Consider the following 72,089-nt stretch of genomic DNA (forward strand, 5'->3'; position numbering starts at 1 on the left):
GAGAGAGAAAGGTAATGAATAACACAATGAAATCTTAGTGCATTTCACCTCTTGTTGTGCAATTCACTTTTCATTCTGGAGGTATCAGTGTTGGTATGTAAAATAACCCAGAGAGAAAGTACCAAAAGTGCCATCCTACCTCTGTGTTCACCAAACTTTGTTCACTCAGGAAACCTTGGACTCTCCAGACATCTGCATAATGGCTTTCAGTTTGGTTCCATTATTTACCCTTATACAACATCTGCAAAACCTTAGTCTATGTAAAGTCCACTTGTATGTAGAAGTGACAGTGGATTTGGTATATAATTTAAGATGTTTCAGAAATCTGCCTGGGGTATCAGGATTTGGGGGAGATATTTGGCATCCTGATTTGTTGATGGGTGAAGAGGGTGGCAAAAGCCATATTCCCAAGCAGAAACCTCTGTGTCCCGAGGCAAAGGTGGGAGCCACAGAAGGTGTGTCTGGACAGAGATCCTCTCTTGTTTCCCCATTCCCTCTGTCACTTGAATCTCATTACAGTTGGAAGGTTGGAGTTGTTTGGAAAATGAAGGGAGAATCCTCATGAGAACCTCCTTCTCTGAGTTAGACTCTGTTTGGGACATGGTCTGACTTCCTTTGTGAGAGAGGAAAAACAAAGCCAATCAAATCACCTGATTCATTTGCCAGAAGTTTCATCTGAATAGTTGATTGATTTTCAGTATGATTACCATTAATGAAGGACAGTCATCTTTTGGTCCTAAATGCCAAAGTGAAAATGATAGAGTGATGTTTATTCAGGTAAATGTAGGTTCAGAATACAGCCCCAGACACTATAGAAATTTATAGTTAATAGTATTCAGTAATGTGTTAGTTACAAAATGTACTACTTTCCAGATTGCATCAGGTTCTACTTTTGAAGGATAAGTTTGGTTATCACATAGGATGGAAGGGATTCTGAATTTGTCACAACATACCTCAATTGAAGACTTTTTTTTAAAGCCTGTGAATACAGCCTCCTAGGTCTAGAGTGGCTGTGGGTATTTCCTCTAGAGCAGGAATTCTGACCTCAGAAACTACAAGGACAGAGTAAAACAGTACGAAATATTTGGTGAGGAATATCAAGTGGGAGTGGACTCACCAATCTGGTGTGCTCCATTATCTTGTTGCTCTCCCTTCCTAGAGGCTGATCATGTGCACTTTGGAAAAAGAAAACATTGCTAAAATAAGCATTATAGAAATAAGGGAGGGTTTTCAGTCCTGCTCCTGATAACCTTTTTTGTCAGTCCTCTCCAGATGTTACCTTACTAAAATTTCTGTTCCTCTAAAGAGCTGGTTCTCACTGAGTCCAATTTGTGGTTAATAAAGACTGAAGTTACATACTTCTGAGGGTCTTTCCTCATCTTCCTGTCCCTCACTTCCCTAAGTTTCTCAACCCTCTGACCTGTAAAGATAAACCTCTTTCCATCAATTTACTTGATTTTAGGGGCTGTTCTTCTAGTCACACAAAAGGAGGCAGAGCTAAAGGGCACATGTAAGAGTTGTTTTACACTTGTACCTCTCCCTAACCCATCTTCTCCTAGAATTGGTGATACTGTCTCATGATCTTCTGTTTTCACTGCAGCAAAAGGCAGACAGGGCAGAGGGCATGGCCTCCTTGGAAGCCAGAGACCATAGCAGGGGTGGGGGTGATCAAAACACTTGGAAAGGGACTGGCATATTTACTATGAATCAAAGATTTATCTCTGATAGGTCTCCCATACCTGCTCATCCTGAGGGATATATTCTGTTATGGATTGCACACAAGGGCTTTCTGTGGGAAGACTGTCAATCCCCAGTGTTCCCTTCCCCCTGGAGCCCATGAGTGTCTCCAGTGGTGATCACATCATCCCATGAGATTCTGAGTGTGCACATTTAATTTCTTCTATTAACAGCTAAGTGTTAAGATGGAGCAAACACTAAAACAACTATTCCTGTTCTTTCACATTTCATTTTGTTCATCTTTTGAATCTGTCTGCATGTTTTGCAATCCTTTATTGGTCAATGTCAGAGTTATTGTATTATATTTCTCATTCACTTTCTTACGACTCAATCAATGATTTGAGAGGGTGTATGCCATTTAAATTCTTTTTTTGTAATTTTCTTTTATTTAAAAACTTTTAAAGCAAATGGTTATATTTTCCTGGCCATCTCTGCACTTCTAGTATGATACCCATAAATATGTACTGTTTCACTGTGAGCAGAACCCAGGAGCACAGACATGGAGGTATGTAGGGAAATGCTGAAATTGTAGAGTACATCCCCTCATTTTGCCTTTAGGTTGTTTCAGTGTTTTTAGCAGTTTCCCTAATATTTGACACAATTGTTGAAATTTGCTTCCTTTGGTTAAGTGAGGCATTACTTAAAAGATGACACAAACTTTTGGACCTCTTGTTTTCATTATTTTTAAGTGTGTGCATGTGTAAGCAGGGCTTGCACATCCTGTCTCAGGCATGGAACAGGACTGTTTTCCATTATTGGTTTGGAGCCGTCTCTACTACTGAGACCAAGCAGTTAATAATCTGATTACAAGGTATTCAAAAAGCAAAGGGAGGCTTTTCAACTGACTCATTTTCTCAATGTTATTCCTATGTGGTAGAAATATTTTTGTCTTTTAAATGGTAGCAACACTTTTAGAAATGATGAGCATTTATATCCTAGGATGCTCAATTATTTTGCTTTATAGAGTGTTTATTCCTTAAAGCCTTTTGCTTTAAAGTCACAATGGCCAATTTTCTTGACACTAAGTCTCTGTCAAAATTATTTTTATGAAGCAAGAATTTCGGTATTCCTCAGTGGGTGATAGGGCCATGTTGACTTTGGAACTGAAGAATTAACCTTCAGGAATTAACAGAAAGGAAATGAGAAATCAGTTTTCATCTTTAAAAATATGTATTCTAATACATAACAAAGTCATACCTCCTAAAGAGGAAAGCAACTTGTAAAATATTTCCTCCTTATATTTTAACATAAAAGATGATGACATAGTACTGATATTAAGGAGGATGAGAAGCATCAAGCCTGATCTATGTCATATGGAGGAGTTGATGGTCTTAATGAATACCAAAGAAAAATCTCAAGTTCATTAATATATGATGTGTTGTATGAAATAAGCATTGTTTCAGCATTCAGATTCATGTTTATTTGTATTTTTGGTCTGTCATAAACCACCTCTGTCCTATTAGGCACAGTTGCACAGACTAAATATTTTATCTGTTAAGTACCTCAAATAAAATATATACTCAATAAATGCTATTCTTCTCTTTCACCCTTCTTTGGTTATTAAATCAAATTTGGTTTTAATTAATTATTAAATTTAGTGTTTTCTCTGGAGATTTTTTATTTTAATTTCATATTTGTTAATAAAATAATTCAGATTATACATGTGCATTTATATTCTACCATTTTATTAAACAATGAAAAATATATAAATAAAATTTTAAATTTAAATGAATCAGTAATAAGCAGAGGAAAAAGAGATCTAGATACATCAGAAAACATAAGCTAGAGAAAGATACCAGATTTCTGTCACAAAATATAGTAGATCTAAACAGGGTGTGGTGGTACACGCCTGTAATCCCAGTGGCTCTGGAGGTTGAGGCAGGAGGATTGTGAGTTCAAAGCCAGCCTCAGCAAAAGCAAGGCACTAGGCAACTCAGTGAGACCCTGTCTCTAAATAAAGTATAAAATAGGGCTGTGGAAATGGCTCAGTGGTTGAGTGCCCCTGAGTTCAATCCCTGTAACCAAATTAAAAAAAAAAAAAAAGAAAGAAAGAAAGAAAAGAAAATATAGGAGATCTAAATCAACTCTTTAATAAAGAACTAAAATGATGATTAAAATACACCATGTGACAACACAGTTATAATACATTAAAAACAAAGGACAGAGGAAGCGGGTACAAAGGACAAACAAGCCAGACTAATAAATAAAACTCTCAATTTGAAGATCAAATATCTTTGAGTATCTCTGAACCTATGACAAAAGGAGCTCAAAACATTTTTCTAATTATGTAATGAGACAATATAAGTCAGAGAAATAAGCTTTTTAATAGCATGATACTTCAAAAATTTATTTGATTAGGTTCCCCCATGGTTTATTCAAAAAATTTTAAAATTAATTCTGTTCAATTTTATTATACAATACACAAAATGCATAAAACATTTATATTAAAGCTTAATGACCCCCACACCAAGGTCTGATGTCGCAGAACATGCCCCCCCAAACTGAGGTCGGTCTGGCACTGAGTCTGCCTGCCTGCATGCCCTCCTACTGCTGAGGGACACTGCACCTGCCTTCGTGCTGACTCAGCACACCCTTGCTGGGCTCCCCAGCTCCTTTGGAGGCTGGTGCAGGCACTGTGAATTATTCCTGAGGGTGTGGCCATCATCATTGGAAGGGCAGCTCCCATCCTGAGACACCAACAGGAGACTGGAAGCCCTTTGACAGGTACCCCTATTTACTCACTTATATCCTACACCCTTTCCCTATCCTCTTGTTCACAACTAGAAATATTGTAAATAGTAATTGAACTGATCCTGTTGTAAAAATGTTAAAGTCTTTATAGGGGCTATCTGGTTCACGGCTGCATTTTCTCTGTATTAGGTGCTACTGGTATTGAGCTCCCCTTCAAAGGAGAGGTAGTGGAAAACTGCAGGGTCTTAATAAGCCTGCAGGGGGCAAACTTCAGTATCTCTGATCTTCACTGCTAGAGGGGAATATACAGAAGCAATATTAAAAAACAGGGGAAGAAAGCATCCCTAACAAAATAAGATGCTATTGTGATAGACTCCAATGACAGTATGGCAGTAGAAATGACAGAAAAAGACTTTAGAATATGCATGATTAAAATGATCCTGAAGCAGAAGACGAGATAAGACAGCAAATGCAGGCAATGCAAGACCATTCCAGTAGACATTTAAAAGAGAAAATGCAAGAAGCAAAAGAACACTTCAATAAAGAGATTGAGATTCTGAAAAAAAAAAAAAAAACCAACAGAAATACATGAAATGAAAGAAACGATAAACCAAATTAAAAACTCAATAGAAAGCATCACCAACAGAATAGACCTTGTGGAAGACAGAATCTCAGACAATGAAGACAAAATATTCAATCTTGAAAATAAAGTTGAACAAACTAAGAAGATGTTAAGAAGTCATGAACAGAACCTCCAAGAATTATGGGATATCATGAGAAGATTGAATTTAAGTATTATTTGGATTGAGGAAGGCACAGAGATACAAACCAAAGGCACAAAAAACCTGTTCAATGAAATAATATCAGAAAATTTCCCAAACCTGAAAAATGAAATGGAAAGTCAAGTACAAGAGTCTTACAGAATGCCAGGTGCAAAAAACTATAACAGATCCAAACCAAGGCACATTATAATGAAAATACCTCACATTTGAAATAACGATAGGATTTTAAAGGCTGCTAGAGAAAATCATCAGATTACATACAAGGGGAAACCAATAAGGATATCAGCAGATTTCTCAGCCCAGACTCTAAAAGCAAGAAGGGCCTGGAACAATATATTTCAAGCTCTGAAAGAACACAGATGCCAACCAAAAATACTATACCCAGCAAAACTAGCCTTCAGTTTTGACAATGAAATAAAATCTTTCCATGATAAACAAAAGTTAAAAGAATTTAGAAATAGAAAGCCTGCCCTACAAAACATTCTCAGTAAAATATTTTGGGAGGAGGAAGTGAAAAACAACAATACAAATCAGCACAGGGAGGAACTACCCTAAAGGAAAAGCCAATCAAAGGACAAGTAAAAAACCAAAAATAAGCCAAAATGATCAGGAATAGAAATCATATCTCAATAATAACCTTGAATGTCAATGGCCTAAATTCAATAATCAAAAGACATAGACTAGCAGATTGGATTAAAAAGAAAGACCCAACAATATGCTGCCTTCAAGAGACCCATCTCATAGAAAAAGACATCCACTGACTAAAGGTGAAAGGATGGGGAAAAACATACCATGCACATGGACCCAGTAAAAAAGCAGGGGTCTCTGTCCTCATATCAGATAAAGTGGACTTCAAACCTAAGTTAGTCAGAAGGGATAAAGAAAGACATTTCATACTGCTTAAGGGAAGCATAAAACAGCAAGATATAACACTTTTAAATATTTATGCCCCAAACAATGGAGCATCTACGTATATCAAACAAACCCTTCTCAATTTTAAGAATCAAATAGACCAAAACACATTAATAGTGGGGGACTTTAACATACCACTCTCACCACTGGATAGATCCTCCAAACAAAAACTGAACAAAGAAACTATAGAACTCAATAATACAATCAATGATATAGACCTAATGGATATTTACAGAGTATTTCATTCATCATCGAGCGAATATACTTTCTTCTCAGCAGCTCATGGATCCTTCTCCAAAATAGACCATATGCTATGCCACAAAAAAGTCATTAGTAAATACAAAAAAAAACAGAGATCCTACCCTGTATCCTATCAGACCATAATGGAATGCAATTAGAAATGAATGATAAAATAACAAACAAAAACTACTCAAATACCTAGAGACTAAATAATATGATACTGAATGATGCAATGATAACAGAAGACATCAGGGAAGACATAAAAAAAATCTTAGAAGTAAATGAGAACAATGACACAACATATCAAAACCTCTGGGACACTATGAAAGCTGTATTAAGAGGAAAGTTCATTGCATTGAATTCATACATTAAAAAGATAAAAGTCAACAACTAAATGACCTAACATTACACCTCAAAGCGCTAGAAAAAGAACAGAGCAACACCAAAAATAGTAGAAGACAGGAAATAATTAAAATCAGAGCTGAAATCAATGAAATTGAAACAAGAGAAACAATTTAAAAAATTGACAAAACAAAAAGTTGATTCTTTGAAAAAGTAAACAAAATTGATAAACCCCTAGCCACACTAACGAAGAGGAGAAAAAACTCAATTACTAGAATTTGTGATGAAAATGGAAAGATCACGACAGACACCATTGAAATATATAACATAATTAGAAGTTACTTTGAAAATCTATACTCCAACAAAGTAGAAAATATTGAAGACATCGACAAATTTTTAGAGACATATGATCCTCCCAAACTGAATCAGGAAGACATACACAATCTAAACAGATCAATTTCAAGCACTGAAATAGAAGAAGCCATCAAAACCCTAGCAACCAAGAAAAGCCCAGGACCAAATGAATTCTCAGCAGAATTCTACAAGACCTTTAAAGAAGTACTGATACCAGTACTTCTCAAAGTATTTCAGGAAATAGGAAAGTAGGAACCCTTCCAAATTCATTCTATGAGGCTAGCATCACTCTTCTACTAAAACCAGACAAAGACACATCAAAGAAAGAAAACTTTAGACCAATATCCCTGATGAACATAGATGCAAAAATCCTTAACAAAATACTGGCAAATCACATACAAAAATATATTAAAAAGATAGTGCACCATGATCAAGTGAGTTTATCTGAGGGATGCAAGGTTGGTTCAACATCCAGAAATCAGTAAATGTAATTCACCACATCAATAGACTTAAAGTTAAGGATCACATGATTATTTCAATTGATGCTGAGAAAGCATTTGATAAAATACAGCACCCCTTCATGCTTAAAACACTAGAAAAAATAGGAATAGTAGGAACATACCTCAACATTGTAAAGGCTATCTATGCTAAGCCCACAGTTCAACATCATTCTTAATGGAGAAAAACTGAAAGCATTTCCTCTAAAAACTGGAACAAGACAGGGATGCCCTCTTTCACCACTTCTATTCAACATCATCCTTGAAACACTTGTCAAAGCAATTAGACAGACCAAAGAAATTAAAGGGATACAAATAGGAAAAGAAGAACTAAAGCTGTCACTATTTGCTGATGACATGATCCTATATTTAGAAGATCCAAAAAACTCAACTAGAAAACTTCTAGAACTAATAAATGAATTCAGCAAAGTAGCAGGATATAAAATCAATACACGTAAGTCTAATGCATTTCTATTCATGAGTGATGAATCCTCTGAAAAAGAGAAATTAGGAAAACCACTACATTCACAGTAGCGTCAAAAAAAAAATAAATAAAATACTTGGGAATTAATCTAACGAAAGAGGTGAAAGACCTGTACAATTAAAAACTACAGAACATTAAAGAAAGAAATTGAAGAAAATCTTAGAAGATGGAAAGACCTCCCATGTTCTTGGATAGGCAGAATGAACATTGTCAAAATGGCCATTCTACCAAAGGCATTATACAGATTCAATTAAAATCCAATTAAAATCCCATGTTGGCATGGATGTGGGGAAAAAGGCACACTTGTACATTGCTGGTGGAGTTGCAAATTGGTGCAGTCACTCTGGAAAGCAGTATGGAGAATCCTAAGAAAACTTGGAATGGACCCACCTTTTGACCCAGTTATCCCACTCCTCAGTTTATACCCAAAGGACCTAAAATCAGCAAACTACAGTAACACAGCCACATCAATATTTATAGCAGCTCAGTTCACAATAGCTAGATTGTGGAACCAACCTAGATGCCTTTCAGCAGATGAATGGATAAAGAAACTCTGGTAAATATACACTATGGAATACTATTCAGCCATAAAGAAGAATAATATTATGGCATTTGCAATAAGTGGATGGAATTGGATATCATGCTAAGTGAAATAAGCCAAGCCCAAAAAACCAAAGGCTGAATGTTTTCCCTGATAAGTGGAGGATGATATATAATAGGGGTGGGAGTGGGGAATGAGAGAATAATGAGGGAACTTTAGAATATGTAGAAGAAAATGAGAGGGAGGCAGGGTATGAAAAATGGTGGAATGAGACAGACATCATTGCCCTATGTATGTGTATGATTACACATTTGGTATTAATTTACATTGTGTACAACCATAGAAATGAAATTATGTACCCCATTTGTGTACAATGAATCAGAATGCAGTCTGTAAAAAATTAAAAGCTAAATAAAAATAATTAAAAAATTTAATAAAAGTTTAATGAATAATTATAAGACAAATATCTAATAGTCACTAACAAGACAAGAAATATACAAGTAATAATAAATATTGGCAAGGATGTGGGGGAAAAATACACTCATACATTGCTGGTGTGACTGTGAATTGGTGCAAGCACTCTGGAAAGCAGTATGGAGATTCCTCAGAAAATTTGGAATGGAACCACCATTTGACCCAGTTATTTCACCCTTTGGTATATATCCAAAAGACTTAAAATCAGTATACCATAGTAACATAGCCACATTCATGTTTATAGAAGCTCAATTCACAATAGCTAAGCTATGGAACCAGCCTAGGTGCCCTTCAACAGATGAATGGATAAAGAAAATGTGGTGTATATATACACAATGGAATTTTACTCAGTCATATAAAGAATGACCTTATGACTTTTCCTGGTAAATAAATGGATCTGGTGACTATCATCCTAAGTGAAATAAGCTAAACCCAAAAAACCGAAAGTCAAATGTTCTCTCTGATATCTGAATGCTAATACACAATAGGGGAAAAGGAAGAATAGAAGTTTATTGGATTAGACAAAGGGGAATGAAGGGAAGGGAGGGAGAATGGGAATGGGAAAGACAGTAGGATGAATCAGACATAACTTTCCTATGATCATATATGAAACTCCATATCATGTACAACCACAAGAATAGGATCCTAGTTAGAATAAGTAATCATGTATGTATGATATGTTCAAATACACTCTACTGTCATGTATATTTAAAAAGAAAAAATTTAAAAAGACAAGAAATAGAGCATTTCAGGAGCACTGAAGGTGCCTTTGATTCCTTTTTCGGTCATACCTTTCTGGTCCTAACTTCAATTGTAATGGTTTGTTTTATCTCTTGAACTTTGTCTTGGTTTGTTTTATTATGCTATGATAGAACATCAGAGAGTAGGCAATTTATAATGAACAGATACTTATTTTCTCACAGTTCTGGAAGTTGGAAAGTCCAAGATTAAGGTTCTGGCATCTGGTGGGAGCCTTCTTGCTGCATCATCACATGGTAGAAGGCAGAAAGGTAAAAGAAAGAGCCTGTTTCTGAAAGCCCTTTCATTAGGGCAGTTCAATCAATAAGGGTAACACCCTTATAGCCTAATCACCTCTTAAATCCTCAGCCCTCAACCATCCAATACCATTATGGGGGCAATTAAATTTCAACGAGTTTTTCTTGGATTGGGGTATGTATCTAAACTATTGCTGGTTGTTTTAATATAATATCACAGGTTGTGTGGCTTAAAGAACAGAATTTATTTCCTATGGTTCTGGATGCTAGGAAGTCTAGGATCAAGGTGTCAGCTGATTCTGTTTCCTAGTTTACAAATGTCCACCTTCTCAGTGTGTCCTCAAAACATAGAGAGACTGAATACTGGTCTCTTTTCATCTTTTAAAAAGAGCACTTATTACAGGAACCTCACCCTCCCAAAGGACCCATCTCCAAACATCCTTGCATTAGGAGTTTGATTTATAGATTTTACTGTGACACATTGAGTGTACAGCATACTTATTTGCTTTATAATACTGATCTACCAAAAATGATTTGTTTGCTTATTTAAAAAATTCACATAAACAGAATGATATTTATTCTTCTAAAAATCTTATTTTTACTTTACATAAAGTAATATTAACTCATTGAATTCACTTCAGTTTGATTAGCTTTTGCTTCAAGTATTTTGAAGCTTTGTTGTTAGGCATATACTAAATTTGTAATTCTTATGACATCCCAGAGAATCAATCCCTTTTGAATCATGCTGTATCCTTCTGTATTCCCAGTAACATTACTCATTCTGAAGTTTACTTTGTCTGATATTATTTAGAGTAACTCCAAATTCTCCTGATTAATGTTTGCATGTTATATGTGTTTCTACTATTTTACTTTTAGCTTTTCTATCATTTTATTTAAATTATATATATAGACAATAAATACATATCCAGGTTCTGCTTTTCTCTCCAATATTAAAATCTCAGTCTTATACTCATTTGTTTAAATAATTTACATTTAATGTCATTTCTGATATAGTTTTTGGATTAAAATTTACCATTTTTGTAAGTACAATCTTGCTTATTTTATTTGTTCATTTGTTTTCTTCAATCCTTTTTTCTGCCTTCTTTTAGCCTAACTATTTTTGTGAGTCCATCTTAACACCATAATTGATTTATAATTTCTATTTTCTTAAAAAATTTTAATAAATGTTTTGGCTAAAATTATAAGTTCTTATTTAGTAAGATTCTAACTTTAAGTAATATTATACTATTTTATGTGTAGTGGAAAGACTTTATTTTTTTTCATTATAATGATTGTTCTTATGTATGTTATAAACTCACAAAATATTGCCTCTGTACATATTTTATTCCATTTCTAGTTCTTTTCATTTCCGGGTGGATTCATGTTTCAGTCAATTCCTTCTACTTAAAAAATTAAACATTTCTTGTAGTACAGGTTGGTATCAATTAATTCTGTTTTGTTTGTATAAGAACATATGTTTTTACTGGTTCATGGTATTTTATTTTCAGTACTTTAAAAACATTACTCTATTTTATTCTGACTTTCAGTTTCTATTTAGCTGTCTTTGTCATCTTTGTTCCTTGATATGTAGTATGACTATTTTTTCTGACTGCCCTTAAGATTTTTTTGTCTCTAGTTTGCAGCATATCTAAATATACATGTATTTTTTATGCTAATGGTGGTGGTGGTGGTGGTGGTGGTGGTGTGTGTGTGTGTGTGTGTGTGTATCATGTTTTTCTTTGATCTTCTTTCCTGATTCAGGAAAGTGTGGTCTTTGTTCTTAATTTTGGAAAATTTCTTGAAATACTTCTTTTTTGTGCCAATAGAGTGACACGTAATACCTGGACCTATAATAGACTCAGCAAAACTTAATGGTGGGTAGGAGGTGATGTCTCGGCTCATGTTCCTTTTCAGATTTGAATACCAATTGCACCACTTACCTGGGAGGAACAAAAGAGTGTTGAGTCCATGTGTGCTCTCACTATTTGCTGTTATCATTTTGTTAGAAAAATGTTATTCAGGTAGAAAGAGAGGCATGGCAATAAGTGAACAGGATGAAGATGAAGTGAAGCTCATTCCATATTTGCTCATTGAAAGAGGAATTATAATGAACAGAGTGAACCCTGCCTTTTGTTCCCTTGAGGAATCTATTTGTGACAGTGTTAGTGCAGTTGCTCCTTCCTCTTGATACTGGCCCCTTCAGGAAGCTTGATCCAGAGAATAAGTATTGTGATGTGTTTGTAGGATGACTGTGATTTTGGATAACTAACTTTTACCCTCAGTGTCTCAGTTTCCTTATCTTTAGAGTGACAATACTAACCCTATTTATTTCATATGTTGTGAAGATTAAATGAACTTATACATAAAATGTTACATTTAAATGTAATGTCTGGCACATTTTTAATGCACACTAAACATTTCCCATTATTATTGAGAAAGAGAAAAATGTAATCCAGAGCGCCAACCACTAACAATTATACCACAGTGTTTTTGGCTTAGCCTAAATAATTTCTACAGACTATCAGACAAGGTTACCATATGACTGTGGTGGATCAAGACAAAAGCAAGAACACTTCTGTAATCTACTATGAAGTTAGACAAAGACAAGGACATGTGCAACCACTAAGTTAACAAAATATCACCTTCTCCTAGCTAATATGTGTGATAGTTTTCTTCTTTTTTAAAAGTGAATAACAACTCTAGTGTTGTTACATTCCTCTCAACTTCTAGGTAAAAATGGTTAGGATGGCCATTATGGAATTTTCTGTTTCTTGATAGCACACAATTTAGAACCCTGTTTCCTAGAACTATCCTCTAAACTACACAGCACAAGTTCTGATCTACAATAAACTTGTCTTGGTTCTCATTGAGATGTGCCATTGTTTAGTTGGGATGTCCTTTCTAGTTTGCAGAAAATTACCAAAACTGATTGCTATTACTTCCATTACTGTCATTGATATCTTAAGAAAAACCCATTCATTCTACTGTACATGCAAGACTTACATATCCCTGGCTCTGACTATTTTAATGATCTGATTTTCACTCACTCCAAGTCAGGCATACAGATATATCATGCTCTTTATATTCCAATTGAAGAGTCTTCTTACTAGTAATTCTATGTGCCTGGAATAGTTTTCTCCCAGCTACTATTGATCTCACTTCCTTGCTTCATTCAGTTCTAATCTCTATCACGTTCTCAGAGAATACTTCCTTCAGCTCTGTTTGAAATATATATCCTCTCTTCTCCCTGGATCTTTATTCCTTTACTCTATTTTTATATCATATAACAAAGTATCAAATGATATGTCTGTTCATTGTCATTCTTTTGCACTCCCTAAAGGGTAAGCTTTATGAGAACATAGACTTTATATTGTGTCTAATTCACTTTTGTATTACCAGTATCTAGAAAAATTTCTGGCAAAAGGGAAGAATGCAGTTGAAAATTGTTAAAATGATGAAAGAACTCACTGCATCATGTCTTTTGAGTCAAGAATAAAATCAAATGTCCTCAGTGCATATGGTTCCTGATTTATAAGTGCTGGTTTGACTTAATATTTTTTGACTTTTTGATGGTGCAGTTAAATCTTTACTTTGAATTTCAGTCTTTTTCTGAGCTAGTGACACGTGGTACCATCCTCTTAGTGACAGTGAACTGTGATTCCCAGTCAGCTCTGAGATCTTGAGTGTAAACAACCCCAAACTTAGTGTGCTGCTTTGCTAAACTATAATATTCTTCAGTTTAGGCAAGTAAAAGGTCAAAAAATTTTTTTATAGGACAGTTTGTTTTACTTATTTTGTTAGTATTATTCTTTGTGATGAGACCGTGCTAAGTGACTCAGGCTGACCTTGAACTTGCAATCCTCTCACCGCAGCTTCCTGAGTAGCTGAGATTACAGGTGTGCACACAGGATTCCCGAGAACCCAGCTGTGGGAAGCCATCCATGTTTAGCAGAATCAGGCCTGGCTGAGCCCTGGGATACAGAGGTCTGACTCCCAGGAACTGGCAGTCCTGACAGACTGTTTCAGATAGCCTGGGGTAGGTGACTCTGTGCAGGTGGCTCACTGCCTGAAATGCTAATTCTCTAAGCAAATGGCTTCCCTAACTCCACCCCATCCTGTTCCTTACAGAAGAAGCCCCTCCTTGTCTTGGTCCTTTACCTGTGTGACACTAAATAAAGGTTAAGGTGGACTCCTCCTTCTTGTTGGAGGCCAGATCTGGTATGGTCCCATCTGTCATGCCCGCTTCCATATGAAAAGATTATTGGCTCTTATATTAATTATATAAGTTTATTAGTAATTAATTTATAGCCAGCTCTGTCCTCCGAGAGAAATCCCTTCCTTCATCCACACTGGGCGTAACTTAAACCCCCACAATTTACATTCCTAACAACAGTGTATGAGAGTTCCTTTTTCCACATCTTTGCCAGCATTTGCTATTATTCTTTTTCCAATAACAATCATTTAAACTAGAATGAGATGATATCTCACTATAGTTTTACTTTGCATTTTCCTGATGACTAATGATATTGAGTATTGTCTTCATATTTTTTTTGTCATTTGTATTTCTTTTTTTTTGTGAAGTGTCTATTCAGATCATTTGCCCATTTTTTATTTGGATTATATTTTTGTTGTTTTTGGCTTTTTTGAGTTTCTTATATATTCTGGATATCAATCCTTTGTCAGATTAATAGTTGGAAAATACTGTCCCCCAATCTTTAGGTTATCTCTCTGCTCTGTTGATTGCTTCCTTTGCTGTGTAGAACTTTTTAGTTTGATATATTCCATTGTTCATTTTTGATTTTATTTCCTATGCTTTTGGGGTCCTATCCCAAAAAATAATTGCCTACACTGGTGTTTTGAAGCATTTCCCCTATTGTATTGTCTAGTAACTTCACAGTTTTAGGTCTTGCATTTAAGTCATTGATTCACTTAGACTTGATTTTTGTATAGAGTGAGAGATGGGATCCAATTTCAGTCTTCTGCATTTGGGTATCTAGTTTTCCCACCACCATTTATTGAAGAGGCTATCCTTTTCAAATATACATTTTTGGCAACTTTATTGAGATGTAGTTGGTTATATGTTTATGATATTTCTATTCTGTTCCATTGATCTATGTGTCTGTTTTTGTGCTCCTATAGAACTATGGCTCTGTAGTATGTCTTGAAATCAGGTCTTGTGATGCTCCCAACTTTGTTCTTTTTCATTATATGTTTACTTCTCTTAACCATTTATAGTATCTTAAATACGAGCATGTTAAAAAACATTAAAAAAAAGAGACATCTATTTTGGGGGGGGCAAATCAATGACTACTATAGTTGGATTATAATATGTCTTATTACAATTTAACATTTATTAAATTTGGTTGATTTGCACCAGGGCAGCTTTTGGGGGTGGGGGGAGGTAAGGGAAGAATGGAAGAAGGACGTTGTGTAGACGGAAATAAGGGGTGGGGAGTGGGCGGGAGAAGGAAAGATAATAGAATGAGACAGACATCTCATGTACATGTATGAAGACACAAATGGTATGACTCTACTTTGTGTACAAACAGAGAAATGATAGTTATACTCTATTTGTGTACAATGAATACAAATTTTAAAAAAATAAGAAAAGGAATGTTAGTATGATTTTGTTGTATTTTATAGTACCATTTAGAATCTCCTAAATTCTAATGCAATAATTCCTAGCCCTCTTTTTGTATTTCTAACTTCTGGGGGAACTTTTCAAAATACCTATTTCTAGGCCCCACCCACAATTTTGAGTAAGTTGGTTGAAAAATCCCTGTTCAGATAAGGATGGGCATCAATAGAAAGCCCTAAATGTGGTGGTGATCACTACAACCCTTTCAGCATCTCTGGGGCAGATCAGTGCTTTTCCAACTTTAATGTGCATGTGAATCTACTGAGGATTTATATAACAATGAAGATTCTGATTCAATAGACCTGGATAGTTTCTGAGATCTCATCTTCTCACAAGTTCCCTAGTGATGACTGCCTGATAATCCAAAGACCACACTTTCAGTAGTAAGGTTGTATAATGTATTTTAAAATGTGCTGGGGTGGAAGAATATTTAGTAAAAAGAAAATGAAATAAAGCAACTTATATTATTAGGCAAAAGGAGGGAAGGAAGTAATTTCCTAGATATTAACTTTCATCTTATTAAACTTTTCCACTAATTTGATTATCATTTTATGGTTTGTTCACTTTAAGTTGACCTCACATTTTTTTCAAGGAAAGTTTTTCTTTTCATTTCACCTGCAGGGCATATAAAAAACAAATGGTTATTTGTATAGCTTCTATAGCTATAAGATAGAATGATAGAATATAGTGAGGAAATATGAACACATTTATTTGTTTTGTTTAGGTTGACATTATTGACATCTAGGTACTATGTTGGGCTTCTGAAATTACAGAAATTAATAAAGGGTGTTCCTGCTCGCAAGGAATTTCAATCTAATAAGGATAGGGAGGCATGTGGAAACAGATTTGTGAACAACTGATTATAACAAAAGGAAGAACGAAGGACATGTTGAGTAGAGGCATAGGAGCATGCCATGGAAGAGGCTGAGAACTCCACCTGGGGAGGCATCACTGAGGATGTGGTCCTTCACAGTCACGTTCACATCTACCTGCCAGCTTCTCAGTTTCTCACTCACAGTGGGCTCCCAGTCTGAATTCATGTGAGAATAACTCACTAACATAACATCATAGATCAATTTTAGGAACCTCCTAGAACTTTCTTCAAGGCATCCTTCATTTCTTTATTCCGTAGGCTGTAGATCATGGGGTTGAAAAAAGGGGTCAAAACTGAGTAGAACAACGTTGTGAACTTCTGCATGCCTTCTGCTTGTCCTGACCCGGGACTCACATATGTTATCATGACTGAACCATAGAACAGAAACACGACAGCCAGGTGTGAGGAGCAGGTGGAGAAGGCCTTCTTGTGGCCAGCAGCAGAGGGTACCTGTATCACAGCTCTCAACACCAGTGTGTAGGAGCCAATGATATAGAAAAAGGTAGCAAAGATGAGGAGGGAGCTCATGGTGCCGCATAAGAGAACTGTGCCTGGGATTGGGACACAGGCTGAAGCCAGGGCCAGAAGGGGACCCAGGTCACACAGAAAGTCATCAATCACATTTGGGCCACAAAATGGCAGCTGGGTGATGAATATCACTGGAATCAGAAACCAGAGGAAACCATAGACCCAGCAAAAAATGACCAGGCTGCTACAGAACTTAGTAGTCATGATGGTGGGGTAGTACAGGGGGCAGCAGATGGCCAGGAACCAGTCATAGGCCATGATGGAGAGAAATAAACATTCAGTTGTGCCCAGGGAGAAGAAGAAGTACAACTGGAGGAGACACCGAGTGAAGGAGATGGATTTGGTCCTGGAGAGGAAGTTGACCAGCATGTTGGGCACATCAGAGTTGACATAGCATATCTCTAGGAAGGAGAAGTTGGCCAGAAGAATGTACATGGGGGTGTGGAGACGGTGGTCCCAGCGCACTGCACACACGATGGCCATGTTTCCAAGCAGAGTCAGGATGTAAGTCGTAAAGAATATGGAGAAAAGGAAGATCTGTATTTCCCAGCGGCAAGGGAAACCCAAGAGAATGAAGTCACTCACCATAAAGGAGAAATTTCTGGCCTCTGAGCTCAATATCTTTCTATCCTGTGAGGATTATAGCACAAATTACACATCCAGAGGGAGTTACATTTTCTGATTCCTCCCCCCAGGGAGAGTAAGCACACTTTCCTGGTCATAGGGCAGGGGGTCTAGACCAGTGGGTTCTCTTTATTTTTTGATTGTATACCTCAACAATATAGTTATTGAGTGTCCTCTTCTAAATGTTTATATTCACTTACAAACTATATATAAACAACTGTCCATCAACAAAGTGAATCTTGGTAAAACTTTTTGGAAAAAGTTTTCTTGGAATTCAAATAAAAGTAGAAATCCAAATCTTTTCTTTCTGTATTCCTCTGTGAGTTGCTTGGCATAACAAACTCTGGAGAACACTGGTCTAAACAATACAGATCAGTGTCTGGCTAAAACTAAACTGAGATGTCAACTCTGACATAAATAATTCATTTTTAAAATTTTAGAATTGAACTAGACTTGGTGGCACACACCTGTAATCCCAGAGGCTTAGGAGGCTGAGGCAGGAGACTGGAGAGTTCAAAGTTAGCATCAGCAAAAGTGAGGCACTAAGCAACTCAGTGAGACTCTGTCTCTAAATAAAATACAAAATAGGACTGGGGATGTGGCTTAGTGGCTGGGTGCCCCTGAGTTCAATCTCTGGTACCCTCCCCCTCAAAAAAAAATAAAATAAAATTGGCAGATGCATGAAACAAAACAGTTGTATAGTCTAAGCAACATGCAGAAGAGGACATGAGGCTTAAGAAACCAGATATGAAAATAACCATATAGGGACAGAATGACTTTAAGCAAGTTATACCTGGGCTACAATAAATGACCATTCTGGGCCCTGATTAGTATCTATTCTCTATTTGTAGGTTGTTGTAGTGCATGGTCTACTGACTTTAGTGTGATCAGAATCCTTGGGGATGCCTTTCAAAGGTACAGCTCCACCCTGGTTTGAGATCTACCAGTGTGCCAGAACATGAACTTTGGAGATGCAGCAGGTCTTGGCTGGAATTCTGGCTCTGATGCTTTGTAAGCGGTACTTCCTGGTGAAAGTATTTACTCTCTGAAACTACATTACTGGCTCTGTAAAATGTGAATGATTATACATACATACATAGCAAGGCTGACATGAGACTTGTATAAAGTAATATATACAAAAGTAGTTTACAGATTATAAAGTGCATAAATTATTATAAACTGTTTAGAAATTATTGTGCTGGATATTATTCTCCCTTGTTAGAATTCTACTGGCTACAGAAATCTAGGATGTAATATTTCAAGAGAGACATCATAATATTTAGGCTTTGGGTTTTCCAGCAGCATGACTCAGCAATATTGTAAATTAAGCTGATTTTAAAATGCAGAAGAATTTTTTTTTTTTTTTTTTTTTTTGGCCTGGGGAATTTTGGTCATGGGACAGGTTAAATATGTGTGTGTTTTCATATATGTGGGAATAGGAGATAATCCCCTGGATCCTGAGACCACACCAAAGATTCAGCTTGCTAACAATCTTTCTTAAGATTGTTTTTTCCCCTCAAAATACACCATAACTCCCATTTTCGTCCTGCAGGCTATCTTTCCTGGCAGGGCTACCATTGCAGTCTTAAATGACAGGATTATTTCCTGATGACTACAATTGTGTTTTGTATTGAGGCCACCTAGATTCTAATCTGCACAATTTCTCAGGTGATCCCTTTCCAGGCTGACCCTTCTCACTTGCTCCCTCGTGGGCCTTCCTGTGAAAGTGAGGATCAGATTGTCCTCAAGTGACTACAATAGATCAGCATCAAAAAAAAAAAAAAAATTTCAGAACAGGCAGGCTTGTGGAAGCTGTTTTGATTCAACCTTTTCTTTTCTCTCTCTTTTAATTTAGTGCTTTATTCAGCTTTAAGGAAACCTGAAAATCAATTGATCCACAGATAGATTCACACATACTCTCCATTCATTTTTTTTTTTTTTAAATTCAGGGGAAGAGAGGACAGTTTATCTGAATTTTGCCTTGATGTAAATCGAAGTTTCACTCAGAAGAAATATGGATTTATCACCCTGATTTTACTTTTTCTTTCTTCCCCATCTAATAAGCTTAAATGCACTATACCTTTTCATCTCCCCTCCTAACTGTGCTCAGTATCTTTATTTTTAGTTGAAAAATATGTAGTATGATTTTGGAAGTGGTTTTTTTTTTGTATATGGTACAAAATATTAGCAGAAATCAAGATTTATGGGTATAAGAGAAAAATAAAAATATAAAATCAAGGAAGAAAAAACTTGATAACATTAAATATCACTGAAAATATCAATCTGCACCCATTATTTCTAGCACTGAATATTGAAGGAAATTAGAAGTAATACTATTCCAAATTTTGAATACTTGAAAAAAATACTCAGTCACATTTGTATTAAGAAAATAGTAGATTCTCACTAAGAGGAGGCAGGGCTCCTGTTGAAGAAAGGATTGATTTCAGGTCTGGGTTCATTCTTGTCTTTTCCTGCTTCTCAGAAAGCAAGGAGATGCTTGAGAGTGAGTGTGTTAAAAGGACCTAGGCAGATCCCTTGAAGGGGCTTCAGTAGATAATTTTGGGAAAATTTCAGTATCAAAGAGGATAATGGCTGTAATTTATGTTAAAACATCAAATGAATAAGAACACACTAGTGCCCATAATAATGAAACAAACAAAAAAGATTTGTTCTACCTTTTCTTAATAACATCAGTTATGTAGGACAAAATAACTCAATAAGCAAAAAATCCAATAAACTCTTATGGAAATTCAATCCTCAACATCTGTGATTTGTGCAGTATTCATTTTCTGTGTTATAATGTACACAAAGGTGTGTGACCAGATGGCACACATACCAGGTGTGCTGGAGCCGCATTTTCTGGGGGCAACTTGTTGACCCAGAATGAATCATAGGCATGTGGGTTCCTTTTACTCATTATAATCCTAATGGCACACAGAAATCTGGGCTGTGACACTTCAAGGGGGATATCCTAGTATTTAGGCTTTGGGTTTTCCAGCAGCATGACTGAACGAGCACTATCTCCTCTCCTAATGCGATGAAAGCCTCACATAATATCAAGATGAAGAAAGCTTGACTCTAGTCCTATTTCCAGGCTCAGCATTTGTGCTGGGGGGTGGGAATATCACTGCTTATCCTGCTGTGACTGGAGGCTGTGGTTAGAGCTTTGCAGGTACAATTATAGAAGTGACAGACCAGCGCTGGGAATCTTGACATCAGCCTGGTGGCAAAGACAGTGATTGCCCACACTGCTCTCATTTCCATGGGACTTCGCAGAGGGCAACTCCCTCTTTGGAGGGGCAACTTGAAGGAAATCAACTTTGGACTGGTTAACCCTTATGTCCAATGTGTATTAGGCGCTTTGGTTTTCTTAATTACACTAGAGGGGAGTCATAGCAAGGATTACTACTTCCTTTCATATATGAAGAGATAAAGGCTCAAAGAGGTTAAATGCCTGAAGTCTTAAACCAGCGAATGGTAGGATAAATTCTATGCCTTTTCTCCTATTCTGCCACTTTCTCCCAATTTGAAAGAACTTCCTATACATATGTGTCTAAAATGTCACCATCCTAGAGAAAAGATCCAGGGAAGTAATAAAATGTTGCTTTTATTGGTGCTGTTCATGTTATCATATCATCTGAAGGGAGGCAGGTGGGATCTTCCTCATATCCTACCACTTAGGTGAAATTACAGTTTTTCCCCTTTATTTTTCATGACTTTCTTATTTTTGTAATAATATTTTAAAAAAACACAAATACTACATAAAATATTTGATTGCAAAAATTCAGCTTAATTCATTGTCAATTGTGGTTATAAAATGGCATCAACAGGTCATCCGAAAGGACATCTGCTGTAATTGTTATTTCATGGCATTCATTCTATAAGAGGTGATCCCTCTTAAATGAACTGGATTAAAAGGAGCAGAGTAGACAGTTTTTGGAAGGGTCATTTTACTCTTTTCTGACTTTTCTGATACACATAGCTTCTCTAAACTTATCCATAGCCTAAGGCAGATCACCCCTCATGTATTTATGCAAAATCTTGAAAATTTAAAAAGAAATATAATTGTTTATTTGCATTTTTAGTGTTGCAATTCTATTTGTTGGAGCCTTTGATTTATTATTATTTTTTCTTCTCAATTAGATATTATCCTCTTTTCTCTTATTGCCTCCACGAATCCCTATTTTCTACTTATTTTTTTTTCTAGCAAAAAGGGCAATTTGATCAATATGCTATGTCCTCGGGACCTACTTAAAGAGATGGGACCACATCCACCACACTATCCACCTGTTTCCTCCTACATTCTGGAGGAAATAAACTGTCAAGTCTGGCTTTTCATTTCTTGGAATTATGTGTTGCTTATATTTACTGACCTCAGAGAAATCATGGATTAGAATAGAACCTTAAGAATCGTGTTTTCTTCTTGTTCTGAACTCACTGAATCTTGAAGCTAGTGGTTTTCCAGCTTCCCTTCCACCAGCAGTGAGTCTGTCTCTTCTACCTTCTTGCTGGTGGTTTTCTAGCTTCTGCTGGAATAGCAGTGCCGAAGAGCTCGTTACAAAGGAAGGCAGGGCTTCACCTTCAGAGCAGACTTCATTTTTGGGAGTTGCAGTGATCTTCTTGCTCTCTCTCGAGTCACTCTCCCCTTTTGATTTACTGCTTTGGTCTTCCACTTCAGGGAAGGGAAGTTAGCATTTATTATGCGCCCATCCTATGTGCACCCTCTGTAGGCCTTTGAATACCAATTATCCTTTTTACCCTCCAACAATTGCAGAAGTAATAATAGAGTCACAGGAAGACTGAGTACCCAGTCCATAAACAGTAAGGCCAGTGCTGGGCAAGATTTGTTTCTTTCTCCTACATTGTACAGATGTTCATTGTCAGTCTACACAGGCAGCACTAAAAGACATTTGAGGACGGCGTCCACGTCCTCTTTGAATCTTCTGTATTTAGATTAACACTCTTGGTTTCTTCAACTGAATATGATGTAATCTCCAGGCCTTCTTCATCCTGGTTACCTTCTTTTTATTGATCATGTTCTTTTTGCAAATATTACACAGAACTCTTCATGCTGTGTGATTGACACAGAGCACAGAGGAATTATAACCTCTTCTGCTTCTGAAAATTCAGGTAGACTTCAACTGTCACTTTCCACTTGATTTTTTACTGAGTTTGCATTCTACCAAAGGCCTGATGGCTTGTTCACAAGAAATACTAAAAACCAGACTGGCCCCATCTGATGCATGTGTTGCTGAGTTTTTGAAGTGAAAGTGGTTTTATTATTCAATTTTACTGTTTTCAATCTATTAAGACCTTTTAGACTTTCAAAATATTAGCATTTTAAATTTTTATTGTCTATAAATTGGATTAAAATTTTTGTGAATTTCATCTGTTTGATTAAAATATTAAGAAGAACATAAGAAAATGGTATTTCAATTCACTTAAAATTTCTTCTGTGTTAGCATCGATATTATCAGTGATCGTATATAGATGACTAAGCCAAAAATACACGGCAAAAAGGTGGTGAAAATCATGTTTTATCTCTGAAAAACACTCTGGTATATATTATTAAACAGTTTATTTAAAAATTTGTAGAGACAACTTTTAGACTTCACCTTTATGGTATTAAACAACTGCTGCTTTTGCTCAACTTTAGTTTTTTAAAACTTTCATTATTCAGGATTTTAAAAAGAAATTTGTAATAATCTTAAACTACTTCTGTAAATTCAGCACCCTGGAGAATAATTTATGTAGGTCTGAATACTTAAGGTACTCAAAACAATTGAGATTTACTTCATTTTCATGTCAATTCTCTTTTGCATGTTTCTTATTTCTTCTCTGGAATGGAAATTATCCTTCAGAGATGTGCACATTCTAACATTGAAAGACCTTTCCATTGAATCTTAGTCCAGTGAAAAACTCCTTATATTTTGTAGAGAATCTCGTTCTTTTTTATTTCACTGTCTTCACTGTCTCTGTATGTACTGTTTGTCTTTCTATTTTTTCCTTGGAGTTACTTCTAAGATGAGAAGATCACTTGAGATTTGTTCTTGGAAATTTAAAAAACTCTATAATACTACCTATTATATATAGTTTCAGTGCTTAAACTATTAAAGGGCAATGTTTCATAATATATTTTCAGTAAAATGCCTTTAAAAAAAGCATTAATTTTTTGATTACTGCTTATCATGAATTTTTTTATTACTGCCTCTTTGCTACCATTTATTGAATAATTATGTGATAGAAACAATCTTTTCAGACTAATCTTTTAAACCTCATTCTGCTTTATAGCTGTTTATTGATCTAAACTATTTCAAAAATTCAATAAAAGTAGTGCCTTTGATATTCTTGTATGCATTTGTATGGTTTTCAAGACAAGGGTGTTTTGGAACATATATTTATATGCCTGTCTAGTGAAATTTCTTTAAAATCAGAAATATTATTCTTTTCCTATAAAATTAAGGAGCATTATAAGAAGTGAAATTTAAATGTACACGTGGTTAAATAATTAACCTCAATATTTCTAGTGAAGATTGTTAATTTAAATATGAAAAATAAAATTTTTCTTTTGCCTTTTAAATCAGCGAAGATGAACAAATATGATACATAGTGAATCATCAGTGTTGGTAATGGTGCAGTGAAATAACACTCAAAAAATTGTTGGAGGGAATATAAACATCAAAAAGGGTTTTCTGGCAGGCAATTTGGAAACAACCAGAGCTTTAAAAAAATTTATGCCCATTAAATAAAAATTAAAGTGAATTAAAATGAATAATAAATTCATCATAAAAGTACAGAAGAATTTCCTGGGGAGAATGTTAACATGCAGATTCTGATTCAAAAGGGATGGTTGGGGCCTGGGATTCTAAATTTCTAATGAATAATGAAATGGTGATGTTGATTCTTTGGCAAAGGTTTATACAGTTATAGAGTTCTGGGCATAGCAAGAGTTTGTATATAGTTCCTTTATATACATTTTTGTAGAGAAATTAAATGATTACAAAAGCATAAAAAACTCCTAGAAAGGTATAAAACTTTAATAATGTCACAACTCAGGTTCTAATTTTCTTAGTTATGTGTCTACATTTCTCAAATTTTCTGTGAGCAACATATATTATTTTTATAATCTGAAAAAATAATTATGAAATATCATTTTGAAGGTACTTACTCTTCTGGATCTTCCACCTTCCCCAAGCACCTTTGGTGACTTTTGTTATTTCTGTAACATTCCAGAGTACTAAGAAGTCCCCTATTTGTACCATATTTGACTTACCGTGTGGGTTATCATCTTCCCTTCATTTGATACTGAATTTAAAGCTAATGAATCCAGCTTCTGTGCCAGCAGGGTTGAGGAGAGAGGGGATCTTTAAGGCTGCATTTTATATTTGGGTGACAAATACCCATCTTAGGAGCAGGGATTATAGGTTCAGTTCAGAAAATGGAATGCAACATTCTGAGAACTGATAACCATCCTCTTCTGGAAAAGATTTGTACAGTTTCTCTCCTCTCCTTGGAAGGAATCATATCTTAACCTCAGTCTAGTTTTCTTCCTTAAAATAAACAAAAAGGAAAATGGCATTAGTTGCACCTTGGGTTTTATTTTAATTTGGTAAACTTTATTTTAAGAAGAATGCTTAAGTTTAGAAAAAAGCTCACAAAACTGTGGGAATAGTAGAAAGGATTAAACAAAGGCAATATAATTATTTATTATTTAATTTTTCTTTCCTTTCTAATTGAGGGAAATCTTGAAATAACAGTTTCTTTTAAAGCTAGAACTGAAAGGTAGAAAGGTAGTTTATTAAACTTATATTTATTTCCATAAATATATGTTATATTTTCTGGGTTCCACACTCATGAAATATGAACAATCTGCCCTTTGTTGAAGGAGTTGGTTCAGGGACTGACAGGGAATGGAGAACAATGTCTGCAGATAAGCCTTCCCTTTCTCTTCATTTCCCCTGGATCTCAGAGTTCTGTCCCCTGTGCTTGCACTTTGAATATATTTGGGAAAATACTTTTTCCAGTTGGAGAAGACATAGCCCCCTCATACTCCAGCAGTGATAACAATAAAAGTCTGGATTCTCTCCTTGTCCCTGATGAAAATATTGCTGGGTTAAAGCCAACTCTCCTGTAGGGAGGAATCTCTTTGCTGAGATTCCCTCTGCTGGATGGACATTACTCCAAGGATCCACTCTTGGATTAATTTATTTCAAACACCTGATACACCTTTTCTCACATCGGACCAGAGATTTTGCTCCATCTGTTGACACCCTGCCTATCTGGCATGCAATTCTGAGTTACTTTGTCTAAGTAAACCTACTCCTGTTTACTTGTTTTTGAATTCATTACATGGATCAAAAATTATATCTATGTCATACTTGACCTACTACTTTGCCACACAAATATTAACAGTTAATATTTGTTGAAAGCTTGTTATGTGCCAGGCACAGAGATGAGTAATTATGAATAAGCACATTAATTTCCACAACAGTCCAATGAGTTAGTTTTTAATTACCATTTTAAATTTATATGTGAGGCCATTGAAGCTTACATAAATTAACTTGCTCAAGGACTCACATCTAAATAAAGTCAAGTTCAATATCTGAATTCTGTACAATCTGAGAGAAGAACTTGAGTTTTTAAACATTAAACTGAATAGTTTAATCATGATTTGGAAGGGAAGGAAAGCAATACTTATCAACAATTCATCTCATACCAGGCACTGTGAGAAATTCTTACATATGTCATTTTATTTAATTATTGCCAGGTACCACTATTGCAATTTTTACAAATATTTTTGGTTTTAAATGGACATAATAACTTTATTTTATTTATTTATTTTATGTAGTGCTTGGGATCAAACCCAGTGCCTCACAAGTGCTAGGCAAGCACTCTACCACTGAGCTACAGCCCCTCCCATGTTGCAATTTTTTAAAGTGAGACTGTTTGTTCTGACTAACTGTATCTATCTCTCTCTATATACATACATACATATATATACATATATACTATATATACATATATATATATATATGTTGATTATCATTGAGGATGAGATAAGTATCTAGCCTCATTCTTCTACCTATGGATAACCAGTTTTCCCAGCATCATTTGTTAAAAAACCTGTCTCTTCTCAGTGTATGTTTTTGGCACCCTTGCCGAGGGTCAGATGACTAGATGTGTGGGTTTGTCTCTCTGTCTTCTAGTCTGTTCCATTGGTCTATGCTTCTGTTCTTATGCCAGTACCATGAAGTTTTGTTATTATAGCTCTGTAGTTTAATTTGAAGTCAGACATTATGATGCCTTCAACATTGTTTTTTGGGGGTTAGGAATTGCTTTGGCTATTTTGGGTCTGTTATTCTTCCAAATGACTTTTAGGACTGTTTTTTCTAGTTCCATGAAGAATGTTATTGGTATTTTGACGGTGATTGTGTTGAATCTGCATATTGCTTTTGGTAGTATGGCCACTTTTTTTTTTTAAATGTTCTATTTGCTCTTTTAAGTTATCATGACAGTAGAATATATTTTGACATGTCATACATACATGGAGTATGGCCATTTTTACAATATTTATTCTGTATATCCATGAACATGGAAGGGCTTTCCATTTTTTGGTGTCTTCTCCAATCTTCAATGTTCTATAGTTTACATTGTAGAGGTCTTTCAACTGCTTGGTTAGATCTACTTCTAGTTATTTTATTTTTTTGAGGTTGTTGAGAATGAAAGAATTTTCTTGATTTCTTTCTGAGCAGATTCATTACTGTCATATAGGAAAACTATTGACTTTTGTATGTTCATTTTGTAACCGGCTACTTGGCTAGTTTGTTGATTAGTAATTTTCTGATGGAATTTTTTTATCTAAATGTAGGATCATATCATCTGCAGATTGTGATAATTTGACTTCTACTTTTATCCATTTTATTTTCTTGTTTTGCTTAATTGCTTTTTGTTTATTCTTTCAGAATTTTTCTACATAAACATGTAATCTATTTAAAAACATTATTTTATTTTTTCTTTTAGTTCACTGAGCACTTTATGAATTTTCTAAATTCTTTCTCCAACATTTTCTCCACTGTGGTGTCAATTGGGTCAGTTATTGACGTGTGGTGGGCTATTTCGGTGGTTCTTTCTCTTGCCTTTTTATTCTGTTTGTATATCTGCGTACTAGAGGTGGTCACATACCCACTATCCTCCAGAGGGTCTGCTTCAAAGTGGCATAGAGCCTGGTGAATGTCCGAAAGCATGGGATGATTATTGCATTTTTTAAAAAAATTCAAGGTACTATTTAGTGAACTTCTTTCTCTTGAGAGTCTAGGCTGGGTGGATATTCACATTTTGATTCTTTCACTCTCTGTGTGTCCTATGCTGTATCCAGTATCAGCACCACTTAGAACTCACTGAACCTTGTTTACTACAATCACTTCAGAGCAAAGTCACATTATTATTCAACCTTATGAAAATCTAAAAACTTGTTGATACTGTTCTTCATTGTTCTAATCCAGGAATAAACTTGTAGCAAAGTTCTGGAATGGTTAAAAATTTAGTTATTAAATATAATAAAATTGCTATAATGCAATATAGGGACTGAAAAGGGGAGGAGAGAAAAAATGAGCAAAAGAAGAGAGAAAGAAAGAAAAAAGATAGAAAACAATAATGACAAACAAGGTAAAAAGAAGAAAAAGATGGGTGGGAGAGGATTTGAAGCAGTAGCAGGTAATGTAAGAGAGAAAAGTGGGGGTAGGAGGAACAAGTGTAAACCTGAGCTAGGAAATAGTAAACCATGCCAAGGTGAAGAAAATTCTTATTGAATCTGGGTTTGAATTTCATCAAGATTTGGAACTTTCAGAAGATGTCTGTCTCTCTTTGACTTTGAATTCCCCTAGAGTTGCTGGGACTCAGCAGCCACTCCATAGTTGCTATGGACTTCACACCGGCTGGTTCTCATTTGTCAGCCCAGGTGCCTGAGGCTGGATTCTCAGAGGGCTGTGTCTGTTGGCTGTTTCTACTGTGTGCGGGATCTCAGCATGTAGGGCTCTGGGCTCTTGCTCTGTCTACTACAGGTCACCCCTCACCCACTCCCCTCCACAGGGTCCTCTTCAAAGTGGCATAGAGCCTTGGCTAGCGGAAAACATGGACCTTGGTTGTGGGTTCTCTGTGTGTGGTCTGTGGTGCAGAAATGTCCTCCCTGACAGGCACTCCTCTGGTTCACCTGGGTTCTAGCTTTCACTGTCCAAGATTGTGAACTGCAGGCATTGCTCACCTCTACTCACTGGGACAGTGATAGAATTCTGCCTGAGTTTGAGCTCCTGTCAGTTTCTGCTCCAAATTTCATGCACCTCTCACCCCCTGCCTGGGATGGAAACTGCCTTCCTGTCTGGTTTTGAGCTGTTACTTCCCACCACTGGCCACTGCAAATCATGCTTATCTGCATCTTCTCAGTGTAGGCTCCTGTTAAGGCTGTTTGGAGCACTTGGTGAGGCGAACTCTTCCTGGAATGGGCCTGCTCCACCCCACTCCCCTCATTCCCTATGGGGGAGAGGGGATTTTACCAACTTTTGACTAGTAGCGATCCCTCTACAAGTTCAGTCTAGACAGATTATTGAGGCATCCCACTGTAGTGTACTTCCTCTGGTTTTAAATGTTGCTATCCAAAGGTGACAAGATGCCATGTTAATTTATTTCTTCTAGGGCACCGTCAAGTTATGGGCTCCACAAAATGACTGCGTTGCCAGCATGACTTTCTGTCCAACATCTGGGTTAAGCTGCTTGATTTCCTTCAACCATCCTGTTGCTCCTGTTCCATTTCCATTTAGTTGCTTTTCTTTCCAGTTGTTAATGGAGTGAGCTTACATGCTTTCCCTCTCCCTCTGTCTCTGTTGCCCCTCTTCCCTTCTCCCACCCTGGTCTGGATTCAGGGTTAAGGAACTCTGTCCTTATTTTCTACTCTAGTAACCAAACTTCAAGTCTCTCCAGGTCTCATACTGTCTCAAATTTGGTCCTTGAACCTTTAGTTTGACACCCATCTCTCTGGTCAGCTGTTCCTTTATTGTCTCTTTCTGTGTGGAGAGGTCAAGGGTTGATGCCCAGCTCTGCTCCATCATCTTCAGTCTTCAGAATATTTTTAAAATGTCTAGATTTTCTGGTTTTACATCATTACTTAATTTTAACAACAAGTAAAAAGTTGAATAATCTAAAAAATAACTCTTCTTAGATGTATCAGGGAAGTGAGGTCACAGAATCATATAATAAACCACATGATCAAGTCATTCACTGCATAAGAGTCATGTGACAAAATCTAACACCCATTCATGATAAAACACTCAGCAAACTAGGAATCGGGTGGAAGTACTACAAATTGATTTAAAAAATCTATGGAAAACCTATAGCTAACATTGTACTTAATATTGAGAGACCTGAAGCTTTCTTGCTAAGGTCAGAAACAAGGCAAGGATACCCCCTCCTACCACTACTTTTCAACATCATACCATAAGTCCTAGCTAAAAATATGGATAAAGGAAATAAAATTATACAGATTGAGGAGAAATAAGATAATGTTTTTAAATGGACTACATGAGTATTTATATAGAAATATCTGAAAGAATAAACAAAGACATTCTTGGAACCCATAAATGATTATAGCAAAGTTATAGGATGAAATGTTAATATGAAAAAGCCCATTTCATTTTTTTTATACTGGCAATCAACAGTGGAATTTGAAATTAAAATATCATTTATGTTAGGAACTCCTAACCCAAATGAAATACTTAGGTATAAAGATCTAATTAAATAAACATGAGTTCTATGAGAAAATTGAATAACTCTGAAAAAATTATTAAAAAAGTAAATAAATGGAGTAATATTCCGTGTTCATGAATAGGAAGTCTAAATATTGTCAAGACATTGGTTCTTCCCAATTTGATGTATAGATTTGACACAATACCTATCCAAATCCCAGTAAATTATTTTGTGGGTATCAAGAAAATAATTCTAGCATTTTATGGAGAGGCAATAGATTCAGAATAGCCAAAATAATATTGAAGGAGAACAAAGTTGAAGGACTGACACTACCTGTGGGAAGCCACCCATGGCCTGTATGAGAACCAAGTGGAGCTGGGTCATTAACCAGGAAAATCTGGTCTTAGAAACTCTCAGTTATTAATAACTGATGGAGATTGCCTGAGTCAAATGGTCACCCTGCATCAGCTCAGCGCTGAAGTTCAGATGCAGGCCCTGGATGTGGGAATGATCTGCTCAAGCCAAATGCCTTGCTTAACTCTACCCCTTATCCTGTTTTTCCTGAAGAAGCTCCTATGGGTCCCTTTTGAGCTGTACCTATATAAATAAACCAAGCACAGTCTCCTTCCTTTGTTAGAGCCAGACCCTATGGACAGCTCAATTGGTCATGCCCCTATTCTAAAGATAATTCTGTCTTCTGTTGTTATTTCTGATAAAGAAATTTCTTAGCTATTATTTTGCACCCAGCCCATCCCTCTGATAGGAACCCTTTTCCTAGCCCATGCGGGATGTGAGCTAGAACTATCCAACTTCAAGACTTACCATAAAGCTGAAGTAATTAAGACAGTGTGGTATTGGGGAAAGAGAAGACATATAAATTAATGAACTCAGACATAGACTGCCAAAATATAGTCAACTATCTGTCAAAAAAGCAAAGACATCACAATAAAAAACTTTTGAATAAATGTTATTAGAACAATTTGACACTGACACGCCAAAAAAAAAAAAAAATGAATCTAGGCACAGATCCTATACCCTTCACAAAATTTAAATTGGATCATAAATCTACATTTAAGACACAAAACAACAAAACTTGTAGATAATAATTTTTTTTCTTTCTTTTTTTTTTTTTTTTTTTGCAGTGCTGGGGATTGAACCCAGGGCCTTGTGCTTGCAAGGCAAGCACTCTACTAACTGGACTATCACCCAGCCTGAAACTTGTAGATAATAATATAGGAGAAAACTTTGAAGACCTTGAATACAGTCATAAAATTTTCAGATATAATTCCAAAAGCATGAGCCTTGAAAGAAACAATTGACAATCAGGACCTCATTATAATTAAAAATTTTTATTCTGTGAAATGAAATGTCAAGACAATGAGAAGACAAGCCACAGAATGAGATAAAATATTTGCAAAAGACACATGTAATAAAAGACTGTTTACCAAAATGTACAAAACTTTTAAAATTTTTAAGAGAAAGAAAAACTTGATTTTAAAAATGGGCAAAAGACCCCAATGTACATCACTGAAAAAAATATACAGACGGCAAATAAACAAATGAAAAGATCTGCCTTTTAGGTTATCAGGGGATTTCAAATTAAAAGAACAATTAGATATCCTTACACACCTAGTAGAATGGCCAAAATCTAAAACACCAAATTCTGGTGAGATTATAGAGTAACAGCAACTCTCATTCATTGCTGATGGAAGTATAAAGTGAAATGACCATTTTGGAAGATGGTTGGACAGTTTCTTCTAAAGCTAAACAAACTATAATTAGTTGTGCTTATTGGTATTTACCCAAATAAATTGAAAACTTTGTCCTCACAAAAAACTGAATATGGACATTTACAACATCTGTATTTATAATTGCCAATAAAGACCTAACCAAGGTGCCATCTGTAGATGAATGGATATAAATTGTGGTACATCCAGATAAATGGATTATTATTCAGCACTAAAAAGAAATGAAGTATTAAGCCATGAAAAGACATGGAGGAAATTTAAATACATATTATTAAGTGCAAGAAGCTAAACCAAAAGGCAACCTATTATATGGTTCCACCTATATAACATTTGAAAAAGGTAAAGCTATGTAGACAACTAAAGATCTTTGGTTGTCAGTGGTTAGTTTAATAGGCAGAGAACAGAGGATGTTTAGGGATATTAGTACTATTTGCATTTCAGAATATAAAACTATTCTGTATGATACTACAATGGTATTATTGAAACTATTTTGTATGGCAATACTTATTATATCAGGTTCATTAATACCCCATGAAAATAATGATTTGAGAATCATATTTTGATATGTGCTGTATTTTCCAACTCTGATCAACATGCCTAGTGGAATGTGTTTCCTAATTCAGCTTTATCCTCTAGTTATTCTCTTCATGAAAGCGACACTAAGAGAAAACTGAAGTGAGTGGAGTAACTTCTACCATAGTGGTTGGTAGAAGCCATTTTGGGATGGTCAAGGACCTGTTCTAAAAACCCCAGGCAAAAATAGGTCAGATAGCGATTGCTGCTTTTCATCAATATTGAGGGATATTTTTGCCTCTCTTTCAGTTGCTATTGCACTGCAGTGTGTAGGATGGGCAGGTTGTGCGCTCAGTCACTCTGGGAAATGACCTTCCTATTGCAGTCTAGGTGAGTGGTGCTTCCCAGAGTTGTACAGTTCATTACCTTTGTGGCTTTTTGTACAGGCTCTGTTATGCCTCAAATAGCAATATCCCACTTGAAGGAGAAAAAAGAGGGAGAGCTATAGAAAAGGTCTTTAAATTGATTCGCATTCTTTTGCATTTTTTCAAATGTCCATTTCTAGGTTTAGCCACAACCATCCATCCTTATCCTATAGACTGAAATTGTGGAAATAGTCACAGTTGCCATTTGCTTATTTCACCCTAAAAGTCAACAACCAGATGGCAGCTCCTCAAAGATCAGAAAAAGGAAGAGAGGAGGAAGGGCAGCAGGTACAGAATATGTGAGTCTCTTTCCATTGTCTGACTTTATAACTTATCTTTTGAAATTTATTATTCTAAGAAGAAAACTGATCATGCCAAATTGCAGCTGTTCTCATTGAGAACAGTAGTTCTCAATAAAGCTTCCACAAGGAAAGTAAAGCTTGTTAGGCTCAGAATATTCCTCAAGAACTCTGAGGGTGACAGATTCACACTTCCAGGCAGCCAGAGATTGCACCACGTTGCTGCCGCCTCAGGACTTACTAAAAAATTTCTATACCCTAGAGGGCAGTTAGGAGGTCTCCCAGTGCTCCTCTTGTGCAGGTCCTCGGGAGAAATCAAACACATAGAGGGGTAAGTAAGCCAAAGGAGACGTGATTTCCTTTAACAATAAACCTGCCAGAGCCAGCAGTGGGGCAGCATTAGAGATTTATGCTTTCTTCTGCAGACTTGACACTTAGATTCAACTGGAGGTTGGACTTATTCCACCAAGGTAAGTGGGAATGAATTCCCCTTTCATACAGTGGATTGCTAATGCATGTGTGCCAAATGAATGACCTGATGTGTTTTTTTTGTTTTTAAAGAAGTGAAAGTTATTATAATTTCAATTTCTTATTAATATCAGCTAAAAGTCATTTGTTAAAATTAGATAAATCAAGGATTTTAAATAACAATAATAAATTTGAAATTTCAATTGTGATAATTAACCTTAATAACAATTTTTGACAGATCAGTAGGATATAATAAGTCATTATAAAACACACACCGTATTTTCAGAAAAATAAAACGTGTCTTTTACAATTTCCATGTATACTTTCTCAATGTGTGGTTCCTATTTTAAAAATGATGGTTGAAGTCCTGTGACATGGTGGACCTAAAGTGATTTTTAATATATTTATGAATAACTAATTTATTCATGGGCAAAATTCATATAATTAGAGAGCTATAAAAGTATTTTAAAAAGTGTTTATAAAATTTATGTATATATACATTGCAAAACTGTAATGGAAGCTGTACTAAATTTTATAATACTTAGACATTTTAGTTCTTTATAGAAAGTGCATTTCCACCATGTACGTCAGTCAATTTCATTGGTAAGTTAATATACTACTTGAAACACAGAATCTCATTTTTTTAAAAAAACATAGTAAATTCTTTTAGGAAGAGATTGCAGCTGATATGAAAAAATATTTTTGAAATTATATTTGAATGATAGATGTGCTAAGTGTGAAGTTCCCAGTCAAAATAAGTTTTCTTATTTTTCTAGTGTGTTTTTTTGGAGAAATTGATATTAATAACAATAATCTGTAATTTGTTTAGTAGTCATAATATCTTCATAAAAATCAACAAATTGCTTCTTCAAGTAATTTCATAACATCTTCATTGATTTCAGGGTCTTTTATACATTGACTTTTGTTCATTTACTAATTTTGCTTAAATGATTAACACAGAATAAGTAAATGTTGAAAGTATATATTTAAAAAGTGTTATTTTTTTTTACTACAGAATCTGTTTAAACATCAACTTTCTTGTTTTCTTTTCTTTTTGCGGTACTGAGGACTGAACCCAGGGGCACTTTACCACTGAGCTACTGATCCCTAGGGGGATCGGTTTGTTGTCAACTTTGCTTAAAAATTCATTCTGGTAGATGCTGAAAAATATGTTAAGGTGGGTGGGAGGTTCTGTGTTCCAGGTTGTATCTGTCTTAGGTTGCAAAGGGAGGGAAGATAGGAGGGAATGTGGATAGTATTCTATAGTGGGCAAAGGAGGGGACAGGCCTCCTGAAAATTATTACTAGTTTTTAAAGTATATTTTAGTCATAGATGGACACAATACCTTTATTTCTTTATTTTTATTTGGTGCTGAGGATCGAATCCAGTGCCTCACACATGCTAGGTGAGCTTCTCTGCTGAGCCACCACCCCAGCCCTGAGAATTATTTTTTGATCACACTTTCTCCAGTTTTCTCCAGCTGGTAGAAAACTAGCTGGATTACATTGATTATGGATTCTCATATCATGCAGATAGGGGATCAAATCCTGGCTCTTTCATTTAGTATTCTGTGATGTGGAAAACTATAAAGCATTACTAAAATCTGGAATTTCAGAAGTTCTTCCCTGAATAGAAAGCATTTTATTAGCTCGGACCGACAGGACACAACCTCATCTCCAGCCTACCAGATCTAGCATAGGTAAGGCAGTCGAGAGACAGCTGTGCCTGGAGTCCTAAGTTTTAACTAGAATGAATGTTTTTCAGAGTTTTTCTAGTTGTGGTTAAATTCAAAGTGCCTACAAAAGTCCATTTAACAAAATCTGTGTAGAAACACTTAGTGAAAGACTAGAGGAAGCCAACAGGTTGAGAATCAGATGGGAAGACTATACAGTGTAATACCAAAAAGGGCTCAATTCAAACATTAAAGGAAAGGCAATTTCAGCTCTCTGGGTAGGCCCTGGTGGGCTATTTGAGAATTCAAATGTAATATTTTTATTGAAAGATTAACTCAATTCTCTACCATGCTATTTTAAAATATTTTTCAATTGTAAGTTAGTATTTTTAATATTAAAAACCCGTAAAACTATCATTAAGCTTCCATTATTAATCAGATTGAATACCCAGATCGAAGAATACGTCTGCAAACTGAAGATGCTCTCTTTAAATACAAACAAGTAATTTTTAGGAACAATCAGATCTATTTTGCTTTTACTAAATATGGTTATAAAATTTATCTACACACACTAAACATTTACTTTATGATAGCTATTGTACTAGGTACTTTGAAAATATGATCATTTTTAATGCTTGAGGTTTTAATTTTCATTTCCTCAAGGGTTAGAGATGCTGAGCATCTGTTAATATATGATTGCCATTTATATATTTTATATTTATGTATTTTAACTACATTGTTTTTTTGATTATGTAGGTAAAGAAATTGAAATTCAGAGATATAAAGTCATTTGTTTGTCTCAGGTTACAAAGTTCATATTTAATGGAATTAGTATTTCATTTTAGCGTTTACTAAATTTTTACTCTTCAATCTAAAATAATCTAAAATAATTTAATTGCAGTAAAACTGACCTTCCACTCTTTATTTCTTGGTAGTTTTATTTATTTTTTTCTTGATAAGAAACTACTTTCAATATTTACTTCCATTAGCTCAAATGAATTCCATGATCAATTTTCTATAGAGAATGACTAAAATATTTGCAATTTTGTCATGTGATTAAAAATACTGATATTATTTTGATCTGGACTAATTTATTTCTATGTAATTTATCAACACAGTTTTTTCAGTCATTTATCCAAATCAAATTTTATTTTAATAGTTTCTTCTGGTATGAATGTGCTTTTGTGGACATTAATTTTTTTTTGTGGCAAGAGTACTTAACAAAATCTATTCTCTTAAGTTTTAAGGGTAAAACACAGTATTGTTAATTATAGGTCACATGGCAGATCTCTAGAACTTATTCATACTGTGTAATTGAAACTTTATGGTCACTAAACACCAACTCCATAATTCCCCTTTTCTTCCCCGCTGGCAACCACTATCCACTCTTATGTCCATTCTATTTTCATAGATTTGACTACGTTATGTACCTCATGGTGCAATCATGTTGTATTTGCCCTTCTGTGACTGGCTAATTTCACCTAACAATATTTTCTAGTTTTATTCATGTTGTCACAAGTGACAGGATTTCCTTCTTTTTAATGACCAAGTAATATTCCATGATAGTTTATACCACATTTTCTTTATCTTCCCATCTGTTGATGAACATTTACTTTTTTCATACACTGAGTATTGTTAATAGTGCTGCAATAAACATAGGAGTGTAGATACCTCTTTGAGATCCTGATTTGAATTCCTTTGGATAAATAATCATAAATATGATTGCTAGATCTTATGGTAGTTTATCTTTAATTATTTGAGAAACCTCCATATTGTTTTCCATAGTGGCTCCATTATTTTGTATTCCTACTAATAGTGTTCAAGTTTTCCAACTTTCATATCCTCCTCCAGCAGTTGCTGTTTATTTTTAAAATAGCAGTTATCCTGACAGGTAGAAGGTAATATCTCATTAAGGTTTTAATTTGAATTTCCCTGTTGTTTAGAGATTCTGAGCATCTTTTCATGTACCTGTTGGCCATTTATATATTTTATTTGGGGAAATGTCGATTGAAGTTTTTTGCCAATTTAAAAAATTGGGTTATTTGGGCTTTTTTTTGTAATAAACATCTTTATTTTGGAAATCACTGTTATTTGGCCTGTGTTACATGATGTGGTAACCACATTTTTCTTTCTATTTTTTAAAGACTTCATTTTATTCATTGTACACAAATGGGGTACATCATTTCATTTCTATGGTTGTGCACGATGTAGATTCATACCATTCATGTAGTCATACATGCACATAGGGTAATGATGCCTGTCTTAGTCCATCATTTTTCATATCCTCTTCCCTCTCATTTCCCTCCACATAATCTACAATTCCTCCATTCTTCTCTCACCCCCCCACCCTCCCACCCCTATTATGTATCATCATTCACTTATTAGGGAAAACATTCGGCCTTTGGTTTTTGGGGATTGTCTTATTTCACTTGGCATGATATTCTCCAATTCCATCCATTTATATGCAAAAGCCATGATATTATTCTTCTTTATGGCTGAATAATATTCATTGTGTATATATACCACAGTTTCTTTATTCATTCATCTGTTGAAGGGCATCTAGGTTGGTTTCACAATCAGCTATTGTGAATTGAGCTGCTATAAACATTGATATGGCTGTGTTACTGTAGTATGCTGATTTTAATTCCTTTGGGTATAAACTGAGGAGTGGGATAACTGGGTCAAAAGGTGGGTCCATTCTAAGTTTTCTGAGGAATCTCCACAGTGTTTTCCAGAGTGGCTGAACCAATTTGCAACTCTACAAGCAATGTACAAGTGTGCCTTTTCCTCCAAATCCACACCAACATCTATTATTGTTTGTGTTCTTGATAATAACCATTCTAATTGGAGTAATATGAAATCTTAGAGTTTTAATTTGCATTTCTCTAATTACTAGAGATGTTGAACCCTTTTTCATATATTTATTAATCACCTGTATATCTTCTTCTGTGAAGTGTCTGCCCAGTTCCTTAGCCCACTTATTGAATGGTTTCTTTGTATTTTTGGTGTAAAGTTTTGTAAGTTCTTTATAAATTTTGGAGATTAGTGCTCTATCTGATGTGCGTTTGGAAAAGCTTTTCTCCCACTCTGTAGGCTCTCTTTTCACATTATTGATTGTATCCTTTGCTGAGAAAAAGCGTTTTAGTTTGAGTCCATCCCATTTAATGATTCTTGCTTTAACTTCTTGTGCTTTGGGAGTCATATTAAGGAGTCTGGTCTTAAGCCAACATGATGAAGATTCAGGTCTACTTTGTCTTCTATTAGGTGCAGGGTGTCTGTTCTAATTCCTAAGTCCTTGATCCATTTTGAGTTGAGTTCTGTGCAGGGTGAGAGATAGGTGTTTAATTTCATTTTACTGCATATGGATTTCCATTTTTCCCAGCACCATTTGTTTGTTTGTTTGTTTGTTTTTAAATGCTATTGAGTTGTAATGATTCTTCATTCTTTTTTTTCCCCCCCTTATGGGGGATCGAACTCAGAGACTCTTAACCAATGAGCCACATCCTCAGTCCTTTCTGTATTTTTTAAAATTTTGAGACAGGGTCTCACAGAGTTGCTTAGGGCCTCACTAAGTTGCTGAGGCTGACTTTGAACTTGCAACCCTCTTGCCTCAGTCTCCTGAGCCCTGGCATAACAGATGTGTGCCACCAGACCTGGCAACTCTTCATTCTTAAAAAGTCACTGTGACTTTCCACAGATAATATGAAGATGGCAAGCATCCTGCCCCCCTACCCCAACTAAACTCTATATGTTTAAAATGATAAATGAGGGGGAAAATGTAAAATACATAGGGAAAAAGTGTGCATGGGTGACAAACCTATTCAAACAAAAAGTAAAGCAAGCAATACTCTAAAAAACAGTAAACTGGCAAATTTTGCAAATGGGGCTGAAAGGTTGTAGCAAATGTGAACGAGAGGCCAAGAGCCCGGTCGGCTGGGCAGGTGGCTCACCCCATTCCCACGTCCTGACTTGCTCCTTGAGCAGCAGATGGCAAGGAGACGGGAAGGGAGTGAGTCGCCCAGCGCCCCGCCGTGCGGTCCCGCCCACAGATTTCTTCAACATGCTGAGGAAGAATGATTTCCCATTATGTAAAGCTGATGGTACTATGCAAAAACCAGATCCTTGAAAAGTTGGAGAAAATAACATACGGAGAAACTGGCTTATGAGAAGTGAGCAAGATACATCCCAAACCTCCTAACTCCTTAAGCGGTTGTTGGTTCACTGACTGTGCAGCCTAGTGTAATAAACTGGAATGAGGTTAGAAAATACAAATACGGTCACCATCAGAGTCTGCATCTCAATATCAAGAAACTGGTGACATCCTGGAGTTAAATATGCCACAATTTGTAAATCATCTGAAAAGTGCCAAGAAGAAAAAGCATTGAAGTTTTTTTGCTTCCGTGACCAAAAGACCTAACAAGAACAATGGAGGGAGGAAAGGTTTATTTGGGGACCCTCCGTTTCAGAGCTCCCATTCTTAGCTGGCCAACTCCACTGTTCTGGGCACAGCATCTAGTGCTTTTTGCATGGCCCAGAGGGGCACTGGCTGCCCCACTACAGAGGAAACTTCAAGAAATGCTGGTCTGCTACAGTGTTTTCACTTGTGAGAGTCTTTGGGACTTTCCCTGCTCCATCACGGAGTCTCCTCTAGGTCGTTTTACCTAGGACAAATACCAAGAGAAACATGCTCAGTCGCAGTGCCTGTCCATTGCTTCTAGCCGTCCTACACACCTCCAAGCAACGGGTTCAAGATCAGCCTGAAATTGGAAACACGGGATCCCAGGAACACCACAGCCACCTGTATCACCGCAATAGCTGGACTGATAGGTTCCTGCCTCCACCTGTGCCTTGATGGCAGTGACAGCAAGAATGACTTCTGGTGGCTGCTCGACTCAGCTGAAATTCTGCCTGCTGGGAACTGTGAGAAGAATGGGGTATGCTGCAGCCTCCTCTGGATTGTGGCCGAATGCCTCCTCTTGCCATCCCCTTCCCACAAGCTCTTCAAAATGGGAATGAAGCCAGCAGTTGTGACAGGAAATACTCTAATTTCATTTGCCTGGTCATGATAGGGGAGGTTCTGGGCTCAGAGGTGCTTGTCACTTTTGGTGGGTGGCAAAGAACCTGATCCCTGGTGCTGCTTTGACTCCAGGGTCATCTTTCCTGTGGACTGGTGATCTTTGGAGACAACCTGCAGCCACCTGGCACTAAAGGTAAGGGTCCTCGAAACCAGGACGCAGATGATGAGGGAGATCACCTAGCTCTGTCACAGTCAGCCTGTCCTTGTCAGAACACTTCACTAGTACGCAGGGGAGGAATCAGGACCAGCAACTTAGGTACATACCAAGGCCTTGAGAGAATAGTCATTAACAGAAAAGTATTAAGTGTCAAATGAAGCCATACATGAAATTTGGGATAAAGCACAAATTCCTTGCTTTAAATATCCTGATTTATTCTCAGGCAACTAAATTCTTGTCTATCTTACTTTCGCCTCCAAACCATTTCAAAATGTGGGTAGTAAGAGTCTCAAGGCAAATGTCTTTCTCAGGCCTTAAGGGGTTTGAAATGAGCTGGGGTAACACTGTGTTGTACAAATATTCCAGAAGCACTATAGCAAGATGGGAAAGTTATAAGCTTTAAAGTAACATAGTCATGGGTTTGGATCCATCTCTGCCTTACCAGCTATGTGGGTTTGAGCAGTTAATTCACCTCTCTAAACCTCCGATTCCACATCTTTAAAAGAATACCTACTTCATAAAGTTATTGTGAAGAATAAATGAGATTATATCTGGCAAATAGAAGGGGCTAAAATATTTTTTATTGTATTACTGATGCTATTTTTATAGTTACGCTATATTTGTTGTAATTACTAAGTAACATTATACTATATTATTATTATTATACTGTTACAAAATCAACCACTAACAATGGGAGACTATATATATATAAAATGTTATAATAATGCCACAGACTAAATGAACCATAAATGATACTTTTGTTGATGATGATGATGATGATAATGATAGAGATCATCCAGGATAGATTTTGAGATGACTGCTCTTAATAAGGAAAACAATAATAATCCCATCCTCTGAAATCTAAAATGTACTGGTAAACCTGAGGGAAGAGAAAGTCACCTTCCTATTGTCTCAGAGTCTCTTTTCTAAACTTCTATTTGTTAATTCAATTAGCTAAATACTTACTGAGCACATCATTGTAAGCTGAGCTGAGGATACTTCAGTGACAGTGATGGACAATAATCCTGCCCTCATAACACTTTTGTTCTAGTGGGGTAAGAGAGACAGTATATGTTTAAATCAAGAAATAAGACCATTTCAAGTGCCGGGGATAGAGCTCAGTGGTAGAGTGCTTGCTTAGCCTAAGCAAAGGCCTGGGTTCAATCTCCAGCACCAAAAGAGAAAAACAAAAAAGAAGAAGAAAGTCATTTCAGGTAGATTATTCCTATAGAGGGAAATGAGATACTTTCTCCTTAGGAAACAAAGTCTGATAAGATAGTGACAGTGAAGGTATAGTTATAATGGAAGCTGTAAGTTTAATGGCTTTCTTGAAGTATAGTTGATATAAAATAAATGACATATATTTAAAGTGTACAATTTAAAAGTTTTGAATAAATGTACACCCATGAAATCATTACCCCAATCAAAATAATGAATGCATATATCTACTGTCCCCAAGGGGAACTTCTTTAGATAGAATTTCCTTTCAGGAAAATTTACCTGAAAAGTCAACATTTGAATTAAGACCTGAATGACAAGAAGGAACCATCAAGGAAAGTGTGCTAACCATACAGGTGGGAAGCTGATGCTGTGGTCCTGAGATATGAATGAGCTCACTTTATTTCCAGGGCAGAAGCAGATTGCTCTTACTAGAATGCACAACCTGAGTGAGAAGTTAGTATGAGTTGATGCTGGGGAGGCAAACTGGTGTCAGAAGATGCAGGACTTTGTAACCAGAGTGAGGATTTTGAACTTTTCTATACTTATTCAGAAATCATTGGAGGGTACTAAGCAAGAGAGTAACAAGTGACAAGATCTGATATACTTTTTGAAAATCACTTGAGCTCATATCCAGAATATAAAAGAATGCTTGTGGCTGAGCAGTAAGTAAAGATAAATAAACCAAATAGGCAAAGGATTTAGACAGACATTTCTCTAAAGAATATATATGACTAACACGCACTTGAAAAACTGCTTGGTATCATTGATCATTAGGGAAATGAAAACCAAAATCACGGTGAGTTCGCTTTACACCTATGAGCATTGCTGCAATCAAAAGATGAACAATTGTAATACTGTGGAAGATATGGAGAAGTTAGAACCCTTGTAAACTGTGGTGAGATTGGAAAATACTGCAGCAACATTTGAAAACTGTTTTGAAGTTACTCAAAATGTTATTATATGACCCAGAAGTTCCACTCATATACTCGAGAAAATAGGAAACACATGTCCACACAAAACACATTATGAGTGTTCTTGGCAGCATTATTCATAATAGCCCCAAAGTTGAAACAATGCAAATGTTCATCAACTGATGAATGGATAAACAAAATGTGGTATGTCCATATAATAAGATACTATTGGCAATAAAAAAGAGAAGATTTACTGATAGTGTTACAGAATAGCTATATCATAAAGACATTATATGTGGAAAAAAAACCCATGCATTGTGTGATTATATTTATATGGAAGGTTCAGAACATGCGGATACATCAAAGCAGATGGATTTGTGGTTGCCATGGGCCAGGGGAGAAATGGAAGCGACTACTCATGAGTGGGGTTTTATTCTGGGATGATGAAAATGTTCTAAAATCAGATTGGGGTAATGTCTGTGGAATATACAAACATCATATTGTATATTATACTTAATGTATATATACATAAACAATGAATTTATGAATTTTATGTCTTATAAATTAATGTCAATAAAACTGTTATCTAAAAAAAAGTGAGAAAGACTTCACTGATATTAGTTCTAAAGCACATGCTGCTTTCCTTAATTAAGACTAGGAATTAGTGAATTAAAGATCAATTATTTATTAACTCTCTCATTTGATAGGCTTCTAATTCAATATCATAGCCTGCGTGAATCAGTAATGAATTGGTGATATCAATCCAAAGCTTTTGCAACAATCTTCTTTGAAAAATTTCTCAGGCACCCACACAATATCATAGCAATTCTTAAAAGTCAACTATTGATGACTAAAATCATCTGAGGATATGGGTTTTAACTAAGTAGGTAATAAGCATATGTTGTGACCTACAAATTATATATAATATTGTAGTTCAATAGGGATAACCTATGAATCTTGTAATTCTGAAAATAAATGATAGTGTAGGCAATGAAATAATTCAAATCTAGCTCAAGGGCAACATTCCTTCCTTAGCTTATTAGGTGAACTCAGGTTAAATAAAGCTGAATAAAGAGCAATAAAGATTTATCCCTCCCCCCTGCTCTTTTGTACAGGTTAAAATTTGAAAAGGAAAAGTTCTGGAGGAAATATTTAAAGTAAAATATCAAATAGGGTTTTCCTATGTCTTACAACTGTACTATTTCGATAAAATTCCCTCACACTGAATAAAGTTAATATTGTTTTATTTTTGACTTATAATGCTGCCTATTTCCAATAATAAATTGAGGATTTTTTTACGGAGACCTCAGTAAAATATAAGATATTTTTAAAAAAGTTCTGGTTGTGTCTGTGCATGTCATCAGTGAGAAGGAAATGCACATTCCACGTAATAGTATCATCACTGCTAACGTTCATGCATTCATTCTCCTGGGTTTCCTGTGCAGCCCAGAAGTAGAGATTCTCCTTTTTGTTTTGTTCTCCATCATCTATGTCTTCACTCTGCTGGGCAACAGTGCTATTATCTGTGCTGTGTGGTGGAACCAGCAACTATATACCCCCATGTATACTTTATTGGCCATCTTCACTTTCCTGGAGATCTGCTACATCAATTCCAATGTGCCCAACATGTTATTCAACTTCCTCTCCAAGACCAAGACAATCTCTTATAAAGGCTGCATCCTACAGTTTTACATCTTCCTCTCGCTTTGTGCCACAGAACTTTTCTTCCTGACCCTCATGGCATTTGATAGGTATGTCGCCATCTGCTGCCCACTACACTATCCAGTCATAATGACCAGGAAAGTCTGTGGAACCCTTGTGTCTGCCTGCTGGGTGGGTGGCTTCCTCTGGTTGGTGACACCTGCTACCCTCATATCCCAAGTTCCATTTTGTGGTTCAAATGTCATTGATCATTACCTGTGTGACCTGGGGGCATTACTGGCCATATCATGTGTCCCTGTTCCCAAGACAACTCTGACTTGTAGCACTTTCAGTGCTGTGATATTGCTCATCACTTTGTTCTACATCCTTGTGTCCTATATTATGGTCCTTCGAGCTGTACTTCAGGTTCCCAGAGGTTCAAGCAGGAGAAAAGTCTTCTCCACCTGTGCCTCCCACCTGGTAGTGGTATCCTTATTTTATGGCTCAATCATGGTGATGTATGTAAGCCTAGGGGCAGCCAATCAGCCTGGCCTGCAGAAATTCATGACCATGTTCTACTCAATTGCAACTCCACTTTTAAACCCTTTGATCTACAGTCTTAGGAATAAGAAGATGAAGGCTGCTCTGAGAAAAGTCATGTGCAAAGTATAAAACTTGTTCCCAAATGGGAGACATCTTGGTGAGATAAAATCTTTTTTGAGGCCTGTTGTAAAGAATAAAGAAAAATTATGCTTAAAAGTAAAAAAAAAAAAAAAAGTGTATAGGATGTAGAATGACCTGCCCCTTGCGGATCTCCAGTGCTGGCCCACCCCACATAGATCCAGTGCTGTACCCTGTACAGGAGCGTCTCTGCTCCCCATATACCAATGTTTTAGGATACCTCTGCTGCCATCTTGGATTATCCCTGCTGCCACAACCACCATCTTTTATTGGGGCAGCTTCCATCTTGGGTCACCTGCTGGAGACTTGGGGCTCATTATCAACATACCTATAGGTTAGCGTCTGCTATTGCCACTAACTCAGGATGTGGATAATTAAATCCAGGGATAACAACCAGGTTGTGAGAGATCATAACCAAGGGCCCCGAAGGCTTGGTTGCACCTGAGGTATCCCTGCTAGGTGTGCTAATAGCCACCATCTTGCTGCAGAGGCATGAAAGAGCCTTGCAAAGGGTCAGTAGGTGGGAAAAGGATGTGGGTCTCTTGATCCTGGCACATCCAGCCAACCAGCCTGGCACCTACTGGGATCTCAGAGACAACTTGGGAGCACTTGTTGGGACCCAACATCAGCCTGGTCCACAACTCCACTGAGCACCTGATTCCACCAGTTTGGCAACCAAAGGACCCTCTGGCTTCTCAATCCCAGTCTCCCAACCATCCCCTAACCACCAACCAGCCCAGTTCCTGCAACTATGTAGCTGGCACACCGCTTTCAATGTGTGTCCTGCTTTGCCCAATATGGAACAACTTTCCAAGATAGGCACCCGGGTCCCAGAGATCAGCCCTCAGGACCTCCAGGGAGAGGGGTTCCTGATTGGGAAGTCAAAAGGGTAGGAGAGATACAGTTATAGACTAGGAGTTGTGGAGTCCACAAGTGAGAGAAGGGACTAAGACCAGGCCCCTGTGTCACAAGATTGGACCCCAAAGGACAGTCCTGGGGTGCAGTCTTCCCGAGGGACTGGTAATTGCTATACCCTGCCTCCAAGAGTCCTGCCTCCTACCTTAGTAACTGTCATCATCCTGATGGTGGAGTTATCAATAAACTCAAGACAACCCCACCTATCAGAAGAGAAGGGAAGCAGAGACAATATTGAGCTCCAACAGAAACACTTGTTTAATTTTCCTTCAAGACTCTTTTTTTCTTTTCCCCATTTTTTTCTTTTCTTTTTTTTTTTTTTTTCATTTCCCACTCTCACATCCCATCATCTTTGAAATCAAGTACCTTTCATGCTTCAGGCTACTGAAGACTGGGAGGTTTGAATAGTATATTACATTTTTGTTGTACATTCTTTTTTATTTTATTTTTATTGTATTTATTTTTTAATTTTTTATTATTTTTATTTATTGTTTTATTAATTCTATTTTCCTCTTATTTATCTGTTTCTTTGGAGTCTCTTTCTCTCTTTTCTCCTGCTAACAATCAAAATCTTTTGATTCTGCTTTCACTCTTCCTATGATCTAGTACTTCTATATATTCTTTTCTTATCCCATTAATAGTTACATCCTACACCACTCTCCATCCTCTTTGTCCACCATTAGAAATTGTAGACCTTATTGCAAACCTATTGTTTATGCTGAAGACAATAATTGAATATATCATCTCTTCTTATACAATACCATTAACATCTTAATAGGGTTAACATCTTAATATTTGGTTTAAGACTGCATATTGTTTTCACTGGGTGCTGTTAATGTTAATCTCCCCCTTAAAGGTGAGGTATTGGAAATCAGCAGGGACACTATAAACCTATAGAGGGAAACTGCAATGCCTCAAATCTGCTTAGGTAGGGGGAAAGACACATGAACAACATGAAAAATCAAGGGAAGAAAGTGGCCCAAACAAACCAAGATGCTATATTAATAGAATCCATTGACAGCACAGTAGAAGAAATGTCAGACAAGGAGTTCAGAATGTACATAATTAAAATAATCCATGAAGGAAAGGATGATATAATAGAGCAAATGCAGGCAACAAAAGATCACTTCAATAAAGAGTTAAAAGAGCAAATGCAGGAAGTGAAAGATTATTTCAATAAAGAGAGATTCTGAAATAAACAACAAATCCTTGAAATGAAGGAAACAATAAACCAAATCAAAAGCTCAATAGAAAGCATCAATAATAGACTAGATCACTTGGAAGACAGAACCTTAGACAATGAAGACAAAATATTTAATCTTGAAAATAAAGTTGACACACAGAGAAGATGGTGAGAAGTCATGAACAGAACCTCCAGGAATTATGGGATAACATGAAAAGACCAAATTTAAGAATTATTGGGATTGAGGAAGGCACAGAGATACAAACCAAAGGAATGATCAATCTATTCACTGAAATATTATCAGAAAACTTCCCAAACTTGAAGAATGAAGTGGAAAATCAAATACGAGAGACTTATAGGAACCTGAAAGTACAAAAATACAGTAGATCCACACTAAGGCACATCATAATGATAATGCCCAACATACAAAATAAAGATAGAATTTTAAAGGCTGTGAGAGAAAAGCATCAGATTACATATAGGGGGAGACCTTATAAGTAGGTTTCTCAGCCCAGATCCTAAAAGTTAGGAGGGTCTGGAACAACATATTTCAAGCTCTGAAACAACATGGATTCCAATCAAGAATCTTACACCCAGCAAAAGTAACCTTCAGATTTGATGATGAAATAAAAACCTTCCATGATAAACAAAAGTTAAAAGAATTTACAAATAGGAAGTTTGTGCTACAAAACATTCTCAGCAAAATATTCCATAGGAGGAAATGAAAAACAACAATGAAAGTCAGTAAAGGGAGGAACTACACTAAAGGAAAAGCTAATCAAAGGAGAAACCAAGTCAAATTAAAAACCAAAAATAAGCCAAAATGACTGGGAATGCAAAACGTATCTCAATAATAACCCTGAATGTTAGTGTCCTAACCTCATTAATTGAAAGACATAGACTGACAGATTGGGTTAATAAAAAGAGACCCCAAAATATGCTGCCTTCAAAAGATTCATCTCCTAGGAAAAGACATCCACAGACAGAAGATGAATGGATGGGAAAAAACATATCACACACACAGACTCAGTAAAAAAGCATGGGTTTCCATCCTCATATTAGATAAAATGGACTTCAAACCAAAGGTAGTCAGAAGGGATAAGGAAGGATATTTCATACTGCTTAAAGGAACCATAAATCAACAAGACATAACAATCATAAATATTTGTGCCCCAAACAATGGAACATCTATGTGTGCCAAACAAACTCTTCTCAATTTCAGGAACCAAATAGACCACAACACAATAATACTTGGTGACTTTAACACACTGCTCTCACCACTGGATAGATCTTCCAAACAAAAAGTGAACAAAGAAACCATAGAACTCAATAACACAATCAATAATTTAGACTTAACCAACGTATATAGAATATTCTATGCATCAATGAGCTAATACACTTTCTTCTCAGCAGCATATGGATTGTTCTCTAAAATAGACCATATGTTATGTCACAAAGCAACTCTTAGCAAATAGAAAGAAAATAGATACTACCTTGTAATCTATCAGATCATAATGTAATGAAATTAGAAACCAATGATAAAATAAGAAATAGAAACTACTCCAACACCTGGAGACTAAATAATTTGCTACTGAATGATGCATGGATAGCAGAAGACATCAGGGAGGAGATAAAAAAATTGTTAGAGGTAAATGAGAACAACGATACAACACATCAAAATATCTGGGACACTCTGAAAGCAGTACTAAGAGGAAAGTTCATTGCATGGAGACTATTCAAGAAAAGAATAAAAAGTCAACAAATAAATGACCTAACATTACACCTCCACTTTTGAGAATGAAATAGAAGAGTCATTAAAAGTCTACCAAACAAGAAAAGCCCAGGACCAGATGGAATCTCAACTGAGTGCTATAAGACCTTCAAAGAAGAACTAATGCCAATACTCCTCAAAGTTTTCCATGAAATAGAAAAGGTGGGAACCCATCCAAACTCAAACTATGAAACTGATATTACCCTGATACCAAAAGCAGACAAAGACACCTCAAGGAAAGAAAAGTTCAGACCAATATCCCTGATGAACATAGATGCAAAAATTCTTAACAAAATTCTGGCAAATTGCATACAATACATATTAAAAAGATAGTGTACCTTGATCAGGTGGGGTTCATCCCAGGATTGCAAGGTTGGTTCAACATCTGGAAATCAATACATGTAATTCATCACATCAATAGACTTAAAGTTAAGAATCTTATGATCATTTCAATAGATGCAGAAAAAGCATTTGAAAAAATACATTACCCCTTCATGCTCAAAGGGAAGAATGAAGGAACTTTGGATTGTGTAGAGGGAAATGTGGGGAGGGGAGGAGATGGGGGTAGGAAAGATGATGGAATGAGACATTATCCTATGTACATGTATGATTACATGAATGGTGTGACTCTACTTAGTGTAGAACCAGAGACATGAAAATTTGTACTCCATCTGTATACAAAGAATCAAAATGCATTCTGCTGTCATATGTAACTAAATAGAACAAACAATAAAAATAAAATAAAATTATATTTAAAAAGATGTAGAATAAATGATTTCATAGAATTCCTTAGAATGGAATTAGCATAGAATTGATTAGAATTGATCAGAATATTACCTGCTGAGAATTATTTGAAGTCCACAATTGTGCATTTTGTTTTGCTTTTTTTTTTTTTTTTTGTTTTTGTGTATGGTAATATTTTTAATTTAAAAATCATAATTTCTTCTTTTATGAAGTGTCTGTTCAGTTCACTTGCCATTTATTGATTGGATTACTTGTGTTTATGGTGTTTGTATATTCTGGAGATTAATGCTCTATCTGAGGTGCAGGTGGTTAAGATTATTTCCCATTCTGTAAGCTCTCTGTTCACATTCTTTTTCCTTTGCTGTGAAGAAGCTTTTACCTAACTATTTATTGATTCTTGATTTTACTTCTTGTGCTTTAGGAATCTTATTGAGGATGTTGGTTCCTAAGCTGACATGATGGAGAGTTGGGCCTAACTTTTCTTCTAGTAGGCTCAGTGTCTCTAGTCTAATGCCTAGGTCCTTGATCCACTTTTAGTTGAGTTTTGGGCAGGGTGAGAGATAGGGTTTTGATTTCATTGTGCTACATATGGATTTCCAGTTTTCCCAGTACCACTGGTTGCAAAGGCTATCTTTTCTCCAATGTAGTTCATGGCACCTTTGTCTAGTATGAGATAACTGTATAATTTCAAAGAGATAATATCCTTAAGACATCTTGACAACAGGTTCTGTTGCAAATTGATGATAACCATACCATCTTCCAAAATAATACACCTGATAATTTTTATCTAATATTTAAATTCCATTTAATGGTGTCTACAGACTCCCTTGAGGCATAGACTCCTAGGGAGTTACAAAGTACTTATCAAAAATTTCTAGGTATACCTACAAATTGCATGTGTATAACACAAAGTAGAACCTTGAAGGGGAGAAATTTCTTCCCTTGAAAGTGATGTGAGGACCACAAAGAAAAATATCAATAGGTACATTAACTTCAGAATGGAAAAATGTTCTTCTGAGATTAAATAAGGTAGGTTATTTTATGAATTGTGAGACCATGTGCTGTCAGTGTAACTCAGAAAGCACTTACATCTATTCTATCAGATATAATTTTCATCTGGAATAAAGGAAATCCTAGTAAACAAGCAGGGCTGGCTTCATGCAACGAGATGTCTGGAGGTGCATTTCTGATAGTGTGACTCAGTTATGTCACCAAGAGACTGACTGTTTTGCTCTTCTTTTCCACTTTTCTGTTCAGCAGTCTTTATTAATAACTATTGCAACTCCAAGCATCACACAGGTAGGAAGAAAACAGTAGGAAAACAGCACAGGAGGGTCTGCTTACATCTCATGGGCTTCAACTGCATGGTATGGCTGTGTCTAACTGCAGGCCTTCGGAAGGTGAATTGTGTCCAACTTCTGTTAGGGGGAAATGAGAAGGGAATTACAACAGGTATTGACTGAATCTACTTACCTATTTTTCACACCATTAGACTTTATTTTCATCCACAGATGAGATATATTTCTCTATAGATAAATTGACAGAAAGCATATGGAAAAGGGACTCACTCCAGACCCGACAATCACCGACCCAATCCACAGCAGCGAACACCTGCACTCCAGCCCCAACACACGTGGTGCGGCGGGAGTCACAAAACTTCTTGATCAATATAATAAAGATACTGAAGACAACAGCAGACATAATTTATGAATTATACAGAGTTCGGAGATCGAATCACATAGCTAGCATGGAAGGGATACAAAAGTACATTTCCATCACAAATCCAGATTCCTACTCTTCTTGCCAATCTTTTCTCATGTCAGAATATTATGGAATAACAATGTGAAGAAATACCTATGTACAAATATTAAAGAGTACAAGTGGAATCACAGTTATTTGGTGACTTTGAGGATGTCTTGATAAATATCAAAGCAGGTCCTGAGAGGTTTATGTGGTTTTGATGAACTTCTGGGTAACTGGTCAGACTGAGTGCCATAAAATAATGCCCACACTTGGACATAGTGGATACAATAGCAAAGAAATCCAAACTGATGCAGCATTAATATATCCTGATGTCTAATTTAAAGACCACAAGAGTCCTGAATTATGAGGATAGCTGAAAATTGTGGCATTTATAATATAAACAAATCAATGATTAGTAGTGATGTGATAATTATGACACTACCCTTATGAGAAAGAAACATGAACATGACACAACAATAAACATGACACTTTCAGGTAATTTAAAAAAATAGAACTGTGTACAATTTAATTTTACTCAGAGAAAAATATACATTGAAAAAAGTTATAGATCAAAATAGACATAAACTCTGGATTCAGACTGCTTACTTAATTTCAAAACTTGTCTTTATCCCATATTGATTGACTCTGGGAAAATTACTCAAATTGTTATTAGTCTGTTTTCTCAACTTTAATTGGAGATTATCCTAATATCATTTCTATATCATAGAGTATTTGGTATTAAATGGTTAATACACGAAAGCATTTATAGCAGTGCCTGGCCCTCAATAAATATATCTTATTATTAAAACTAATTGCCTCAAAATGCATAAGTTATTTTTGAGAAGTATGAATACCAGTGCTTTCTTACTTCTTTTTAAATTTTATATGATCCTATTCCTATTACATTTCCATAAAGAAAAAAGTATTGATTTTTATTTTTTGAAGTTTTTGCAGTTTATTAATCATGCTCATGAAAAATTTGCACACTTACTGAAGAAAATGTCATCACAGAATCTTCCCTGCTTTAGCTTTTTACCAGCACCAACATGTGCCTTCGCCTTCCTGCTGATCTTCTTCCTTCTGTTCTTATGTTCCTTTTGCTGTTCTCTTGAGGTCTTTTTCTTCTCATACAGGTCATGTCTTGCCAGTCTATAGTTAAGTTCATTTTTCTTTGAAAAATCCAAGAAAACATAAATCGTGTCAAAGTCAGTTTTTTTGCCACCTCCAATATAAGTTCTGAATTCAAACACAAAGGTAACGCCTGGTGTGGTTTTGTACATTTTGGCTAGCTTTCCCTGAACTTCTGTCTTAGGTGCTGCTGCCTTCCCAGGGTGAAGGACATCAAAGACCATTTCTTTCCTCTAAAGTAGCTGGTTGGTCCTGTGCTTCCTGGTCTGGATAGTTGCTGTGTCATTCATGTTGGGACCAATCCTTAGGAAGCCAGGGAGGAAAAGAGACAGAAGTGCTGATTTTTAAAGAAAGAAACCTGCTTTGGTTATTCAGGGAGATCTGTGTAAATTCAAATCAAAAAGTTATTTTTGTCATATTCCTCCTTATTCATTTGTCTTCTGGTAGATTAATGCTAAAAATCCGATTCTTGGCACAAAATTTGATGACTGCCTTCTGGCTTCACTTCAGCAAATTAGAACTCTCATACTCATGTCTTAAAAGGATATTTCTTGGGATTTTATGTGGATCAAATAAGAGATCACATGTACTATGTTTGTAAAATCAAAGTACATTACCAATGTCAGTCATTTTTGATTATTATCTTATTAACATGTCCACTGTACTCTTCTCCAGCAGCCTCCACAGCTGTAATCTTATCTCTGTTTGCTCACTTTTTCCTCCTGATGTCACTCTTAGGACTTTTCCTCAATAAAAGAAGATTCGGGACTGGGGTTGTGGCTCAGTGGCAGAGTGCTTGCCTAGCATGTGTGAGGCACTGGGTTCAAGTCTCAACACCTCATATTAATAAATGAATAAAATAAAAGACCTATAAGCAGATCTCAAATGAATACATCTCCCTCTCAACTCTAGCAGCATTCTTCCTTACCTGGTGTCTCTGCTTTGCTTTCTGATGCCAGAGAGAATGACTTCAATGCGGCAGCCATCTGCCTTCTTCAGAGGCCAGGCCTCCAGCTCAGGCAGCTTCTTTCATCCCATTGAACACAATTTTTAGATGTATTATCGCCAGGGGTAAAATGAAAGAAAGGAGTCATTTTGGGTCCTGGGAAGAAATGTAAGATCAGGTCCACCAAGGTGTTTTGACTCTTGGAACTTGAACGAATTTGCTGAAGACTGGTCAGTGTGGCCCATTCTTTGGGTCTCGAAGGCAGAGTCTCTGAAGCTCAGAAACACTGTCTAGTTCAGCATGCTGGATCTCTTTTGGATCAAAAGTCTCCTCCACCATGGGCAACAGTTCGATGTGTCTGAGCTTAGGTGGGAGGAGAGCCAGCCCCTGACTCTTGGTTAAGGACATATGAACTTTAAAGCAGAACTGTCCAGGAGAATATTGAGGCACAAATAAAACTTCCTAGATACCACAGAGAAATTAAAAAGATGCACCAAAATTAATTTGTATCATCTGTTAGTTCAATACATCAAAGTATCATTTCAACATGTAATCAACATCAAATTATTCCCAAGGTATTTTGATTCATTTTTTTTCCACAATAAGTCTTGGGAATTTTATGTGACTTTTATACTTAGGACACATATCAGGTTGGACTAGCCACATTTTGAGTGCTCAGTAGCCACACATGTAACTAGTGCTTACTATGTTAGTGCACCTCTGAGGCATCTTAGGTTATCCTTGGTCATGGGAGTGTGGTGAGTTAGGCTTAGTATACTGGGAGCTTTCATTAGTAATCTTGAATAAATAACTTATTGTGTGTCCTTCATTCTCTCTCTCTCTCTTTCTCTCTCTCTCTCTTTTTTTTTTTTTTTTTAACGTCTGTCTTCTTCCTCCAAAGAATGCTTGAATTTCTAAACATGGTTTTTAGAGAGGAGGTAGACATAAAATCCTGGAAGCATCCAAAGAAACCAGGAGAATCTTTTTCTACTTCTGATGCAGTTAGATCAGGCCATCCTGAGAAAAGGGGCACAATGGAATTAGTATTGATGCTGTCCCTGGCCGAGTGCAGTGGGATGGATAAAGGTTTGAGAGGATGGGAAAGGAGCTTTGTTGGGAGCTGACAGAGTTCTGTGGTCTACTCTCTAATTTCATTGATGGTGGGATGTAGACCAGTAGATTTGAGTTTCTAAACACAGAACTCTTGAGCAGTTAAAACTTCTTAAACTCCAGTCACATACCAAGTGATATAGTCAGTATTGATGATCCACAGGTGTGTAAGATAAGATCATTTTTTTGTTGTTGTTTTTAAGAAACTTCTGGTTTACGAAAATACAGATGTGTTAATAATACCAATCAAAGCAGGTGCTAAGAGAGGGAAGCATATGATACCAAAGAAGCACATAGGAGTGTCATACTGAGAGTAAAGGGTTGGTGTGAAATGAAAGAGAATGTTTCACAGAAACTGATTTTTTTTAAGTACAGGAAACTGAACCCAGGACCCTGCACATACTACCACTAAGCTATATCCCCAGCCCTGGAAGCTGACATTTCAGCTCAGCTTTGAGTACTGAAATTCTTTAGACAAGGTGGGAGGGTGGTGGAAGATGGTTACCTGTAGAAGGAGTGGTATGCGGAAGGCCCTAATGCCCAACTGAGCATAGAATGAATGTGGGGTCCTGCAAAGAGATGATGTTAGAAATGCAGGCACTTATATACATATGCTATGGAGGTGGTATTGGATCCTTCAGGGGAGAACCAATGCTTAAGGATGGAATGCAAGGAAGTGATATAATAAGATTTGCAGTTTTGAAAATTTGGTATCAGTTAGGTTGAGGTTCTGGGCTGTTGAATTACTTGATGCCTTAATTAAGTTCCCTCTCTTTTTCTCCAATGCATTGTAAGCTCTCCAATTAACTTTAAGAAGGTGAATTAAAATTAATTGTATTGTCAGGATCTTTTGAGAATTCCATAATTCCCTTTGGACATACTTCCAGGGTGTCATAGTCTTAGAAAATCATGGCAGGAAACCTCTGTGTACACTAAGGTCACCAGAATTTAAAGCTGATTAATGGCCTGATGTTTCACTTGGGTTGGCATTCAATTGTAATCATATTTTGTTTCCAATCGTATGTGCCCAAACTGAACTTCTGAACTTTTCATAAACCTTACAGCCACAAATAGTAGAATAATTGTCTGGAGTTCTATCATGTAATCTGAACACAGATGCCAAACTAAAAAACTTAAAAAGTAATAATAATAAAAAAGTAACATTAACAAGTAAAAAAAAAAAATAAAAGCAGTTTTCAATATTAAAAAAATAATCATTAACACATTAATTGTACACATTAATGGAATTCACTTTTATTTCCATACATGCTTAGATTATACATTGATCACATGACCAATAAAAACATTTTTAAGGTACATCAAAGAAACATTTTTTAAAGGTGTTCCAATAACTACAAAATAAAAGAAAAAAAAAAAAAGCAAACAAAAAAAGTAATAATAATAACACCAATAATAATTCCCTTACTCAGGTCCTGTGCTCATAGCATATTTCCCTGGGGACTTTCCCCCTATTGTTTACAGAATTATGACAAAAATCTGTGTTAAATGTCATGTAGTTTTTCATGAGCCCAAGAAATGGTATGTAATTAAATGTACTACATTCTTAGTAATTAAATATGGAAAAAAACATGTACTATATTTTAGAAATATAGAAAGCAAGAAGTCAGAACATGAAAATTCCCCAGAAAATGTGTGATTTGAAAAATGTGGTGGGGCTTCCATGGCAATGACCTGGTTTATTTCAGAGCCAGTGAATTTGGAGGATCATCTCTCTATCACATGCCCATACTGAAACAGTGAGGCAGCTCGGTGGTTCTCTGTGGCTGTGGGTGGTAGGTGCAGCCTTCCCCACCAGATGTTAATTTCTGGTGGTCATCAGTCTTGCATGCCATAGATCTGAAGGGCAGACAGGGGTCAAGTCAGATGAAGAGTCGGAACCACCAGCAGCATGCATGAAGAGCCAGCCTTTCATGCTGAGGATAAAGAGAAAGCAACAATAATGAAGAAAACACTGAAACCTCTTTGAAGGGAAATGTGGCTACATTGACCAAAAAAAAGTGCTCACACTTTTCTACTCAACAGTTTCACTTGCAATATTTTTCAAATGTCTATGTACACTAATAATTTTTCAGCAGTGCTTGTCATAATTGGATTCTAGAAACAAATAGTAGTCCATTAATAAGCAACTGATTCAAAAAATCATGGTGTGTATATTCAGAGAATGGAAAACAACATAGCTCTGTTGGCACACACCTGTAATCCCAGTGACTCTGGAGGCTGAGGCAGGAGGATCGAAATTCAAAGCCAGCTTCAGCAAAATCGAGGTGCTAAGCAACTCAGTGAGACCCTGTCTCTAAATAAAATACAAAAAATAGGACTGGGATGTGGCTCAGTGGTCGAGTGCCCTGAGTTTAATTCCTGGCACCCCTCCCCAGCGCCCCAAAAGAAGAATTGAGATAGATATAGATATCCTGATAAGGAGCAATGTTTAAGAGATAGTACCAAGCGAAATAAGAGAATGGTGTGCTGTCATTTGTTTAAAAATGTGTTTATACATATATTTGTGAATGCACAGATATTTCTCCATAAACTATAATAGTGTTTCCCTTGAGGAGAACTGAGTTTCTTGGGAGGGAAATAGTTATTTTTATTGTTTATTATAAAATATCATTTATTTTTATTTATTATATAAATATTATAATGCTATTATAAATAAATAATAATTATAGATTGCTATTATTTTTTTTCTTTATTTTAATTGTAAACAAATGGGATACATGTTGTTCTCTGTACGTGGAGTCAAGGCATACCATTTGTATAATCATAAATTTACATAGGGTAATATTGTTTGATTCATTCTGTTATTATTTTTCCTTCCCCCCCACCCCTCCCACCCCTCATTTCTCTCTATACAGTCCTTCCTTCCTCCATTCTTGCCCCTCTCCCTAACCCTAACCCTAACGCTAACCCTAACCCTAACGCTAACCCCTCCCACCCCCCATTATATGTCATCATCCGCTTATCAGCGAGATCATTCGTCCTTTGGTTTTTTGAGATTGGATTATCTCACTTAGCATGATATTCTCCAATTTCATCCATTTGCCTGCAAATGCCATAATTTTATCATTCTTTATGGCTGAGTAATATTCCATTGTATATATATGCCACAGTTTCTTTATCCATTCATCAACTGAAGGGCATCTAGGTTGGTTCCACAATCTGGCTATGGTGAATTGAGCAGCAATGAACATTGATGTGGCTGTATCTCTGTAGTATGCCAATTTTAAGTCCTTTGGGTATAGGCCGAGGAGGGGGATAGCTGGGTCAAATGGTGGTTCCATTCCAAGCTTTCTGAGGAATCTCCATACTGCTTTCCAGAGTGGCTGCACTAATTTGCAACCCCACCAGCAATGTATGAGTGTACCTTTTTCCCCGCATCCTCGCCAACACCTATTGTTGCTTGTGTTCTTGATAATCGCCATTCTAATTGGGGTGAGATGGAATCTTAGGGTAGTTTTGATTTGCATTTCTCATTACTAGAAATGTTGAACATTTTTTCATATATCTGTTGATTGCTTGTACATCTTATTCTGTGAAGTGTCTGTTCATTTCCTTAGCCCATTTGTTTGTTGATTGGATTATTTGTGTTCTTGGTGTAGAGTTTTTTGAGTTCTTTATATATTCTGGAAATTAGTGCTCTATCTAAAGTATGTATTATTATTTTTTTCTATGTGGATGGATTACTTAAATAAAAGAAGGCTTTGGAGGACAGAATAAATGCACTGTTTTTGATTTTAACGCATCTCTAATAATGGGTGTCGGACAAGATAGTTCTTGATGATATGAACATATTAGTGTAAAAAAAGATCTGTCCTCATATTTCTTTTGTTTTCCCTATAACAATAAATGACAGACATTTTAATCCCCTGTTCAAGTTGAATCCCTTCATTTGTGTCCTGTATCTCGCCCTCTACCACAGACACAGGGTCAGTCCCTGGTCTACACCTGTCTGCACTCTACCTTCAAGCCCCTTTTCCTACTGATTGCTTAATCCTTTTGTCATAGAAAGTGAAAACCAAAAACCTAATAGCTTTTCCTTAAGTGAGCACACCCCTTCAGTTCCAGTCTCTCTCTCCCCTTCTTTGTAGCCAACCCTGAGGTTATACCTATTCTACTTCCCAGTCTCACTCACTCCTCAGCTTGCAACATTCTGTCCTCCTTCACAACTTCATTGAATTTTTGCCAGGCTCAAAATTAATTTTGGGGGGTTAAATAAATTTTCAACTATGATTTTTTATTTTGTTGGACTTTTTAGTGGTATTTGACCAGGCTGACCACTTCCTCAAAGAAAACTCCATTTTCTTTGCTTTTATATTGGTGCATTCCTCTGTTCTTCTCCTCTGTTCTTTCCTTTCCTCAGTTTGCTTTTTATGTATTCCTCTACTTATACCTTATATATTTATTGATGATTTTTTGTATCATTTCTGATGATGTGACTTCAGACTTTTTCTCTTTTCTTAGATGTGTTCCTTAGGCAGACTGGCTCTAAGTTCAAAATACCCTTTCTATTCTAACAACTTCTAATATTTTTACAAATCCATTGCCCTCTTTTGGGCTCGAACCTCAGTTCCAACTTTGGACTAGTTGCCTCTGCTTAAACGTGGAATATCACATCTACCACTGAATTCATCAGATTACCTCAAATTTTCTGTGGTTTCCCAGTTCAGTAAGTAAATTACATTTGGGAAGAAGTTTTTATTCTATGATATTAACAGTGAATGGAAAAGCATCTAGGAAACAGGAGTTACTCAACAAATATCTGACTGAATGACTGAGTGAAGGAACGATGCCATATGGGATAAATATCATCAAAGGCCTAGGACAGGACATTTTGAAGCATACACAGTAAGATATTGAGTGATAGTGTAAATGGTCTGATGGTCATAAAATTAGGTTGCATCTTTAATGATGACTATGAGTTAAAAAATAACAGGAATTAATCAAGCTTTTAATTCCCTGTGCTAAATTTCTTTCTGCTTAAAGTATTATTTGTTTTTTTTTTTACTGAACTCTGAGTGGTATAGCAATGTATTTGTGAAATGCTGCAATTCAAGTTTATTTAAAAAAGTAAAAAGGAAGAAATAAAATTTTGCAAAACAGCTAATAAATCTTTCTGGGAGCTAGTTGTCAAAACTTCAGCAATGATCTTGAGAACATACATGACCTATTTCCAGGAAGAAGTGTTCAGGAGCAGGTTGTATGTAGTACTTACATTTTCTCAGTGTGTTTTTTTTTTTTTTTTTTTTTTTTTTGCTATAGGAAATTCTTTCATTTTAAAAAATTAATTAGATACAAAATGAGAACCCATGGTCCTTAGAGCATTTTAAGTAAAAAAGATAAAGACAATAAGAACCTTTGCATGAAAGAGCTTAAAGTGTTATAAACTCTCACTTTTAGTTCATATTCTTTTAAGAAAGATTGAAGTAGTTGTTAGTCTGTCTGCTAGTTGTTAGTCCATTCATCAGTATTTTGCAACATGACCTAATACCTCCCTGATACCTTGAAATTGGGTGTGGTTAAAAGATTATACCTAAATGCCCAGAGATGTGTGAGTGACTGCAATATATGCAATTGTCATATGTAATATATGGAGTTTTAAAAGCTAGCATGTGATCTTCTGAAGAAGGATGGTGAGCTTCTATTAGCAAGGACAGAAAGTGAAGGACAGCAAGAACAGCATAAGTGAAGTCACAGTGGTTAGGAGTTGATGTTATAGACCCAAAAATAGGTGAAATAGAGCAATTAAATAATATTTTCCAGTTATAAAGAAGAATAAAATGATGGCACTTGAAAGTAAATGGATGGAATTGGAGAATATCATTCTAAGTGAAATAAGTCAATCCCAAAAAGTCAAAGGCTGAATGTTTTCCCTGATAAGTGGATAATGATACATAATGGGATTGGGGGAGTAGGGGGTAAGATAAGAATGTTGAAACTTTGGATTATGTAAAGGGAAATGAGAAGGGGGATGGGGTGGGGGTATGAAAGATTATGGAATGAGACAGACATTATTACCCTATGTACATGTATGATTTCATGAATGGTGTCAATCTATATTATGTAAAAACATAGAAACGAAATGATGTACCGCATTTGTGTACAATGAGTCATAATGCAGCCTGTAAAAATAAAAAAGAATTTGTTTCTGCATGAAGAGAGAGCTTAAAGAATGGGAATATTTTGCCACCTGTACTTCAGATAGAACATTAATCTCCAGAATATATAAAGAAATCAGAAAACTTAACACCAAAACCCTCCAAATAAGCCAACCAATAAATGAGCAAATAACCAGAACAGACACTTCACAGAAAAAGATATATAATTGATCAACAAGGATATATATTATATGAAAAAATGTTCAATATCTCTATCAATTATATAAATGCAAATTAAACTACACTGAGATTTCATCTCACTATAGTCAAAATAGCAATTATCAAGAATACAAGTAACAATAAATGTTGGCGAGGATGTAGGGAAAAAGACATACATTGTTGGTGGGACTGCAAATTGGTGCAATCACTCTGGATAGCAGTATGGAAATTCCTCAGAAAACCTGGAATGAAGCCACCATTTAATCCAGTTATCCCAGTCCTTGGTCTATATCCAAAGGACTTAAAATCAGCATACTGTAGTGACACGGTCACATCAATGTTTATAGCAGCTCAGTTCATAGTAGTTAAGCTGTGGAACCAACCCAGGTTCCCTTCAACAGGTGAATGGATAAAGAAAATGTATATTTACATAATGAAATGTTACTCAGCATTAAAGAAGAGTGAAATTATGGCATTTGCCAATCAAATGGATGGATCTGGAGAATATCATGCTAAGTGTAATAAGCCAATCCCAAAAAACCAAAGAACCAATGTTCTCTCTGATATGCAGATGCTAACACAAAATAAGGGTGGAGGAGGGAAGAATAGAAGTTCATTGGATTAGACAAAGGAGAATGAAAGGAAGGGAAGAGGGATGGGAATAGGAAAGACAGTAGGATGAATCAGACATAAGTTTCCTATGTGCATATATGAATACATGACCAGTCTGACTTCACATCCATGTGCAACCACAAGAATGGGAAGTTATACTCCATGTATGTGTAATATGTCAAAATATATTCTACTGTCATGTATAACTAAAAAGAACAAATACAAAAATTAAAAAAGAATTTGTTTCTTTTCATAGTTCTAATTTAATTCTATAACATCTAAAAATGACATTATATGAAAGAAAGTTTTAAGCATCCACATTTTAACTAAACTTTAATTATGACTTTGTTTTCTGTGACTGACGTTAACAAAAATTTTACTCTACTTACCCTTTCAGTCTTTGAAGAGCTTTAAAATTGGCCTGGGCCAACTTCCTGCAGTTGGGTTTACAGTTCCTCTCTTATTGCTATTAACCAAATGCTGTTGGGGTGGACAGTTTTTTCTAAAAAATTTTTCCTGTAGCTATGCCCATTTGATTCAAGGTCCTCGAAGGAGCTTGTCTTTAAACCTTTCATTACCCCATAACCACTCCACACTACTGCCCACTATATAAGGTTTTTCTTATGTCTGCTTTTCAGGTTTTAGTTAAAACTAAAGGAAGAATGATTATGCTTTCTTAAATACAGAAAGACATAATATCATACATTTAAAAACAAATCATATCTGAATAAGACCTAATGGTAATCTATTGGTAAATTTATTCACTGACATTCACTTTCTATTTCCTCCAAGTAAGTGCTCAGTTTCTAAAAAAATTATTTCCTTAATTCTTCCTATAATTTTAGAATCATAACTTTGAAGGGAATAAAACCAAATTACTTGTCAATATATTCATTCACAGATTGCTCTCACAACATCAAAATGTTAATATTTGATGCTACCTGTCACATTATTTTTCTCCAACTAACTTTTTTTTTTCAAAAAGTAGGTCAAACATGAAAGAAGTCTACTTAATGTTCACTTAAAATACAAATGAGTGTTCCTGATTGACAGTTTCTTCAAGTGGTGCTTCTGGAACTCAGACCCTTTCTATTTGGCCCTATTTTTGCTTCATTGTTTTTGATAAGTGGTTTCCAGCAACACTGTGGCTCAGTTGCATTAGAACTTATTGAGGTCCTTGCATGGGTAAGGATGGTAGTCCTGAACATCAATTCTAATTACATTCTATGTACTCAGAACATGAACTCGTGAACTCTAGAACTCAGACACATGACATATTATCCTTGACAAATTTTCAAAACTAGACATTGGAGAAGAGAGAGCCTTTTAAAAAAATGGTGCTGGGGAAGCTGGTTTTCCACATGTAGAAGAATGAAACCAGACCCTTATCTATCATCCTGCACAAAAAGGAATTTAAAATGAATCAAAGACGAAGGAAATAAACCAGAAAATGATGCAACTTCCATAAGAAAATGTAGGATGAACACTCCAGCATATAGGTGCAGGCAATGACTTTCTCAATAAAACCCCTAAAGCTCAGGAAATAATGTCAGAAGTTAATAAATGGGATGACATCAGATTTAAAAACTTTTGAACAGGAAAGGAAACAAGAATTGAAAAGAGAACTTACAGAGTGGAACAAAATTTTTGCTTGCTACTCTTCTGACAGGCTTAATATCTAGAATATACAAAAAACTAAAAAACATACTTAACAAAAAGAAAAAAATATAATTAATAAATGAGCAAATGAATTAAACAGACATTTCTCAAGAAACACAAATGGCCAATAATCATATGAAAAAATGTTCAACATCATTAGCAATTAGGGAAATGTAAATTAACACTGTACTGAGATTTCATCTCACTTCAGTCAGAATGGCAGCCAAAAAAATACAAACTAATAAATGTTGGAGAGGATGTGGAGAAACTTTAAACACTGTTGGTGGAATTGTAAATTAGTACAATTTACAATTGTAAATTACTTTGGAAATTAGTGTGGAAGTTCCTCAAGAGGCTAGGAATGTTGAACATTTTTTCATATATCTTACACAAATGATATGCCTTTACTCCATGTACAAACAGAGAAACAACATGTATCTCATTTGTTTACAATAAAAATGAATTCAAAAAAAGGCTAGGAATGAACTGCAACATGATCCAGTTATACTACTCTTACTTTCCTAAGGGATTTAAGTCATCATACTGTAGTGATACATGTATATCCATGTTTATAGCAGCACAATTCACAATAGCTAAACTATGGAACCTGCCTTGGTGTCCATCAATGGACAAATGGAAAAAGAAAATGTAGTATACAATTGTACACAATGGAATTTTATTCAGTCATAAAGAAAAATGAAATTATGCCATTTGTGAGAAAATGGATAGAATTTGAGAACATTATGTTAAATGAAAGAGGTCAAATTCAGAAGGTCAAGGATTATATGTTTTTTTTTTCATATGTGAAATCTAATGAGGAAGAAGAAAAACAAAGGTGGAGGACTCCCATGAAAATCAAAGGAAGATAAATAGAATACAGGAAAGGGACCAGGGGGAGGAGGAAGGAAAAAGGGAAATATTGGGAAATGATATTGACTAAATTATATTGTTATATTGGGTGCATGTATGAATATGTGACAACAAAACCCACCATTATGTACAACTATAATGTGCCAATAAAAAATGTGGGAAAAAAAAAGAAGTCAGGCATATAACCACCTAACTCCAAAGGGTGCATAGAAATGTTATCTAGATTTGAAGAAAAAAATTGTTTTGTCTCTATTCCACAACTGATATCTTAACTTCTTGTTTGATTAACATCTATTCTTCTTGATCTATATATAGTGGATTAAGAGTTTATAAGGAGGAGGATCCAAGATGGCAGACTAGAGGGAGGCAGCTTTCCTAGTCGCTCCATAACTCTGGTTTCAAGCAGAGGATATCTGTTTCTTGGTGAGGCAGTTTTTGCTGCATATTGATTCTCCAGTGTTTACCCTATTTGTCTGCTGTGATGACCTGCAGTCTGCCAGCATACCGACACCTTTTTTGAGTGCAGATTGCTCACTGTCAGGTGCCTATCATCTGCCATTTGCCTGCCTCTGGCCGGTCCATCACCTGCCTTACACCTATCCATCACCCAACACACAAGGTTCACCTCCTAATCATCCAACAACAGTCAGCAAACTGATTGCTGACTGCCAGTGGAGCACCAGCTGCCTGCTGTTGCCTGGAAGTTCTATGTCACAGTACCTGCAGGTTTGATTACACGTGGTTGCCGCCATTTTGAGACAACAGCCAGGCCCTGTAAGACCCCTGACCGAGCTGACTGAGCCCCGTCTCCAGGATCCCTCAGTACAACAGATCACTCCCTGCCTCTGGGACCCTCACATCAACTGACTGCTCCCTGCTGCCAGGACCCCCAGACCAACTGACTGTGCCCTATCATCGGGACCCAAGACTGACTGATTGCACCCGGCCTCCAGGATCCTACAACCACACCAAACACACCCGACTTCCAGGAAACCTGCCTAACCATGTTGCATGCTAACATCCAATTTCTTTTGATTACATTCTCACACTTTCTACTATCTAGAACTTATGTATAATCTTTTCTTATCCCATTAACAGCCACATTCTACATCCCTCTGCATCCTCTTTGTCCTCCATTAGAAACTGCAGACCTTATTGCAAACCTGTTTGTTTTACCGAAGATAATATTTGAACTCATTCTGTTTATTATGACAATATTGTTATTGTCCTCATAGGGGCTATTTGGTCTAGGATTGCATAGTGTCTGAATTGGGCACTGCTAATATTGATCTCCCCTTAAAGAAAGGGTTTTGGAAACCTATAGGGCCACTATAAGACTATAGGGGGAAATCTGCAATACTCCACATCTGCACTGCTAGAGGGGAAGATACATGAACAACATGAAAAAACAAGGGATGAAAATGATACAAACAAATCTAGATTCTATATTCATAGAATCCAATGACAGTATGTTAGAAGAAATGTCAGAAAAGGACTTCAGATTATACATGATTAAGATGATTCATGAAGCAAAGGATGAGTTAAGAGAGCAAATGCATGCAATGAATGATAATACAAATAAGCTGAAAGAACACCTGCAAGAAGCAAAAGATCATTTCAACAAAGAGATAGAGATTCTCAAAAAAAACCAAACAGAAATCCTTGAAATGAAGGAGACAATAAATCAAATAAAAAACTCAATGGAAAGCGTCACCATAAAGACTACAACACTTGGAAGACAGAACCTCAGACAATGAAGACAAAATATTTAATCTTGAAAATAAAGTTTCCCAAAGAGAGAAGATGGTAAGAAATCATGAACAGAATCTCCAAGAACTATGGGACATCATGAAAAGACCAAATTTAAGAATTATTGGGATTGAAGTAGGCACAGAGATACAAACCAAAGGAATGAACAACCTATTCAATGAAATACTATCAGAAAATTTCCCAAACCTGAAGAATGAAATGGAAAATCAAATACAAGAGGCTGACAGAACACCAAATGCACAAAATCACAACAGATTCACACCAAGACACATTATAATGAAAATGCCTAACATTCAAAATAAAGATAGCATTTTGAAGGCCCCGAGAGAAAAGCATCAGATTACATATAGGGGGAGACCAATACGGATAGCATCCGACTTCTCAATCCAGACTCTAAAAGCTAGAAGGGCCTGGAACAACATATTTCAAGCTCAGAAAGAACATGGTTGCCAACCAAGAATCCTATACCCAGCAAAACTAAACTTCAGATTTGAAATTGAAATAAAATCCTTCCATGATAAACAAAAGTTAAAAGAATTTACAAATAGAAAGCCTGCACTACAGAATGTTCTCAGCAAAATATTCCATGAGGAGGAAATGAAAAACAACAATGTAAGTCAGCAAAGGGAGGAACTACCTTAGAGAAAAACCACTCAAAGGAGAAACCAAGCACTTAAAAACCAAAAATAAGCCAAATGACTGGAACTACAAATCATATCTCAATAATAAACCAGAACATTAATGGCCTAAACTCATCAATCAAAAGACATACTGCCAGAATGGATTAAAAAGAACCCAACAATATGGTTCCTGCAAGAGATTCATCTCATAGAAAAAGACATCCACAGACTAAAGGTGAAAGCATGGGAAAAAACCTACCACACACATAGACTCAGTAAAAAAGCAGGGGTTTCCATACTTATATCAGATAAAGTGAACTTCAAGCCAAAGCTAGTCAGAAGGGATAAAGAAGGACATTTCATACTACTTAAGGGAACCATAAATCAGGAATACATAACGATAGTAAATATTTATGCCCCAAACAATGGTGCATCCCTGTACATCAAACAAATCCTTCTCAATTTCAGGAATCACACAGACCACAACACAATAATTCTGGGTGACTTTAATGCACCACTGTCACCACTAGATAGATCTTCCAACAAAAACTGAACAAAGAAACCATAGAACTCAATAACACAATCAATAACCTAGACTTAATAGACATATATAGAATATTCCATCGATCAACAAGTGGATTCACTTTCTTCTCAGCAGCACATGGAACCTTCTCAAAAATAGACCATATGTTATGCTACAAATAGCCCTTAGGAAATGCAAAAAAAAATAGAGATACCGCCAAGTGTTCTTTAGATCATAATGGACTGAGAGTAGAAATCAATGACAAAATAAAAAAGAGAAATTACTCCAACACCTGGAGACTAAATAATATGCTATTGAATGAAACATGGATAACAAAAAACATCAAGGAGGAGATAAAAAAAATTCCTAGAGGTCAATGAGAATGATGATACAACATATGAAAATCTCTGGGACACTATGAAAGCAGCACTAAGAGGAAAGTTCATTGCATGGAGTGCATTCCAGAAAAGAATGAAAAGTCAACAACTAAATGACCTAAGATTACAGCTCAAAGCCCTAGAAAAAGAAGAACAGAATAACAACAAAAGTAATAGAAGACAGGAAATAATTAAAATCAGAGCTGAAATCAATGAAACATGACTCCCATAGCACAAGAAATAAAAGCAAGAATCAACAACTGGGATAGATTCAAACTAAAAAGCTTTCTCTCAGCAAAGGAAACTATTAGCAATGCAAAGAGAGAGCCTACAGAGTGGGATATGAACAGACGCTTCACAGAAGAAGATCTACAAGCAATCAACAAACATATGAAAAATGTTCACCATCTCTAGTAATAAGAGAAATGCAAATCAAAACTAATTTAATATTTCATCTCACCCTGAGTAGAATGGTGATTATCAAGAATACAAGCAACAATAGTTGTTGGAGAGGATGTGGGGAAAAAGGTACACTCATGCATTGCTGGTGGGGTTGCAAATTAGTGCAGCCCCTCTGGAAAGCAGTGTGGAAATTCCTTAGAAAACTTGGAATGGAACCACCATTTGACCCAGCTATCCCACTCCTCGGCCTATACCCAAAGGACTTAAAATCAGCATACAACAGAGATACAGCCACAATAATGTTCATAGCTGCTCAATTCACAATAGCCAGACTGTGGAATCAACCTAGATGTCCTTCAATTGATGAATGGATAAGGTAACTGTTGTATATATATATACAATGGAATATTACTCCAACATAAAGAATAATAAAATTATGGCATCTGCAGACAAATGGATGAAATTGGAGAATATCATGGTGAAATAAGTCAATCTCAAAGATCCAAAAGGCGAATGATCTCACTGATAAGCGGATGATGACACATAATGGGGGTGGGAGGGGGGCAAGAATGGAGGAAGGAGGGACTGTATAGAGGGAAAAGAGGGGTGGGAGGGTTGGGGGGGAAGGAAAAAATAACAGGATGAATCAAACATTATTACCATATGTAAATGTATGATTATGCAAATGGTATGCTGTTACTCCATGTACAAACAGAAACAACATGTATCCCATTTGTTACAATAAAAATAAATTAAAATAAAAAAATGAAAAAAAAGAGTTTGTAAGGAAAGGAGATTGGTAGCTCTGGGTATCTGGGAATAGAATCTTTCTAGATTTAGTGGACAAGCTGACATTTGGGCAACATGAATGGGAAATTCTAGGTTTAGGTTTTTAAGCTTAATGTTTGAATATAATGGTGCTTCTCATGTTAGAAATATTTTGTTTGCTAAGAGGTAATTTATTTATTTTTTATTTTTTGTGATAAATGGGATCAAATCCAGGGACTCATAAAAAGAGGTATTTAAGATTAGGGGAGGAAACTCTGGAAGAAACACTATTGTGCTGGCAACCTGGAATGTGTGTAGTGTGACACATATGCATGTAGGTATTCCTGCAGCATTCATCTCCAGGGTGATACTTACTGAAAAGAAACACATGCAGGTCTGTATCATGCACACTAATGGTTCCCACTGCTTCCAGGGTTGAGGTCTCCAGAGACGGGGCCTCAGAGTCCAGGGATAAGCAATGGGGAATAGAGAGTTTTGTGGCATGTTTTAGTCTGTGAGTGAACCTTGTGAAGAAAAGAACTAAAGGTGCTTTACTAAGAACCTGATCCTCCACACTGCTGGGCTGAATTTAGGCTCTGTGTGGTGGGCTGTGATAACCTACTGTGAGCAATAATGTCCTATTATGTCTCAATGTCCTCTTTGCTTTATATGTTGCATGAAAAAGGAGCATGAAGTTCCCTGATTATTCTTTACAAACAGCTTTCCTATTATATAAGCCTTATTAAGACAGAGGATTAAGGACATCTTTTTGGCCAACTTGTTGTTTTGCTCTTGCAGGTGATCTTCTAGAGGAGTATATTCCTACCAGAGAAAAATGGGTAAAGCTTGTGTAAGACTTTCACACTAACTTAGATGACTAACCCTCTAAGTTTCCATTTCTCTTTCACACAGATCACAGCATAGCCCACCTTCAACTACTGTGTGTGGTGTGCAGGTGAGGAAAACTCTGTAAATAGTAGTTTATTTCATGAAATATCATACTTACATTCAAAAGAGTCAGAAGAAAAGAGTGAGCTGTGCATCACCTGTTGGAATCTGAGAGGTACCTAAAGGCAAGAGCAAGATGGAGGGTATATTGTCCACAGAAGGGAGTTATTGTGCAGGGAGTGACTTCCTCCTTCCTGTAAGGAATCCCAGGCAGAGGGAAATCTGTGACAAATGGAAAGTGAAGTTTTGCTTTTTCCCCTGTTCTTCTCCTCTGCCTTCTGGGTGGCATTTAGTAACCACTGGTGATTTAAAGGAAGGGAGATTAGGTTTCTATCTTTGCACATCTTCTGAGTCCTGTCTTGGTCTGTTTTTATATACTTCACCCTGTGACAAGCTCTTTACATTTTTTTCTTGGATTATTGAAGTAACTTTCAAATAGTTTCCTGCTAATTTCATTAACCTGTACCAAGTTGTCCTGAAAACTGGTGTTTCTATAAAGCTTTGGTAATTTTACTCTTTCTTTAGTTCACCCACCTCCAGTTGTTTTTTTCTTACCAGCAAAATGAGATTGAACTAGTCAGATTGGCAGTGTGTCTGATGGCCCTACCTTTGTTACCTCTACTCAATAATTCTCTTGAAAGTACTCTATCTTTTATCTTTTGGACTCTTCTCTCTCTTTTGTGTGTGTGTGTGTGTGTGTGTGTGTGTATTATTATGATGTAGTAATGTTTTTCCTTCTTCATTGGCTTTGGAAATTTTATCTTTGACAAGATTCATTTTCCATTTTACTTCACAAAACTTTTGTTATTATTTTTAGCTGAGTATAATATTGATTCTCAAGCAACAATAAAAAATGTTTTTGTCATATTCTTTTGTTACTGTGCCCATGGTAGCACCAGAATAAAGGTGGAGCGATGCTAACATCTACCCCACAGTCTGTATCAGTTCTCCATGGAGTTGTCACAAATGAACAGACATTCTAAGTAAAAATAGTATATTTGACATGCAAATGAAGTGCCAAGATGAAATCTCCTCAGATTTCTTCTAATCCAATTCAAGTGCCTAAGCTCCCTGTATTTAGAAATTATAGTCACCAGCATACTGTTTGAAGTTGATTTCAACAGAAGGTAATTGACCTGAGCTCAATAAGATCAAAGGTTTTGCTTCTTTTATTCATTGTTCTTTCCTTATTTCCTAGAACAGTGCCTGATGATTACAATGTGTAAATATATATTTATTGAGTAAACTAAAAGGGAAGGAAGACAAGAGGAAAGAACAGCCCATCTTTCTAAAGAGAAGATGGTAATCCACAAACTCAGATTGAAGAAAATAAAAAAAAATGTATTTCTTCCCCAAGAACAGGAAAACTATGTAAATATCTCTGTCACCTCAACAGGTCAGACCAATGAGGGCCTTAGAGACTAATAACTCTGGGTCTGTGAGTGAGTTCCTCCTCCTGGGCTTCCCCTGCAGCTGGGAGATCCAGATCCTTCTCTTTGTGATCTTTTCCCTCATGTACCTGCTGACTCTCAGAGGGAACATGTCTATCATCTGTGCTGTGTGGTCCAGCTGGAAGCTCCACACACCCATGTACATCCTTCTGGCCAACTTCTCCTTCCTGGAGGTCTGCTATGTCAGCTCTGATGTGCCCAAAATGTTGGCCAACCTTATCTCCCAGACCAAGAGCATATCCTATGCTGGCTGCCTGCTCCAGTTCTACTTCTTCTTCTCCATGTGTGCTGCTGAGGGCTTATTTCTGTCGGCAATGTCTTTTGATCGATTTCTTGCCATTTGTAGACCTTTGCACTATTCCATCATAATGACCAATCGCCTGTGTGCTTGGTTAGTCATCTTCTGCTGGTTGGGTGACTTTCTTTGGTTATTGACCCCTGTGACCCTAATATCTCAGGTCCCCTTCTGTGGTCCAAACACTATTGACCACTTTCTCTGTGATTTGGAGCCTTTGCTGGCATTGTCCTGTGCTCCTGTACCTGGAATTACCTTGGCTTGTGGTATCATCAGCTCTCTCATCATCTTCCTTACCTTCCTGTACATCCTTGGTACTTATTTCTGTGTCCTAAGCACAGTGTTAAATGTGCCTTCAGTTTTGGGAAGGCGCAAGGCTTTCTCAACTTGTGCCTCCCACCTTGCTCTGGTGTCTCTGTTCTACGGTCATGGTGATGTATGTTAGCCCAGTTCTGGGGACTATCATGGGATGCAGAAATTTGTGACTTTGTTCTATGCTTTGGCAACTCCATTCATTAACCCCATTATCTACAACTTCCGGAACAAAGATATGAAGGAGGCATTAAAGAAATTTCTCTATGTCTTATGATAGGAAATCTCTATGGAACTCAAGAGTCAAATTTAAAATAATCTTAATGTTTAGGAGGATGAAAAGATC

The 72,089-nt window shown here is 36.3% G+C and overlaps 2 protein-coding genes and 2 pseudogenes across 2 annotated transcripts; 2 read left to right on the top strand and 2 right to left on the bottom strand.

Moving 5' to 3' along the window:
- Window positions 1-16,765: 16,765 nt before the first annotated feature.
- Window positions 16,766-25,001, bottom strand: LOC124976486 (olfactory receptor 11H6-like). Its single transcript, XM_047539353.1, has 2 exons — window positions 24,987-25,001; window positions 16,766-17,719 (listed from the first exon to the last, which is right to left on the bottom strand). The coding sequence occupies exons 1-2, from the start codon at window positions 24,999-25,001 to the stop codon at window positions 16,766-16,768; spliced, it is 969 nt and encodes a 322-aa protein (XP_047395309.1).
- Window positions 25,002-33,371: 8,370 nt separating this feature from the next.
- Window positions 33,372-52,611, top strand: LOC124976487 (olfactory receptor 11H4-like). The gene is made up of 5 exons (XM_047539355.1): window positions 33,372-33,422; window positions 40,292-40,507; window positions 40,723-40,783; window positions 44,276-45,239; window positions 52,572-52,611. The coding sequence occupies exons 1-5, from the start codon at window positions 33,372-33,374 to the stop codon at window positions 52,609-52,611; spliced, it is 1,332 nt and encodes a 443-aa protein (XP_047395311.1).
- A 25-nt stretch (window positions 52,612-52,636) lies between these two features.
- LOC124976488 (40S ribosomal protein S24-like) lies at window positions 52,637-53,035 on the bottom strand (annotated as a pseudogene).
- An 18,055-nt stretch (window positions 53,036-71,090) lies between these two features.
- LOC124976489 (olfactory receptor 11G2-like) lies at window positions 71,091-72,020 on the top strand (annotated as a pseudogene).
- Window positions 72,021-72,089: the final 69 nt, after the last annotated feature.

Source organism: Sciurus carolinensis, chromosome 2 (genome assembly GCF_902686445.1).
Source record: "Sciurus carolinensis chromosome 2, mSciCar1.2, whole genome shotgun sequence".
NCBI lineage: Eukaryota > Metazoa > Chordata > Mammalia > Rodentia > Sciuridae > Sciurus > Sciurus carolinensis.

Bases quoted from the DNA above. Each gene is read 5' to 3' on its own strand.
- LOC124976487 (XM_047539355.1), top strand. From the start codon at position 33,372: ATGGCAGCTCCTCAAAGATCAGAAAAAGGAAGAGAGGAGGAAGGGCAG. The intron at 33,423-40,291 runs GTACAGAATATG...CATTGCTTCTAG, and splicing joins GAGAGGAGGAAGGGCAGCAG to CCGTCCTACACACCTCCAAG. The intron at 40,784-44,275 runs GTAAGGGTCCTC...TTTTTAAAAAAG, and splicing joins GCAGCCACCTGGCACTAAAG to TTCTGGTTGTGTCTGTGCAT.